This window comes from Alnus glutinosa, chromosome 1 (assembly GCF_958979055.1).
Source record: "Alnus glutinosa chromosome 1, dhAlnGlut1.1, whole genome shotgun sequence".
Classification (NCBI taxonomy): Eukaryota; Viridiplantae; Streptophyta; class Magnoliopsida; order Fagales; family Betulaceae; genus Alnus; species Alnus glutinosa.
The window spans coordinates 30,586,017-30,658,105 of record NC_084886.1 but is presented as its reverse complement, the minus strand read 5'-3'; the positions used below and the strand labels follow the sequence as shown (position 1 = coordinate 30,658,105).

Below are 72,089 nucleotides of genomic sequence, written 5' to 3'. Positions count from 1 at the left end.
TTCTATATCCCTTACAAAATTCGTTATGCCCATATATATACTTGGAACAACCCTCCAAGAATAGGAAAAGTCTTAATTATAGCTTTAAAAGCAACACAAGTGCCAACATAAACAAGTCCCAATATTTTTAGGTCTCTTTGGACTTCTAGAGGCAACCAAAATAACTAAATGACTAAATTCATAACCAGCCAAGACCAAGTTCATTCCCCTATTTAATATCCTTGAAACTCAACGAGTTCACACCCTTTAATGGTCAAACCAAGCTGGTCACGTTTTTGCATGCTAATTATCCTCTTCAACTGCTTTGATGACATGGACTAAGCCTTGATTATTATTTGAGCCCATCTTGGTCTTTTTAGAATCAGCCCAATTCTCTTGGATTAGCCCATTTAGTGCTTCCTTGAAACGTTTGGCTCTAAGTCTTGTAATTGGGCCACTAGGAAGTGACAAAGGGTCTTGCACAACTTCAGCCCCATTCCCATGTGTATGATCAGCATGTCCAGCTCCTTGGTTTCCATCAGACGCTACTCTCTTTCTGTCGGGACGTCGTCCAGACATTAAAGTTGTAGGATTTTTCCTTAGCTTTCCAACGACACCAATTTCGTCTCAATCCGATATTCGAACAGAGAGTTATGATAAAAACACTGAGACGTGCGCATAAATCTTCTTGGAAGCCTGAAGTGCGTCCGGACGGTGTTGCCCTTTCGTCTGGACGGTTTCAGTTTCCCAATCCGTGTCTGAACATGAAATCCAACTACTTGTTGAACACTAAATGGCGACCGGATGGTATTGCCACGTCGTCCGAACATATGCACTTGAACACTGGATTCTTCTCGAACTCTTAATAGTGTCCGGACGATTTGCCATTACATTTGGACGGATGCAATCTTGAACAGTTCAAAGTTTCTAGACACTCATAGGCGTCCGGACGGAAAGTTCTCGTCTTCCGGACGGATGTTGCTAATTGAAGAGCGTTTGGACGGGAACACCACATCGTCCTGATGGTTGCTTGGGATCTACACAAAATCTTCCTTGAACACTGAAATAGCCTTCATGAATCTTGTGACACTTGCAACTTGTCATAATATGACTCTCTCCACATCAGAGAAATAAACTATAAATATCTGAAGACTCTGAAATATACGGCATCCCTGTGAAAGCAGCAACAATACATAATAGTGATTTTTGTCAACAGAATGTTGTCAATCAAAAACTAACAATGCTTACGGCTAGATTGCATATGTTTTAAAGGCATTAAACTACTAGAACTTTTATATATGTTCATACCCACATAGTATGCTTTCAGGGATTTATGAAATCTCGGTGTTTACTTTATCATCTATGTTATGTTTTCAAGGGAAGGATTTTTATGACTAAAAAAATTGATAGCTGTTAGTAATTGAATGATAAAAGGAAAAGTAGGTTCTATACGAAAACTTAGTGAGGTTTATACTATTGAGACCTCAATAATTGATTGCTAAGGTAGTAAACTCATACTTTCACCTGTGCGGATGTGATTAACCCAACAACCATGCAAACATTGATGCTTTGGCTGCAGGTTCAGTGGATGTAGAGGATGACCCATAGCTAACTACTTAGGATATTACGACTGAAGCCCGACGCGACAGTTGTAATGTAATGGACCACGGATTGTCCGTCCTTTTGTATATATTATTTTGTTTATACATGTCGCTTGTGACAGACATGTGTTTGCCATACTTTTGTTAAGTAACTAATATTTTGTTAAGCCTTAAACAGATAGACTTGTGTATGGCTTTTTTTGTTGTAATTAACAATTATATATATAAATGTGTTTCCGCTATGGATATGTAATCCGCTGCATAGATGTAACTCTGAATATCAAGTACATATTATGGATGTATACAATATGTTGACTGAACGACAAATAGTCGTGCCATTGTGATGATCCATTTATGTTTGTATATAAAAAAAAAAAAAAAAAAAAAAAAAAAAAAAAAAAAAAAAATTTGGGTCGTCACATTAGGTCCTAAGACGGGGTGATTGTAATGCTCCACATCACATAGGAATGGGGATGTACTTATATGTATATTTGTATACTTCTTGACACAACACGTTTTAAAGCCATGATGGCTTATATCTATCAACTCCACAGTAAAGTGTGCTTCTGTGAGAGTAGTTCCAGGATGGGTGACCTCCTAGGAAGTCTGGTTCGAGGGAGTACAAAGCAAATAATATTGTGTCTTAGGTGTGGGTCGTTACAAATGGAATCAGAGCCATCGTCCAGCTTGAGATGAAGGGACTGTACACAAACCCATGAGGGTTGCTAGCGAATACTCGCTGGGACGCCAAGAATGGGGTGATCACATGAGGGTCGCCAATGGTTACATTGGGTCCTCAAGGGGGTGATTGTGGCGTTCCACATCGCCTGAGTATGGGAATGCGTATGTGCTTATATGTATATTTACACCATTCTTAACACAACATGATAGCCATGAACCTATCAGATCTCCGCAGTTAAGCGTGCTTCTGTGAGAGTAGTACCAGGATGGGTGACCTCCTGGAAGTTTGGTTTGAGGGTCGTCAAAAGTGGACAATATTGTGTTGTTGTGGGTGAGTCGTTACAAATAAAAGTTTAAAATGTATATCACGTGGAATATTTAATTGAAATTGGAGGGGTAAATGACGGAGTTAAGGTTCCACAATGCCATCCCAAATAGACTTTGATTTGTAGCATGCCTCTCTAGTGGCATACCAAGATATTTTAGAGGCAGATAGGAAGTCTCGTAGCCCAAGATGTCAGCCAACTCAGCCACATTATCCACGTTGCCCACAGGAATTGCCCATAGGAACCAAGACTAATTTGGCCAGGTTAACCTTTAAGCAAGGAACAGCTTCAAAGCATAATAAAAGGACACGCAGATAGCGAAGATGGTCAGGGTTGGCTTCACAAAAAACCAAAGTATCATCTGCGAACAACAAGTGTGAGATATTAACCACGTGGAGCTTAGATCCCATCGAAAAGCCTACAAGACGGTCCTTGTCAATAGTAGCAGAAAACATTTTGAACAAAGCCTCCATGACCACCAGAAACTGAAGGGGAAATAAAGGATCGACTTGTCTCAGCCCACCAAAACTACTGAAGAAATCAAACAGAGATCCATTAACCAAAATGGAGAAGCGCACAGAAGAAATGCAGTGTGCTATACATGAGACCCATTTTCTCCCCAAAACCACACCTTCTCAACATGTACAATAACAACTTCCAGTTGATGTGATCAAAGGCCTTCGTAATATCCAGCCTACAAAGCACTCTAGGAACACAAGACTTGATACCGCTATCCAAACATTCACTGGCAATGAGGACTAAGTCCAGAATTTGTCAACCTTTAACAAAAGGGTTCAGAGGCTTTGAGATGATTTTCTCCATAACACGACTCATTCTATTAGCAAAAACTTTAGCAATGATCTTGTAAACACCACTCATAGGGCTAATAGGCTGGAAGTCCGTGAGTTAAAATGCCTCAAAAGTCTTTGGGATTAGGGCAATGAAATTGAGGCTTTTCACGTTTACTATGAGCATGAAAGTTAGAAAAGACCCTCATGATATCAGTCTTGATCACATCCCATCAATCTTGGAAGAAAGCCATAGGGAAGCCATCAGGGCTTGGAGCCTTATCTCTATTGATACCTTTCACCACCTCTAAGACCTCCCTATCCTAAAAAAGAAGCTCTAACCGAGAGGCCTCCTCCCCAGCAAGGGGATGGCCTTCAAAACGACTAAAAGCAGAGTCTCCTCTGACTCCTCTGATGAAGACTCAGACAATGAAGAAGAAGATAAATTAGCCATGATCGCCAACATGATCAATAAATTAATGAAAACTGATAAATTCATCGAAGGACTGAGGGAAACTCCCAGTGAAGCCGAGCCAGAAGAAGAAGAGAAGGATGATCCTAGAGGTCATAGATGTTGTGAGTGCTCCGGCTTTGGGCACATGAGAATTGAATGTGCAAATCTTAAGCAGGCTAAGGGGAAGAAGGCCTACATTGCAACTCTCAGTGATGAGTTTGAGAAAGAAGAAGAATCTCCTGAGAATTTTCTAGCTTGTGTGGCTCCACATGAAGATTAGGACGATCTTCATTACTCTGAGCACAGTGACAAAAAACTAAAAGAGGAAGATTGTGTCTTGTACATGAAACTCATGAAGATGAGAGAGTCCAATCAGAAGAAGGTGATGAAGATGAACACTATGAAGACAGAAAGAGACACATTACTTCAGAAGATCACAGACTCGGAAGATAAACTGATGGATGCACAGTTACAGTTGGAGAAGTTCTCAGACAACAAGCTAGCTCAGATGCTGACAAGTTAGAAGTGCTCAACTGACAAAACTAGTCTCTGGTATGTAGCTACTGATTCCACCAACATTGCTTCTACTTCCAGAATTGTGTTTGTGAAGCCCTCAAGTTCAGAGCCTCAGAATGACAAAGGTAAGGCTATTATGGTTTCTTGTGAGAATGATAATACTACACCTGTGAAATCTAAGCATTCTACAAAGAGAAGCCTACCTACATGTCATCATTGTGGGATGGTGGGACATATTAGACCAAATTGTGGTCAGTTAAAATTCCCAAGAACTTGGAATAAGAAGAATGCTCCTAAGAAGGAGAAAGATGTTGAAGAACATTCCAAGAAAAAATATGTTTGGAGACTACCCACTCAAAAGTTTGTCCCTATTTGCATCACTGTCGGTTGAACGGGCACATCCGACCCAAGTTCCCAAACATACTTGTTCAAAGGCCTAAAGTGAAGAAGGAGTTGCCAAAGAAAGATTCTGCTAGCACCAACCTCCTAGGAAGCATCAGTCTCAGAGGAAACTATCAAGGTATGATCCACCAGTGCACAAAACTCCTATATGTCATCAATGTGGAGTTAATAGTCATGTCAGGCCTAGGGGTCCTCAGCGTCAGAAGGACCAACCTAGAAAGTCTGGACCTCATGCAAGATTTCTTGCTCCAAGGCATCAGCGACAATAATAGAGGTTTGCTCCTATATGAAAAATGAAATTGACTTCTAAAATAAAAGGCAAGTGTGTGCTTTACGTGTTAACAAAAATAACAATGCGGAAAATAAATAACACGAGAATTTTTGTTAACGAAGTGGAAACTCAAGATGAAAAAAACCACTCTAGAACAGCCAAACCCAGGATATCCACTATTCAGAAGACAAAGCTAGATACAAGATAGTAACACTCACATACACCCGATGCAGTGGTCGTACCTTGCTCTCTAACGTGTAACCCAACACGAACGCTTCCCAACCAGGTCTCCTACCTGAAGGAGTCTTCAATGGAACCCTTTACCTTAGGGCCGTCCCCTAAGATAGGCTTCAGTTGTAGCGCAGCAACAGCACACTTGCAAAGGCTTGAGAGAGTACAAGTCAGCTCCGATAACTTCACAAAATAACTCTCTAAGCTCTGAAGGAATTCAATACCGAATTCTTGCAGTTCTCAATGCCCAGGGCCTCTATTTATAGGCTGAGGTTTCAAATGGGCGACTGCAGTAATATGTACGGACGCCGTCTGGACGGTGAACCTGAGCCGTCCGGACGGACAACTGTGCGACCAGAATTTTTGAGATTTTCGCTGAAAATCTTTCCTGTTTGAGAGCTGCGTCTGGACGGTGAGACACTATCGTCCGGATGGTCGCATGTCTGCTGCAAATAATTTCCATATAAGGCTTTCGCGTGTCCGGACCAAGGGGGATGGACGTCTAGACTGTTGATCTTCAACACGCAATTTCCATATCTGTGGTGCGCGCGTCCGGACCATGATAGGCAGGCGCCCAGACGGTTGAAGTTAAATCCGCAATTTCCATATCAGATGCACATGCGTCCGGACGGGAATCCACGTCGTTCGGACGGTTCCATCAATCTTCCCATAAATGAACTTGGAAAGAATCTGAAGCTTGGTCGAATACTGAAAGGCGTTCGGACGGGCTGCTGAGATGTTTGGATGGATGCAAGCTGGAACAGAAGCTTCTCAATACAGTAGAGGGTCCGGACGGAAATCCACGTCGTCTGGACGAATGATGCTAGGTCTGTCTGGGCATCCGGACGGATGGAACAGTGGACAGATGGGCGTACGGACGGGATGGCACGATCGTCCGGACGGCTGACAGGGAACCAACTTTTCTGACTGCAGAATCTTCTGAAACACTTCTGAATAGTGGAATCCCTTGTAAAACAGCATCTTTACATACAAGTGATTTTGTCCAAACAGAATGAGGCCAATCACAAACTAACACTATAAACTAGGCCTGGTTGCCAAAGAAGAACAAATCTCAGCATCACAAGGAAAAGCCGCAGACACCTAAAATGGATCCATCCTATGAAGAATTGCTCATTGGTGGCAGCTTTATGCGGAACTTGATCAGATATATGGAATTGCAGCCGAAGGATGGAGGACAGGATAGGTACACTCATTTCCCAAGGGGGAGCGGACCCACCTAGTAGGTAAGGGCACACATGCCTAGGATTGTGGTTCCTAAATCCTAGTGCATGTCAGGTACACTTGGATTGCATCTTTTATATTGTCATATCCTGTGCATGCTTTGCATATTTGTTATGGAACCAGTTTGTCTATCCTTATATAATTTCTCTTGTTGTCTTGAGAAATTTCTGCAGGTATTTCATAGGGATGACAGACAAACCACGTCAGGCGACTGCTTTTTCGTCTTGGTATAGGTAAACCTTTCTCCCTGAGGTCAGGTTTGCCCTTACCCTACATGCTTGGACTGATTGTCTTTTCTTTTTATGTATGTTCATGAAAAAGAAAAAAAAGGAAAAAAAAAAAAAAAAAAAAGAAAAAGGAAAAGGGGATTTGATGCAAGGTTTCTTCTAAAGGTTTCAGCTCTCTCATGTATATTTATTTGTTTTAAACAGTTCTTTGTGCTGTGATAGAATATACATTCATATGCTTAAGTTTCTAAGTCGGATATGAGCTGATTTTTTCTGCTGCATCTTTACTAGATAGCTGCTTTCCTGATGCAATGTAAATGTGCACTATCCAAGGCTTCTCTAAGGTACCTAAACTGTAGTTATATATATAGATATATTCCGCATCTAGCCCCAAAAATATATACATACGAATACATGGAAGCCTAGAACATATCTTCTATATCATATAACTCATTTACACACATACATGCATTCCACGATCCATTTAGCGAAACACATACATACAAGCACTTCTAAGGAAGAAAATAGTTCATAAACATCAATACAAATCTCATGCAATGCAATTTTTTTTTTCTTTTTTTTGTATTGATTATCTTTTCCATTCTTTCTCATGTCCCCTATAAGGGCCCGTACTCTCTTCGGCTTACCAGAGGCCCGTACTCCCCATGATAAACATTCTCGCCTTTGTTTCAACATTCGGGTGCATACTCCACCAGTTTAGGTTCCGTAGTCCCGATATTATTAAGTTAACAAAACTATGGCCCGTACTCCGCAAATATTGGGGCTTGTAGCCTCAATATATTAATATCTTATTCGGATTCTTTACATTCTTAATTCATTTTGTTTTGAACTTAGTAGCTTATTCCCATTCGAACATCCATATGCAACATCTTAACATTTTCATAAAAGCAAGAAATCTTTTGTCATTATAATCATTCATTATGCAACATCATTTCTTAATACATGTAAAATCATCAAAAGTACATATAATCATGTTCATTCACAAAATATTCAGCTCATGTGAAACATATAATCATGCTTTAAAGCAATTATATTTTTCCTCAATAAGTACTTACAAATATCCTAGATAGCTGAGAAGGATCCCTAACTCAAGAACACACTGTAATATCACATTGCATTACAAAATTAGACTCAAACCCATATCAACCTTGGTAAAACTCCATAGTGTTCAAACACCTCAAGCAGCACTTTACTTCTTTTAAAACCTAAAGTAACTTAGGGATACTTACCACTACACACCCAATTAACCCAATCTTTAGGAAAATCTAGGGTTTTTAACATCACAACCCCCAATTTGACCCAACTCAAGCAAAACTTTGGTTTCAATTCTTACATTTGACAAACAAAGAAATCGAGGTTCCAACCGAGAATCTCCTATCCGAAGCTCAGGGATTGTGTAAATCCCTACCTCACACTCAAAAACCCTAAGGCAATTCTAGGGTTAAGCATCATTACCTAAATAATTAACTTAGCTTTAAAAAAAATATAGGGTTTATTTCATATCTTGATAAATAGAGAAATTGGAGCTCCAACACCAAGATTCCACTACTTGAAGCTCAAAAATGGTGAAGAACTCCTCCCTTAGCACCCAAACCCTAAAATGGTGGACACCCACCAAGAGAATGAATGAAAATGAGAAATGAGGGGGAGAATTTGGTTTCTACAATCTGAAGCCACGTATTTATATTTTGCGGCAACCCATCTAAATGATTAAGTGGCTCGTCCGAACGAGTAAGTAACTCGCTCAATAACAAGCATTATTCGTAACTTCGGACGAGCAGTTCTTTCAACACTCGTCTTAATGGCTCGTTCAAACCAACTATGGACAAGCAACTATGACCGAACTCATTTGATAGCTCTCACTTGAATGCCACAATGAATGAATCACACTGACTAACCTTGTTCGTAGCTTATCCGAATGCCATAACGAACAAGCACACCGGGAAACCTCGTCTGGTAGCTCATCCAAATGCCTACTGCAGACGAGCACACTAGACAACGTTTTTCAATCTTTTCTCGTCTACCTTCGTTAATGATACACTTCCAAGTACGAAGGCCAAATGAACAACCCTTCAATATATATATATATATAACTACGTAAAAATATGTATATATTTTCAACTGCTCTCTAGTGAGCCTTTTTTATAGCCATGAAAGATAGCTTTGTTCTAAAGAGCTAGAAGCCAAAAACCTTGAAAAGATTAATGACCAAGCTGTCATAACCTTATAAATTCGATGCTAATGACCAAACGATCATAACTGAAAAATAAAGGGACTTCTAATTTATGGTGTGTGTGTGTGTGTGAGCAATGTGTAACAAAATATCATAAGTGCAGAATTTAAATGAGACAGATATTTTGTTAATGAAGTGAAAACTTAATTAAGAGAAAAATCACTCCGGGGTAGCCAAACCCAAGAATTCTACTATTTAGAAGACAAAGCTAGTAACAAGATAGTAACACTCACATACCCTTATGCAGCGATCGTATCTTGCACTCTGATACGTAACCCAACGTGAATGCCTCCCAACTAAGTCTTCTACTTGAAGGAGTGTTCATTGGATTCCTTTAGCCTAAGGCTCTTCCTTAAGGTAGACTTCCCACGAACAAAGTAACCACACACCGGGAATAGCTAGAGAGCTAGCGGATCTTCACAATATCTCCCTAAACACCCTTTCTAAGCTATAGAGAATTCAACACCGAATTCTGTAAATAATACATGCCTAGAGGCCTCTATTTATAGGCTTAGAAAACCTAAATTGCCACTGATTCAAATTTCTCTAGGCGGCGTCCAGACGGAGTCATAGAGTGTTTGGACGGTGAATTGTGCAACCGCCTTTCCATAACGTGCTTCACGCATTTGCATATTAAGGCCATGTCCGGACGGTGTTGCCCTAGTGGCCAGACGATTGCAAGCTGTCTTTCCCGATCCGTGTCTGCAATGAAAAATTGGATCCTTCTCGAACACTAAAGAGTGTCCGGACATGTTGTCCTGACGTCCGGGCGGATGCAACGCTGAGCTTGTCAGAATCTTCTAGACACTAGAGGGCGTCCGGACGCATCACTGGGCCATTCGGATAGAAAAATGGGATCCGACTTTTGCTGAGTTGTCAACTACGCAGAATCTTCCTCGAACTTTTGAAATTGCCTTCTTGATGCTTGTGACACTGAACTTGTCATAATAAGGCTCTTTTCATCTTTTAGAGAAATAAACTCTGATAAACTGAAGATTTTGAATAATACGGTAACCTTGTTTCAGACATCAATATTACATAAAGTGTTTTTGTCAACAGAATGAAGCCAATAAACTAACAAACTCCCCCTTTGGCCATTCTCGAACAAAAAACGCTTGACCGGTTTAAAAATACAAGCCCGGTCCAAAAATAAAAATACTCCCCCTTTTTGTCTCAAAAGGACAAAGGGTAAACAGAGTATTGAAAAAAACAGTAGCAAAATTACCAATATTCAACAAAACAGGAATAAAAGTAAAATATCTCAAAATAAGAGCTAACAAAGCACATAAAAGATGAGTAACAATAACACTCAATCCTCATTCATCACGAGATGGATGATGGTGCTTGAGGCACTCCTGGATGACGATCTGACATTGCTCCATTCTGACACTGGTAGAGCTGACCTCCCACTGAATAGAGCTCAAATATCCATCATCTGAGCAAAACCAACATCATACGATGGAGGAGGAGGAGGAGTAGTGATGTGAACCCCGTCAAGAATAACGAGACCCAACAACGAAAGGGAACCCAAGACCGTTCTAAGGACAGATTCGAATGGAAAAACCTCGACCCGTTGTTTATGACAAACAAGAACCTCGGTATAAGGAAGACGCCACAAACGGTGGTGGAAATTTCGTTTGATAAGTCGAGATGAACACCACGGGAAATCCCAATAAGTTCAAGTAGTTCTTCAAAGAACCAAAGAGAATAAAACCTCACAAGTTTTATGAATCATCAATGTCTCCTCCATTACATGGTAGGTACACCTATTTATACAAGAAAATTACTTGCGGAGAAAGTAGTTCTAATCCTAATAAGTAAACAAATCAATTCCTAGCAAGGAAAGAAAATAAAGTCCAAATCAATTCCTAGCAAGGAAAGAAAATAAATAAAGATCTTAGGTAGGTAAAGAAAATAAGTCTTGTAATCCAATCCTTCTAAATTAACGAACAATCTCAGCAGTTCTTAGCCTTGACCGGATCCTTCTAGAACTTGAATCAAGGTGACAATTCTTTGTTGCCCACGCTCAATGGGCCTCCCCGAATTTGCTTGAGCCCATAACTCTTGGATGAGTCCGTTGAGCACATCCTTGAACTTCTTTGCTCGTGCTCTCGTAACCGGCCCAATTGGTACTTGAACGAGATCCTTCAAAGCGGTGCCTTGATCTCCATCAAGTAGTCTGAGAGGAAAAGGTTGCTGCATGCTGATCATCCTGAGTTGGAGGAGGCTGAGGTACTTCGCCTTGACCCTCAAATCGAAGTTTGAGAGTCTAACTCCCAAAAGGATCCTGAACTCGTATCCTGGGCTTAGTAGAGATGTCTGTCACAGACTGAAGACAGATCTTCATGACCAAGCACGTAAAAGGATGCCCTATAGAATGATCATCTCTCATATCAAGCATAGTGTTGAGGATGTGCTTGCACAAGAAAAAGGGGAATCCTCATAGCCAAAGCATACAGAAAACGAGCCCTTTTTAATACAAGCTGACTCCTACAAGCTGTGGGCCAGAAATTGTGCAAAACAATCTTCGCGAGCAGCCAGTGCTGGGGAGAGAAGGCACTGATCTTGATGTGCTAGTGTGCTCGCTTTTCGCCCTGAGGATGGGCATCAATGTGACTACCCGTCTTTTTTTTTTTTTTTTTTTTTTTTTGTTGAAAACATACAAACGGATCTTCACAGTGTCATGACTACTTGTCGCTCAGCCAACATATGGTATACATCCCATAACATGTACCTAATTATCAAAGTTACATCTAACAGTAGAATATAATAATCAATGTGCAACGGAACACATATCATAAGTAGAAATACATCTAATACATAACAGTTAATTACAACAAGAGCCATTTACATGTCTAACTAGTTAAAGCTTATAAAACATATTACTATAATTACTGTTAGTATTTTGGCCTCATTCTGTGTTTGGACAAAATCACTTAAGTGTAAAGATACTGTAAACAAGGATTCCACTATTCAAAGTCTGCAAGTCAGAAGAATTCAAGTTCCCTGTCAGCCGTCCGGACGATCAAGCCATCCCGTCCGAACGCCCATCTGTCCACTATTCTATCCGTCCGGACGACGTGTCATCCCATTCGGACGCACAGACCAGTATCATCCGTCCGACGAAGTGTTCATTCTGTCTGGACCCCATACTGTATCGAGAAGTTTCTGGGCCAGCTTGCAACCGTCCGGACGTTTCAGCGGCATGTCTGGACGCCTCCCAGTACTCGATCAGTTTATGATTTCTTTCCAAGTTCCAAGAAAGGGAAGATCAATCAACCGTCCGGACGATGTGGTATCCCGTCTGGATGCGCATCTCCGTAAGGCAAGAATCGCAATTCAAATATGACCCTCCGGACGTCTGACAGCTATGGTCCAGACGCGCGTGCATCAAAGAAGGAAATTGCCGATTCGACTTCAACCGTCCAGACGACTGCCTATCTTGGTCCGAACGCAAGCATCACCGATATGGAAATTGGGTGTTGAAGAATAGTCGTCCGAACGCTCATTCCCCATGGTCCGGACGCTCGAGACCCTTATAAGGAAATTACTTGTAGCGGACGTGCGACCGTCTGGACAATGTGCCATCTCGTCCAGACAATGTACTTAAACAGGAAAGATTTCTCATCGAATTTTTCGAAAAATCTTGTTGTACAGTTGTCTGTCCAGACGGCCCATGTCCATCGTCCGGACGGTGCCCAGGTATATTTTGCCTGACGCTCATTTGAGCCCCCATCCTATAAATAGAGGCCCCTGGGCGCTGAGAACTGCAAGAATTCGGTGGTGAATTCTCTACAGCTTAGAGACGTGATATTTCCCCCAAAGCCTTGCCAAGTGTGTGATTTGATCAGCTGTGAAGTCTATCTTAGGGGTTGGCCCTAAGGTAAGGAGTTCCATTAAAGACCCCTTCAGGTAGGAGAACCTGGTTGAGAAGCATTCGTGTTGGGGTACACGTCAGAGATCAAGGTACGTGTTACTGTCTTGTATCTAGCTTTGTCTTCTGAATAGTGGATATCCTGGGTTTGGCTGCTCCGGAGTGGTTTTTCTCTTAATTGAGTTTCCACTTCGTCAACAAAATATTTATCTCCTTTAATTCCGCATTTAATATTTTGTTGCACACTGTTCACAAACACTTGTTAAAATTAGAAGTCCATATTATTTTTTTCAATTGGTATCAGAGCAGGTACACTCTGTTTAGGATTTATTTCTTGAGTGTGATCCTCATCTCTTGTGACTTCTATTTTTTTTTACTCCTTTTATCATGAATTCTTCTCAGTTTTCTAATGAAGATTCTGATATTAAGCTTTTTAAAGTTTTTAATAAATTGAAGAATGCTCAACATTCTAAAGAACTTAAAAAGGTGAAGCAAGAAAAAGAGTCTTTGATTGTTTAGTTATCTGAATCTAATGCTTTGATTGACTCTTTGAGATCTGAGAATACCATGTTGTTTGACATTATTGATACACTTGGAAATAAATTAAAAGAATCTGAAGATCTCCTGAAAAAATTCTCAAGTGATAATTTGAAAAGCATGCTGTGTATTCATTCAGATATTTCGAACAAGCCTGATTTGACTGCTGATTTAAATACTTCTACTTCACATGCTTCTGATTCTGAATTAGACTCTGTTGGTATATTAAGCATGTGATAGTAGATGCAGCTTGTTCTAAAAATTCTTGCTTAATGTGTGATGCCTAACTCCAAGGATTCAGGAACACAAGGTAAGTTTGTTCCTATTTGTCATAATTGTGGGAAAATTGGTCATATTAGACCAAATTGTGTTGTGTTAAAATCTCATAGACCTTGGAAGAAGCAGGAGGACTCCAAAAAGGGCGTTATTGATAAAACCTCTTCAGATAAATATGTCCCGCCCCATAGGAGGCATATATATCAAAGAGGTAAGGATTTTGTTGTTTGTGAAAATGCTAATCTTAAATTTGCAGAGCCATTCAAGAAACATTTCAGCAAACGAAGTCAGCCTACCTGCTATCATTGTGGTGTTCTGGACACATCAGGCCACACTGTCCTCAAATCCGACATTAGCAGCCTCGGATCAGGAAAACAGAGCAAAAGACAGGTAAGTTTAGCTCTAAACCTTCTAAGCCCCATCACGTTTTTTGGCAACAACGGCATTATCCTCAAAGGGATTCTCCCTCATGCTATCACTGTGGTAAGTATGGCCACATCAAAGCCGAATGCTTCAAAGTGAAGCCTCACAAGCCCAAGAAGAATCAGACCAATGAAGGGCTTGTCAACATGATGAAGAATGTCCTAGTCAGACTGATCAATTGGGACATGGCTCACACCCCTGCCTCACAAGTAAAGAAGGTATGGGTAAGGAAGTGTTAGTATTTTGGCCTTATTCTGTGTTTGGAGAAAATCACTTATGTGTAATGATGCGGCAAATAGGGATTCCACTTTTCAGAGTGAAGTAAGAAGAATTACAAAGTTCCCTGTCAGCCGTCCGGACGATGTGTCATCCCGTCTGGATGCCCATCTGTCTACTGTTCCATCCGCCCGGACAACGTGTCACTCCATCCGGACATCAGACAGACAAGCATCACCTGTCCGGACGACGTGCTTCTTCCGTCCGGACACCTACTTCGTATCGAGAAGCTTCTGTGCAAACTTGTTCCGTCCGGACGTTTCAGCAGCACGTCCGGACGCCTATCGGTTCTCAAACGGATCACTGATTCTTTCCAAGTTTCAAGAAAGGGAAGATCAATCAACCGTCCGGACGATGTGGTATACCTTCCGGACGCGTATCTCCGTAAGGCAAGAATCGCAGTTCAGAATGAACCATCCGGATATCTGACAGCTGTGGTCCGGACACTGGTGCATCATATATGGTAACTGCCGATTCGACTTCAACCGTCCGGACGTCTCTCCCTCATGGTCCGGACGCACGCGCATCAGATATGGAAATTGCGTGTTGAAGTTTAGCCGTCCGGACACTCCTGCCCCATGGTCCGGACGCTCGAAGCCTGTTATGGAAATTACTTGCAGTGGACGTGCGTCCGTCCGGACGATTGAGCCATCCCGTTCGGACGATGTTCTTATACAGGAAAGATTTCTCCGCGAAAATCTCAGAAAATCCTGTCGCATAGTTATCCGTCCGGACAGCCATGGTCCACCATCCGGACGGCTCCCAGGCAAAATTTGCATGACGCCCATTCTGACCCCCAGCCTATAAATAGGGGTCCTTGGGCACTTAGAACTGCAAGAATTCGGTGTGAATTCCATTAGAGCTCAGAGACGTGATATCTCCTATGAAGCCGTTTTTTAAGTGTGTTGTGCTGCAAACCGAAGTCTATCTTAGAGGTCGGCTCTAAGGTAAGGAGTTCCATTGAAGACCCCTTCAGGTAGGTGAACCTGGTTGGGAAGTGTTCGTGTTGGGTTACACGTCAGAGATCAAGGTACGACCACTGCATCGGTACATGTGAGTGTTACTGTCTTGTATCTAGCTTTGTCTTCTGAATAGTGGAATTCCTGGGTTTGGCTGCCCCGGAGTGGTTTTTCTCTTAACTGAATTTCCACTTCGTCAACAAAAATATCTGTGTCATTTACTTTCCGTTGTGCTTTAATTTTTGTTGACACTTATGCACACATTACTTTTAGAAGTCATTTCAATTTTTCAATTGGTATCAGAGCTTGGTACACTCTAAGAAGATTAATTTCTTGAGTGTTTTTAATATTTGACTTCTATCTTTATTATGTCTCAAACTCTTGATTCTGTTCCTGCCTTTGATGGCTCGAACTATGGCTATTGGAAGGCACGAATGCGTTTCTTTTTGAAATCTATTGACTGTTGGGGTATTGTTGAGACTGGTTGGACTAAACCAGAGGATACAACACCTGAACTAGTCCCTCAAAAGAACGCTCGTCTTTCAAATGACAAAGCCCTCCATGCTCTATGCCAAGCACTTTCTCCATTTGAATTCGCCAAAATTTCAAATTGCGAATCAGCCAAAGCAGCATGGCAAATTTTGGAAACAACATATGAAGGCACAAAACTTGTAAAATCTGCCAAACTTCAAATGTTGATTTCAAAATTTGAAGAAATTAAGATGTTAGAGGAAGAGACATTTGGAGAGTTTTACTCCAAAATAAGTGACCTAAGGAAACTCCATGGTGAGTCTTGGGAAACCTATCTCGGATGTAAAACTCATCCGAAAAATTCTTAGATCTTTGCCCGAGCGTTTCAGGATTAAGGTAACGACTATTGAGGAAAGCAAGGATCTTGAAGAAATGAAGATTGAAGAGCTGGTTGGATCTCTTCAAACATACGAGCTGTCTCTGCCCCCGGTCAAGAAATTAATGACCATTGCTCTTAAGGATTCCAAGAAGAAGGTAGAAGCCTCCTCTGAAGAAGAATCTGAGGATGAAGAAAAGGCTGTGGAAATGCTTGCCAAAAATTTCAGAAGACTAATGAAAGATGATCGGTTCAAGAAGAAGTTTTCTAAAAAAGCCAAAAAACCTCTTAAAGAAGCTGAACCAGAGGATGAGAAAGATCCCAAAGGACTCCGATGTTTTGAATGCTCAGGCTATGGGCATATCTGGGCCGATTGCGGGAATCTCAAGAAGGGCAAGGGGAAGGCTTAAAATGTGACTCTCAGTGATGAGTCCGAAGACGATGCTCCAGAGTCTGACAAATTTCTGGCTTTTGTGGCCCCTTATATAGAAGAAGACTCTTATTATTCGGAGCATAGTGAGAATGAGGTAGAGCTCAAGGAAGCATACAAAACTCTCTACAAAGAGTTTGAGAAGCTAAGGGAAGGCCAAAAGCAGCAAGTTAATGATCTGAACAGTCTGCATACTGAGAAGAGCTCACTGCTGCTCAAGATACAGGAGCTCGAGGACTTGAGACACAGCTCCAGCTAGAGAGAGTCATTGATGAGAAGTTGACTTGTATGCTGTCCATCCAGAAGAGCCCACATGACAAGACTGGTCTCGGGTATGTAGCTTCCTCTTCTGATATTCCTTCTTCCTCAAAGACTGTGTTTGTGCCTCCTACAGTCCCGGAGCTCCCTCCAGTTATTGAAGATAAACAGAAGGAAAAGGTCAATGATGAAGTTCTAGGCACTCAGTAGCCTCATTCCATCAGAAAACCTCCTGTTTGCCATCACTGCGGTCTTAGTGGACACATACGACCTCAGTGCTCCCTCTTGAAAGCACAAAAGGCCAAAGCCAAGAAAGAAGTGCCTAGACAAGCTCAGTATGGCACTGTACTTGCAGCTCAGCATCAGACTCCTTGGCATCAGGCATCCTATCAAGCACCATGGGGACAAGCACCAAGACATCAGTTCCAAGCCCTTTGGTTTCATGCTCCTCAGCTTCAGCGGCCTCAACAGCGGTTTGTACCAGCCAATCAGAGTGGCACTTACAAGAGCAAACCTAGGCAATTGAGAAGGCCTCAAGAGCAATACTCCGGTGAGCCTCCTATTTGGAAGCAAAATATGATGGAATAGATGATGCAGTCTTGTCAGCAACCACCTACTGGAAGGCAGACTTGGGCTGAGAAGGATAGTTACCCCAGGAGAGGGAACCGACGCACCTAGCAGGTTCGGGTGTTCATGCCTAGGATTCTGTTCCCAATCCTATGGCATCAAGTTTGATTGCTCATTGTATTTGTTATATTTTATGCAATCTAGGAACAAGTTATGTTTGCCCCTTGTGTTTTCTTGAGAAAACTTTGCAGGTATTTTTGGGGAAGACAGAAAAAGCAGGTCGAACGACTGTTTTTCTGTAATGGCATCATTGAGCGTACACAGGTTTGATCGTGCCTTAGCATATGATTTTTTTTTCCATATTGCTTGTTTTTTTTTTTTATTAATAATAATAAAATAAAAAAAAATTGGGGATAATTTGCAGGATTTTTTTTTCTCTCTTGGCTTATTAGATATTGCATGCATTCTTGCTTGACATCTCAATTCGGTTTGCATTGATTAAATATGCTTAGATATAATTGAGAGTTTTGACTATATTGGCCAAGTGTTTTTCCTGTTTATGCAAAAGTAGGATAGCTTATTTCTTCATGCGATGAAAAAGTGCACATCCCAGACTCCCCTAAAAGGTAGATCTTTTCCTTCTCTGACTCTTTGCTTTTGGAAATTTTGGATAAGAGAAGAAGTCCTTGATAAGATGGTCAAATTGACCACAGGCTAGTTGAACCTAACATTTATAAACTCTGGCACTCCCTACAGTTTGCAGTTCTATAAGATTCAAGCAGTATTTCATAAAAAGTTTTATGCTTTAAATCTGTTTAATCACTGCTTATGTGCTTAACTTCACCTTGTTCTCTATGAGCAAGTAAAATTTTATCTTGTCCTATATGGTACATGATGTGAGCCCCGTCAAGAATAACGAGACCTAACAACGAAAGGGAACCCAAGACCGTTCTAAGGACAGATTCGAATGGAAAAACCTCGACCCGTTGTTTATGACAAACAAGAACCTCGGTATAAGGAAGACGCCACAAACGGTGGTGGAAATTCCGTTTGATAAGTCGAGATGAACGCCACGGGAAATCCCGATAAGTTCTAGTAGTTCTTCAAAGAACCAAAGAGAATAAAACCTCACAAGTTTTATGAATCATCAATGTCTCCTCGATTACATGGTAGGTACACCTAGCAAGGAAAGAAAATAAATAAAGATCTTAGGTATGTAAAGAAAATAAGTCTTGCAATCCGATCCTTCTAAATTAACGAACAATCTCAGCAGTTCTTAGCCTTGACCGGATCCTTCTAGAACTTGAATCAAGGTGACAATTCTTTGTTGCCCACGTGGATCATGCTCAATGGGCCTCCCCAAATTTGCTTGAGCCCATAACTCTTGGATGAGTCCGTTGAGCACATCCTTGAACTTCTTTGCTCTTGCTCTCGTAACCGGCCCAATTGGTACTTGAACGAGATCCTTCAAAGCGGTGCCTTGATCTCCATCATTCCCCTCCTCTTGAAACGGATTTGCCCTCAAATCATCACCTACATCAAAAGGACTCAAATCAGTAACATTAAAAGTGGTACTAACATTGTACTCACCAGGTAAATCTAGCTTGTAAGCGTTGTCATTGATACGCTCGAGGACTTGAAAAGGGCCATCTCCTCTTGGGAGCAATTTGGAACGTCTTTTCATCGGGAATCTTTTTTTTTCTCATATGCAGCCAAACCCAATCTCCGGGTTCAAAAACCAGGTTGCGACGTCCCTTGTTGGCTTGTGTGGCATATTGTTCCAATCTTCGCTCAATGTTGAGTCTTGCTTTCTCTTGTTCTTCTCCCCACCGAAATCCAACGTTCTTCTTGATCACTTCGGTAAGCGGTGCGGCTAAGCTACTAAAGTCCTTCACGAACCGCCAGTAGAAACTAGTAAGTCCATGAAAACTACGAACATTACCTACACTTGTGGGGCTCGGCCAATCTTGGATTGCACGTACCTTCTCCTCATCAACCTGTATACCTTGTGCACTAACAACAAATCCCAAAAATACAAGCTTATCGGTGTAAAAAGTGCACTTCTTTAAATTAGCAAACAACTTTTCTTTCCTTAGAACATCTAAAACGGATTTCAAATGTACTATATGATCGTCTATGTTTTTGCTATAAATGAGTATATCATCAAAATAGACAACAACAAATCTGCCTATAAATGCACGCAAAACATGGTTCATAAGTCTCATAAAGGTGCTCGGAGCATTAGTCAAACCAAAAGGCATAACTAACCATTCATACAAACCATATTTTGTTTTAAAGGCAGTTTTCCATTCATCTCCTTCTTTTATCCTAATTTGATGATAACCACTTTTTAAATCAATCTTAGAAAATATGCAAGAACCATGCAGCTCATCTAACATATCATCTAAGCGTGGGATAAGATGATGATACTTTACCGTTATGTTGTTGATGGCTCGGCAATCAACGCACATTCTCCACGTCCCATCCTTCTTAGGTACAAGTAAGACCGGAACCGCACATGGGCTCATGCTCTCCCTCACGTGCCCTTTCTCCAACAATTCACTTACCTGCCTCTTGGAAATCGAGTCAAGCCAAGCCTCGAGCGTATCAATGACAACGCTTACAAGCTAGATTTACCTGGTGAGTACAATGTCAGTACCACTTTTAATGTTACTGATTTGAGTCCTTTTGATGTAGGTGATGATTTGAGGGCAAATCCGTTTCAAGAGGAGGGGAATGATGGAGATCAAGGAACCGCTTTGAAGGATCTCGTTCAAGTACCAATTGGGCCGGTTACGAGAGCAAGAGCAAAGAAGTTCAAGGATGTGCTCAACGGACTCATCCAAGAGTTATGGGCTCAAGCAAATTCGGGGAGGCCCATTGAGCATGATCCACGTGGGCAACAAAGAATTGTCACCTTGATTCAAGTTCTAGAAGGATCCGGTCAAGGCTAAGAACTGCTGAGATTGTTCATTAATTTAGAAGGATCGGATTGCAAGACTTATTTTCTTTACATACCTAAGATCTTTATTTATTTTCTTTCCTTGCTAGGTGTACCTACCATGTAATCGAGAAGACATTGATGATTCATAAAACTTGTGAGGTTTTATTCTCTTTGGTTCTTTGAAGAACTACTAGAACTTATCGGGATTTCCCGTGGCGTTCATCTCGACTTATCAAACGGAATTTCCACCACCGTTTGTGGCGTCTTCCTTATACCGAGGTTCTTGTTTGTCATAAACAACGGGTCGAGGTTTTTCCATTCGAATCTGTCCTTAGAACGGTCTTGGGTTCCCTTTCGTTGTTGGGTCTCGTTATTCTTGACGGGGTTCACATCACCCGGACTCAAGTTGTAGAGCCCCTGGCTCGAGTACTCCCCAAGATTGTGTAACCATGCACCAATGCAATATGCTCCAAACCAATTTGTGATAACACCCCTAAAATTCAAGAACATACCACAACACCAATTTCTAAAACACCAGTTACAATATTCAAAACTCCCAACCACGACACAGTCAAACAATTCATTTCACACTCCACATACAATATTCAATTCTCAAAAATATCATTGATTAGTTCAACATACTCAAAAGTACTCAAATCATTCAAAACATATATATTCAACATACAGTTGGTTCGGATTTATAAAACAACATATACATTTTACAATTCTATAATATATGAAAATAATAGTTTCTCAGTGAGTAGAATACTCACTTTGGCTGCGCGGATTTAAGCACTAGGTTTCCTAGACACCACTAAAAAATAGATGACTTCTAATTAACCGTGTGTGTGTGCACAATGTGTAACAAAATATTGTAAATACAGAATGTAAATAACACAAATATTTTGTGAACGAAGTGGAAACTCAATTAAGAGAAAAACCACTCCGGGGCAGCCAAACACAGGAAATGCACTATCAGAAGACAAAGTTAGTACATAGACAGTAACACTCACATACCTGATGCAACGATCATATCTACTAGCACTCTAACACGTAACCCAACGTGAACGCCTCCCAACCAAGTCTCCTACTTGAAGGGGTCTTCTATATATTCCTTTACCGTAGGGCTCCTCTCTAAGATAGACTTCAATAACGAGCACAACAACAGCACACAATAACAACGGCTTGAGAGCTAGCTGATCTTCACAATTTCTCCCTAAAATATACTCTCTAAGCTAAGAAGAATTCAATACTGAATTCTGTAAAGAATACATGCCGAGAGGCCTCTATTTATCAGGGTCGCTTCCATACACTATTGCCCTAACGTCCGGACGGTTGCAATTCTTCTCCATGTCTTGCCTTACCAAGGATAGCGTCCTGACGGTGTTGCCCTGTCGTCTGGATGAATGCAGTTGTCTTCCCATATATGTGTATCTGAGAAGGAAATCCAATTTCTTGTTGAACACTGATGAGCGTCCGGACGCGTTACCGCGACGTTCGGACGGATGCAACCTTGAACTGCTTGAAACTTGTGGACACTGATGGGTGTCCAGACGCGTGACTAGGCCACCCGGACAGAAGCTTGGGATCCAACTTTTCTGAATTGGAATCTGCACAGAATCTTCTTTGATCATTTTAAAACACTTTTCTGAAATGAAGGCTCTAAAATAAACGGCATCCCCGATAATGTAGCACATTACATAAAAGTGATTTAGTCAAACAGAATGTAGCCAATCACAAACTAACAAACTATCTCTTTGGCCATTCTGGGACAAAAATCACTTGACTGGTTTAAAAAAACATTCCCGGTCCAAAAAAAAATTTCTCCCCCTTTTTGTCTCAAAAGGACAAAGGTTAAACAGAGTAGAAAAACCACAGCCAAATACAGTTCCAAAGTCCAAAGGAAAAAGAAAACTGTAAAAAGCCATAGAAAACATCTTGCTGAAAAGGGAGAGGAAGACAACAAGGTTAGTCCTTTCACAAGAAAAATAGCACACAGGTATCTAAACTTGAGAAAACAGTCAGATAGCAAGTCAGATTTATGCAAACATAGAGTTGAGAGATAAGTATAGAATATACATAATCTCCCTGCATACACAAAATTGTTAAAATAGCTGGCTCAACTCATGCAATGCGTATGTGCGTGAAGGCTTTCTCAATAAGGTATGAAGTTCACTAATATGACTTAAAGCAACTGAATTTTCTACAAGAGAGAAAATCAATGATAAATCAGTTAAAAGTCAAACCTTATCTTATTAGGTGTAACACTCAGTAATTTCAAGCTCTTAAGAAATCGTTGATATTGTTGAGGAGACAATATCTATAGGTTTTTGTAAGCAAACGTAAATTTGTTTTGAAAACTTAAAAGATCAAGTTCTAAAACCCTTAAAACATAAAAGGGCTTTAAACTTTGATTGCACTGAAAACAGGTCAAACAGACTCAGATTTAGTTGATTCAAAAACCATTGTGCTCACAATAGAAATATCTATCATATGGTAAAATTTGGTGAAAAGTCCACCGTTGACGTTTTGGTTTTATAGTTGACTATTTAGGTGCCAAGTGGCACTTTTGGTTGAACTTTGACCTCTAAATTTAGGATTGATAAATATGTTTTTATGGCTTATAAATTACTCAATATAACATATATAAAGTTTATATTTCAATTCTGTGAAGCCCGAATTCAATTTGGCGACAGTTGACTTTTTGGCTAAAACCGGTGCCTAATTAATCCAACTATCAAATTTTTAGCAGAAATTAATTAAAATCTCCAGACCAGCCGGCCCTAACTGCTTCCAGAACTGAGACAAGCTAATATTTAATTAGTTTAGGCAATCTAATTGAAAGCTAAGTCTAGTTAGACAAAAAGTTTGACTTGTGAGTGTGAAAGAGACTTTTTTGTCAACATTGGAGGCTATCCTTTCTCTTTTTTTTTTCTTTTTTTTTTTTTTTTTTCCAGTTGAAAGCTAAGCTGGCCTTTACTTTATTTCAGAAAATCCATGCAAAAGAGAGAGATGTTTCCTAGGAGAGTTACACGGCCAACTTGAGAAAAAAGTGAAAACTTTTCTGTTTTGCCTTGGTTCAAGCTACTGTCCATCTCCTTTAGAAGGCCTAAGATCATCCCTTTAGCTCCTCTTTCACGGCCTAAGGTATAAAGATAAATCAGAAACTCAATCAGCCCTAAAACTCCACTACTTGGCCAAGGTGAAGATTGAGTGAAACTTTTCTGTTTCTCTCTTTTAGGTCCTTTCTATTTCATGGCCTAGATTTATAGAACCAAGATCAGAAACCAAAACAGTACTAGCAACTCCAAAACCGGCCACTTTGGGCTTAAAAGAGGACTTTTGCTTTAAAGAATTATTTGGTAAGTTTTCTATGTGTTCAAGTGTTCCATAATTGATTTCTAAGATATATTTGATGTTAATATGATGTCTAAAATATAGAACACAAAAGAAATAAGGTTGAAAAGAAAGGAATTCAAGAAAAGGACCTAAAAGAACACATATACCTCTCTTTGATCTTATTTGATGTTATTGTGAATTTTATGAAATTGTGGGTATATATGTATATTTTCTTGTTATATTTTAGCCTTGTGATGGTCTTGGATCATCATAGGTAATTATTATTATTTGTGTATTTATTACATAGCACTCCATATTAATTGTTAAGATTCATGTTTGAGCATTATGTCACCACGTTTCAGTGCTCAACCATGAATCAAAGAAATGATTTTAATTGATTTAATAACTTTTTTAAAATAGTTAATATATTCTTTGTTAGTATTTTGGCCTCATTCTGTGTTTGGACAAAATCACTTATGTGTAAAGATGCTGTAAACAAGGATTCCACTTGTCAGAGCATTTTCAGAAGACTCTGCACTGTGAAAAAGATAGAAGATTTCAGTTTCCCTGTCAGCCATCCGGACGGGATGACACGTCGTCCACTGTTCCATCCATCCGGACGACGTGTTCATCCCGACCGAACGCCAGACAGACCAGCATCATCCGTCCGGACGATGTATCTTTTCCGTCCGGACCTTACACTTTATCGAAAAGCTTATGTTCCAGCTTGCATCCGTCCGAACATCTCAGCAGCCCGTCCGGACGCATATCAATACTCGAACAGTCTCAGATTCTTTCCAAGCTCCAATAGAGGGAAGATCGATCAACCGTCCGGACGATGTGGTATCCCGTCCGGACGCACGTCTCCTTAAGGCAAGAATCGCAATTCAAATATCACCGTTAGGACGTCAGTCAGCCTTGGTCCGGACACGCGCTCATCAATTAAGGAAATTGTCGATTCAACTTCAACCGTCCAGACGTCTGCCTCTCTTGGTCCGTACTCAAGCATAACAGATATGGAAATTGCGTGTTGAAGATTTGCCGTCCGGACGTTTATCCCCCTTGGTCCGGATGCGCTAAGCCTTATATGGAAATTACTTGCAGCGGACGTGCAACCGTCCGGACGTCAGTGTCTCACCGTCCGGACGTAGGTCTTAAAGAGGAAAGATTTTCAGCGAAATTTTCAAAAATTCCTGTCGCACAGTTGTCCGTCCGGACGGCCCAAGTTCACCGTCCGGACGGCGTCCGTACATATTACAGCAGTCGCCCATTCTGCACATTCTGCACCTCAGCCTATAAATAGAGGCCCTTGGGCATTGAGAACTGCAAGAATTCGGTATTGAATTCCACAAGAGCTCAGAGAAGTTCAAGATCCCTCTGAAGCCTTTTCAAGTGTGTTGCGCTACAACTGAAGTCTATCTTAAAGGTCGGCTCTAAGGTAAGGAATTCCATTGAAGACCCCTTCAGGTAGGAGACCTGGTTGGGAAGCTTTCGTGTTGAGTTACACGTCAGAGAGCAAGGTACGACCACTGCATCGGTACATGTGAGTGTTACTATCTTGTATCTAGCTTCGTCTTCTGAATAGTGGAATTCCTGGGTTTGGCTGCCCCGGAGTGGTTTTTCTCTTGATTGAGTTTCCACTTCGTCAACAAAAATCTGTCTTTTACTTTCTGCTGTGCTTAATTTTTGTTGACACTTGTTGCACACACTTTATTTTTAGAAGTCAATTTCGATTTTCATTCTTGTTAATCTATTTTATCATTCATTTGCAAACACAGCAAAGTGGCTCTGCCACTGATTTCCCTATCCCTTTGCATATTTATCTTAGCATTTGCATTCCTGCGAGGCTCAGCCACCTGATTACCCTACCCCTTGCATCATAATATATATATTTGCATACATATATCTTGTTCGGATTTATATTTAAGTGTTATGTCACCAAGAGCATTATGTTGTGTTTCGGTGCTTAAACATGAATCGTTGTAGTATTTATATTCTCATATTATTTTCTTGTTTTGGTACATACAATTCTTGTAGATAATCATAATTGCTCTAAAAATATACACATTTAATACTGGAAAAAGGACTGATGTATATATTATCGTCTTTGAATATATTTGTTACAGAAAAGGAGCTAAGAATCTACCCTAAGGAGAGTAAGCATGGATGTACTGACTGAGGAATGATTCTATGTTTCATTAGGATTGTGTGGTGTGTGTTCATTGCATGTGGTTGTTCATGCATTGCATGTGCTGTCCAATTGATATAACGGCTGATGAGATAGCCATCAACAAGCTGATGTAGTAGCAAGTAGAAGGAAGGCTAGTTAGTGGGCCTAGGGGGTTCATAGTGACCCAAGGGAGTGTCCAAAGTTCTAATATATAACTAATGCTGGGGACCGGTAGGATTCCAGTAAAAACAGGTAAGACTTTAAGTGTGAGGAAAAGGACATGAACGGGTTCAGATAACCTAAGAACGAGAGGTCTGAAGAAAGATGATCATAAAACACCCAATTAAATGGTTACTACGATGCATATTCATACAACCCTTGTATTTGCATTCTTTACGAACTGTTATTAGTTTGATGGTAACTTAGATATGAAAATGGATGACTCACTTGTTTGTCTATGTAAATATGATGACGTCATATTTGCATAGTTACTGATGCAAATCTGGAGAATGAAGGCATGGACCCATATGCCAGTTTTGATGGTTTTTGAAACCATTATCAAACCATTATGTGCTAGCTTAGAAATTACTAGTTGTGCTTATGTGTGTTTTGTTTTATGGCATGTAAATATTTATAATGATGTCATGTTTGGCATGTTTTATGTTATATGCTTATGTGCTGTTTATGGCACTAATTTTGATGCACCTAGTGTGCATATAGCATGTAAAGATAAATCTAAGTAACTTTTAATAAATGTATCGAGGTATTTCAGTCAACTCTAATGTGTTATGCTATCAATTCCTAAGACTTTAGAAAAAAAAGTATTCCACTGCGAGAGTTTATCTCTGATGTAGTAATGTCACGTGGAAACCGGAGGTTTCTGCTTACGAATTTGCAGGCTCAAATTTGGGGCGTTACACTAAGGCCTAGCCACCCTCATCTGATACACTCCCCCTAAGGTACAACACTTTTCTTTTACTTAATCCTTTAGTGACAGTCTATTTCCGCAATGATTTGGTCACTGACTGTTTCTTTAGGGACAAGTTTAAGAACAGATTTACAGCACAATACGCAGTGGATCTTTTTATTTATCCATATTTATTGATTTTTGAATGCTTTTTATCACTTGGTGCTGCAACCTAGAAAGAATGCTATAATTTAGAGGTTCTAGGTTCAACTAGCGAGTTGGTCAATTTGACCATTTTAGCAAAAAAAAATCTCTCTCATAAGAATCTTCAAAAGCAAAAAGGTAGAGAGAAAAAAAATGTACCTTAGGAGAGCTTTGAATAATGCAAAAAGCATAGCATGAGAAAGGCAACTATCTAGCATAAAGAAGCAGCAGGAAAACTTAGCCAATCTCAGACTTATGATCTCAAACATATATATAAGCATAAACCATCAAAGCACAATGAACTGAGGTATCCGATTAACAAACATGAGATAGCCGAAAAACTTTTTAAAAGAGCAACCTGCAATCAGAGGAAAAGACTAAGGAACACACAAAAGTCTAATCCTAGCATGAAGATACGTGCCTAGGACATGTCACAAACACCAATGGCTTTCAAAGAGACTTAAACCTGCTTCCATTGAGAGGTTTGGTAAGAATTTCAGCCAATTGGTTGTCAGTGGGTGTGAAAGAAAGAGATACTACCTGGGATTCCACAAGATCACGAATGAAGTGATGTCTGATGTTAATGTGCTTGGTACGAGAGTGTTGGACTGGATTCTTGGAAATATTGATGGCACTTGTATTGTCATAGTTGATAATCATGGGTATCATGAGTGAATCCATAATCGCACAACAGTTTCTTCATCTGTAGCAATTGAGTGCAACAGCTTCCAGCAGCAATGTATTCAGCCTCAGAAGTGGAGAGGGAAATAGAAGATTGTTTCCTACTCATTCAAGCCACAAGATTACTCCCCACATAAAAGCATCCTCCTGAGGTACTTTTTCTGTCATCCACATTGCCAGCCCAATTTGCATCAGAGTAACCTGCAACCACAAGATTTGTTCTCTAGAATACCAAATGCCATGAAGAGTGTTATTTGCATAACTGATGATACGCTTGACCGCAGTGAGGCGAGATTCTTTAGGATTTGCCTGAAATCGAGCACAAACTCCAACACTGAAGGCAATATCTGGTCGACTAGCTGTGAGGCAGATTTGTTGTTGTCTATTTTGATGATATACTCATTTATAGCAAAAACATAGACGATCATGTAGTACATTTGAAATCCGTTTTAGATGTGCTAAGGAAAGAAAAGTTGATTGCTAATTTAAAGAAGTGCACTTTTTACACCGATAAGCTTGTATTTTTGGGATTTGTTGTTAGTGCACAAGGTATACAGGTTGATGAAGAGAAGGTACGTGCAATCCAAGATTGGCGGAGCCCCACAAGTGTTGGTAATGTTCGTAGTTTTCATGGACTTGCTAGTTTCTACTGGCGATTCGTGAGAGACTTCAGTAGCTTAGCCGCACCGCTTACCGAAGTGATCAAGAAGAACGTTGGATTTCGGTGGGGAGAAGAACAAGAGAAAGCATTTCAATTAATCAAAGAGAAGCTGACTAACGCACCTTTGTTGTCTTTACCTAACTTTTGGAAAACGTTTGAAATTGGATGTGATGCTTCAGGTATTGGTATAGGTGCCGTTCTTATGCAAGAAGGACGACCAATTGCTTACTTCAGCGAGAAACTCAGCGGGGCAGCCTTAAACTACCCAACTTATGATAAGGAGTTGTATGCATTGGTTCGGGCTTTAGAGACGTGGCAACACTATCTATGGCCTAAGGAGTTCGTGATTCACACCGATCATGAGTCCTTGAAACACTTGAAGGGCCAACACAAGCTAAACAAAAGACATGCGCGATGGGTGGAGTTCATAGAGACGTTTCCATACGTCATTCGGTACAAGCAAGGTAAGGAGAATGTAGTCGCCGATGCACTTTCTCGCAGGTATGCCTTACTCTCCACACTTGATGCAAAATTGCTTGGTTTTGAACACATTAAAGAATTATATGCTGAAGACCACGAATTTTGTGAGGAATATTGAGCTTGTGAGAAAATCGCCTCTGGTAAGTTCTTTAGACTTGATGGATTCCTATTTCGAGAAAATAAGCTATGCGTGCCTAATTGTTCTATGAGGGAGTTATTAGTGCAGGAATCACATGGTGGGGGATTAATGAGACATTGATTATTCATAAAACTTGTGAGGTTTATTCTCTTTGGTTCTTTGAAGAACTACTCGAACTTATCGGGATTTCCCGTGGCTTTCATCTCGACTTATCAAACGGAGTTTCCACCACCGTTTGTGGCGTCTTCCTTATACCGAGGTTCTTGTTTGTCATAAACAACGGGTCGAGGTCTTCCATTCGAATCTGTTCATAGAAAGATCTTGGGTTCCCTTTCGTTGTTGGGTCTCGTTATTCTTGACGGGGTTCACATCATTTGGTATCAGAGCCAGGTTTCTAGTTCAGGTTTGCATATCCCTTCACATCACTATTTCAAAATTTTATTTCATTATTCTTAAAAGCTAGTTGCTGATCATCAAAAAAAAAAAAAAAAAAAAAAAAAAAAAAAAAAAAAAATTGTTTGTCAAAATTCAGATTTGTGATTATTCAGATTTGAATTCCATTCTTAATTGATTACGCGAATCTTTGCTTTAATTTTTCAGATTTCAAATTTTCAGATTTGAATTCCATTCTTAATTGATTACGCGAATCTTTGCTTTAATTTTTAGATCAATAATTTCAAGATTTGGATTTTCTTTCCATATCTGCAACTTCCATCTTTGAATTACATGTCGTTATCAATTGTCCTTTTGTCTATTTACATGTCCTTGTTGAAATCTGATCAATAATTTCAAGATTTGGATTTTTCTTTCCATATCTATAAAGTTCCGGAAAAAAAAAAAAAAAAATCCGGATAAAGAAAAAAAAAATTCACTATTCTGTGGTTCCAAAATTCCAAACTGTCATATTCCTTCTATTTCTAATCTAAAAATTTCCATATTCCTTGTGTTCAAATCTGAAATTCTTTGAGTAGTTCTGGGTGAATTGTTGCTAGAAATTTTGAGTTGTTTGTTTAGTTTCAAAAGAACTAAGAGAGAATTATCGAGTGGAAAAAGGCAAGAGTGGTGAGAACATCAGAGGGTAATAGCCATATTATTTTGAGTGAAACACGAGTGGAGAGTGATCCACCTTCTTGAGTGTAAACACGTAAGGGAGTGATTCGTGAGGATCTTTTTTTTCTTTCTAACCTTTGTTTTGCAGCAATCATGTCTCACGATAGTGTTACGAGCATTGTCGAAGGTGATACAAAATTGGCCGATCCGAAAATGTTTATGGAGGCCATGATGAGTGAGATGAGGCGAGTGATGAAGATGGAGATGGAGCAGGTTCACGAACGGATAGATCAGATGGAGAATAGACGTGAGGAGCAACCACAAAACGGTCGTAATTTTCGTAGAAGGGAAAGAGTTCCACCGAGGGAGGAGGATGAAGAGCGTTATGGGCGATGGTGCGGCTAACAGATGTGGTTGGGGACTGTCTTGAGGTTTTGCGATGGTGGGTACGGTTAATGGGGTTGTCTTTTGTGTGGGGTTGGGTTTTGGGTCCTTGCAGGATGGTTCTGCTGGGTTGATTTGTGGTGGGGTTGTGGGTTTTGGCAGTTGTTCGGGTGGGTTTTCTAATGAAACAGATGAGAATCGTACCTGACGTGCCGCAATTTCATCTCTCCATTGCTGGAAAAATTGATCTTTCCACCGGTTAAGTTCTGCCCATGATTCTTTGGAGAGTGTTATAGACATAGTTGGCTCTGAACTAGAAACTGTGCTCTGATACCAAATGATGTGAACCCCGTCAAGAATAACGAGACCCAACAACGAAAGGGAACCCAAGACCGTTCTAAGGACAAATTCGAATGGAAAAACCTTGACCCGTTGTTTATGACAAACAAGAACCTCGGTATAAGGAAGACGCCACAAACGGTGGTGGAAATTCCGTTTGATTAGTCGAGATGAACGCCACGGGAAATCCCGATAAGTTCGAGTAGTTCTTCAAAGAACCAAAGAGAATAAAACCTCACAAGTTTTATGAATCATCAATGTCTTGTCGCCGGCTAGGGAACAGGGCTATGGGCCACGGCCCAGTTTGGGTCGGCTTCCCGAGCCTCCTCCTTGCTAAACGCAAAATCGTCCGAATTGTGAACCCCTGGATGTTGGCCCTCAACACCTGCCTCTTCTTCTTCGGTCCTCTGTTGCTCATTTTGTATCTGGCCCGTTTCTTCCTTTTGACCCAATCTATGTGGAAAAAATTAGGTTTCCATGGTGGGGATTTTTTTTTTGGTTTGATCCTTTTGGTTTGTGGCTGACCATGGGTGATCTTGAGGTATTGGAAACGTTGGGTTGAGGGAATCGTGAAGAGGGTGGCTGGGTTTTGAGGTTTCGGGAGTGGGTACCGTGGGTGATGGAGTGGCTGGGTGATTGATGAACATGGTGGGAATTTCGAAGGTGTTGCTACGACTGTGGGTATAGGCAGTGGTTGTTTTTCTGGAAAATTTTCAAGGGGTGATGGTGGTGGTAGGGTTGCTTTTGTGGGTTGTTGTTTGAGATTTCGGGGAGGGGTGGTGATGAGATTTTATGTGGGTTGATGGTGTTGTGTGTTATGGGCGATGGTGCGGCTAACAGACGTGGTTGGGGACTGTCTTGAGGTTCTACGACAATGGGTACGGTTAGTGGGGTTGTCTTTTTGTGTGGGGTTGGGTTTTGGGTCCTTGCAAGATGGTTCTGCCGGGTTGATTTGTGGTGGGGTTGTGGGTTTTGGCAGTTGTTCGGGTGGGTTTTCTAATGAAACAGATGAGAATCGTACCTGACGTGCCGCAATTTCATCTCTCCATTGCTGGAAAAATTGATATTTCCACCGGTTAAGTTCTGCCCATGATTCTTTGGAGAGTGTTATAGACATAGTTGGCTCTGAACTAGAAACTGTGCTCTGATACCAAATGATGTGAACCCCGTCAAGAATAACGAGACCCAACAACGAAAGGGAACCCAAGATCGTTCTATGAACAGATTCGAATGGAAGACCTCGACCCGTTGTTTTTGACAAACAAGAACCTCGGTATAAGGAAGACGCCACAAACAGTGGTGGAAACTCCGTTTGATAAGTCGAGATGAATGCCACGAGAAATCCCGATAAGTTCGAGTAGTTCTTCAAAGAACCAAAGAGAATAAACCTCACAAGTTTTATGAATAATCAATGTCTTGTAGTCGTGCAGTGATGGGTTCGGGGTCTTTGCATGGTGGTGGGGCTGTGGTTTTGGGCAGTGATGGTTCTGCCGGGTTGATTTGTGGTGGGGTTGTGGATTTTGGCAGTTGTTCGGGTGGGTTTTCTAATGAAACAGAAGAGAATCGTACCTAACGTGCCGCAATTTCATCTCTCCATTGCTGGAAAAATTGATCTTTCCACCGGTTAAGTTCTGCCCATGATTCTTTGGAGAGTGTTATAGACATAGTGGGACATTTTGGAGTTGCAAAGACCTTGGCTATTTTGCAGGAACACTTCTATTGGCCTCACATGAAACGAGATGTCAAACGGATTTATGGTAGATGTGTCACATGTAGGCAAGCTAAATCCAAAGTGCAGCCCAACGGTGATGATTTGAGGGCAAATCCTTTTCAAGAGGAGGGGAATGATGGAGATCAAGGCACCGCTTCGAAGGATCTCGTTCAAGTACCAATTGGGCCGGTTACGAGAGCACGAGCAGAGAAGTTCAAGGATGTGCTCAACGGACTCATCCAAGAGTTATGGGCTCAAGCAAATTCGGGGAGGCCCATTGAGCATGATCCACGTGGGCAACAAAGAATTGTCACCTTGATTCAAGTTCTAGAAGGATCCGGTCAAGGCTAAGAATTGCTGAGATTGTTCGTTAATTTAGAAGGATCGGATTGCATGACTTATTTTCTTTACCTACCTAAGATCTTTATTTATTTTCTTTCCATAGGATAGAACTACTTTCTCCGCAAGTAATTTTCTTGTATAAATAGGTGTACCTACCATGTAATCGAAGAGACATTGATGATTCATAAAACTTGTGAGGTTTTATTCTCTTTGGTTCTTTGAAGAACTACTCGAACTTATCGGGATTTCCTGTGGCGTTCATCTCGACTTATCAAACGGAATTTCCACCACCGTTTGTGGCATCTTCCTTATACCGAGGTTCTTGTTTGTCATAAACAACGGGTCGAGGTTTTTCCATTCGAATCTGTCCTTAGAACGGTCTTGGGTTCCCTTTCGTTGTTGGGTCTCGTTATTCTTGACGGGGTTCACATCAGGTAGTAATTCCTTCTTCTGTCCTCTGTTTTACCCTGAGCTGAGAGTTGCCTGAAGACATATTTCTAAAACAAATGCAAAGAAATATATGCCCAAAAATGCCACAAACAGTTAAAACTTGTTAGAACAAAAAAAATTGGCATTCTAGCGACAGTAAAATGGACTTCCCAAAATTACATACAATTCAAGAAACAGCCCAAACATAGTTTAAACAGATCAATAAACATAGTTTAAACAGATCAAACATAGTTTAGGGGATCTTTGGATAGTGCATAATTTTTCATCACATAAAAAAAACAACTATCTAGCATTAAGATGCAACAGGAAAGCTTAGAAGATATCAGACATAAACTCTAAATCATATATAAGCATATTCAATCAATGCACAATGAATTGAGATATCAGGCAAAAATACATGCAATATCTGAAAAGCTATCAAAAGAGAAAATAAAAATTCTACATCTTCTCCCCCAAATTTTTTTATAGACAGAAAAACAACAAAGACATGCTATGAGGAAAAGAAACAATATCTAGTCCTAGCATGTGAGGTAAAATCAAACTTGTCCTCAAGGAGAGAGGTTTAGAAATACCAAGACAGAAAAACAACTACCAGACATGCTTTATCGTCATCCCAAAAAAAATATTTGCAGAAGTTTCTCAAGACAACAAGAGAAAATATAAAGATTGAATAAATGGGGAATCAAACAGATTGCAATGCATGAATAAGATATGACATGATAAATAATGCAATGCTAACGTACTTGACATACACAAGGATTTAAGAACCAAAATCCTAAGCATGGTGAGACTGCACCTCTACTAGGTGAGTCCACTCCCCCTCAAGGGGTGAATGGTTTGATCCTTCCTTACCTATACCTTTTTTACCTGAGAGGTAGGGTTGTAAGCCATGTCCAATTTGTCCAAACTGACTAGGACATTCTTCATCATGTAGACAAGCCCTTCATAGTTATGAATTTCCTTGGGCTTGTGAGGCTTCTTTCTGAAGTATTTGGCCTTGGTGTGGCCATTCTTGCCACTGTGACAACATGAGGGAGAACCCCTTTAAGGCTATTGCCACTTTTGCCGTGAAGCATGATAAGGCTTGGAAGGTTTAGAGCTAGACTTACCTGTCTTTGACTCTTGCTTCTTGATCCGAGGCTTTTGATGCCGGATCTGATGACAGTGTGACCTGATGTGTCCTGTGACACCATAGTGATGGCAGGTAGCTATCTTTGTTTGCTAAAATGCTTCTTGAGAGGCTTTGCAATTTTAAGGTTAGCATTCTTACACAAAACAAAGTTCTTACCTTTTTGAGATAAATGTCTCCTATGGGGCGGGACATATTTATCAGAAGAAGGTTTCGCAATATTTTCCTTTTTAGGAGCAACCTGTTTATTCCAAGGCTTGAGATTTCAACAAATAACAATTTGGTCTAATATGACCTATCTTTCCCACAATTATGACAAGTAGGAACAAACTTATCTTGTGTTCCTGATTCCTTGGACTTAGGCTTCTCACCATCAATTAAGCAAGAATTTTCAGAATTATCTAAACAAGTTGTATCTACTATTATAAGCTTAATAACAATAGAATCTAATTCAGAATCAGAAGCATGTGAAGTAGAAGCACTCAAATCATCAATAATCAAGTCAGGCTTGTTAGAAATATCTGTATGAATACTAAGCATGCTTTTTAAATTATCACCAGAGAATTTTTCCAAGAGATCTTCAGATTCTTTGAATTTATTCTCAAGTGTATCAATAGTGTTAAATAGCAATGTATTCTCAGATTTCAAAGAGTCAATCAAAGCACGTGACTCACATAGTTTAATATTTCTAGCTTAACCTTTTTGAGCTATTTATTCGAATTTTTAGAAATTTTACTCAATTTAAGAAAATCCTCAAGTAGCTCATTATCAGAATTCTCTTCAGATAACATAGAAGAATTTATGATAAAAGAAGTCAACAAAAATATGGATCACACTCAGGAAATTAATCTAAACACGAGTTTACCCGCTTTGAAACTAATTGAAAAATAAAGAGACTTCTAATTTATAGTGTGTGTGTGTGTGAACAATGTGTAACAAAATATCAAAGTGCGGAATTTAAATGAGACAGATATTTTGTTAACGAGTGGAAACTCAATTAAGAGAAAACCACTCCGGGGTAGCAAAACCTAGGACTATTTAGAAGACAAAGTTAGTAACAAGACAGTAACACTCACATACCCTTATGCAGCGATCGTATCTTGCACTCTGACACATAACCCAACGTCAACGCCTCCCAACCAAGTCTCCCACTTGAAGGATTCTTCAATGGAATCCTTTAGCTTAGGGCTCCTCCCTAAGCTAGACTTTGCAGGAACAAAGTAACCACACACCGACAACAGCTAGAGAGCTAGCGGATCTTCACAATATATCCTTAAACACCCTCTCTAAGCTATAAAGAATTCAATACTGAATTCTCTAAATAATACATGCCCAGAGACCTCTATTTGTAGGCTTAGAAAATCTAAATTGCCATTAATTCGGATTTCTCTAGGCGGTGTCTAGACGGTAAATTGTGCAACCGCCTTTCCATATCGTGCTTCACGCGTTGCAAGCTATTAAGGCTCTGTGTCCGGACGATGTTGTCCTAGCATCCAGAAGGTTGCAAGCTGTCTTTACCGATCCGTGTAATGACCCATATTTTAAATTAAGTTTTAAGAATATAATCTAATCGATAAATGACTAAGATTAATTTGACGACTAAAAAAGACAGTAGGACGCACAAAGAATGTTTTATAGTCCAATGAAATAAGTTATTTAAAACGAAAATATGAGAAAAGGAATTGGAAATGAAATAAATGAGAAAATAATGCAAAGATATATAAATATACATGGCGTGTCCGGACATTATATTGTGGGCGTCCGGACGGCCCTTCATGGGTGCACGTCTGCAAGTGGACGTGCGTCCGGAAGGGAGACAATGCCCGTTCGGACAGTGCCTGTCATGCGTGAGGCCGACGCCTCATTTCACGTGCGTCCAGACGGCTTGTGATGCCCGTTTGGACGGGGTCTGTTTTAAAGAGGGCAGAACGTCCATTTCTCTCTCTGCAGATCCGTTTTTCTTCTTATTTCTATATGATTTTTCACCTAAAAACTGTGATATCTTGTAATCTAGTCCTTCAATCTTAGATCCGACTTTAGTAACGTAATCCTCGAAGCCCGATCTACATTATGACCGAACGTTTTGAGGTATTTTCGTTAAACGCATGTTTTGGAGGTTTTGGTTAAATCTTATTAATGTGAGTTTAATCTAGTGCTTTCTTTAGGTAGTGGGTTATTTGGAACTTGCTTGAGGCTACCCAAACCATGGGTTTTGGTTTGACGAATTTTTCGTGAGTTTCCTTAAACCCTAATTTTTGGGTATTTAATTTTAGTTGTATTTTATTGCGATTAACCTTGAGAAAATGTTATTGGGTTAATAATATTGGGATTGGGGTATTGTTTTGTAATTATGGGTTTAAGTTTGGAAACCCTAATTTGATGGGTTAAATTAATTTGGGGATTTTAAGTGATTAAAATTTAGATTGCTAAATTATGCTAATAAGTTAGTAAATTATTGTAAAAAGATTAGTAAATACAATTTTAGGGTCAATGATATTGAGAAACTAGGGTATGTGTCTTCTAGCACTTGTGTGTTGTTTGCCCTGCGGGTATATAACTTCACGGGCAGTGTATCATGCAAGGTAAGCCTAGAGTATGTGGCTTCTAGCACTTGTGTGTTGTTTGCCCTGCGGGTATATTGCTTCACGAGCGGTGTATTATGCAAGGCAAGTCTAGGGTATGGGGCTTCTAGCACTTGTGTGTTGTTTGCCCTGCGGGTATGTAGCTTCACGGGCGGTGTATTTTGCAAGGCAAGTCTATGGTATGTGTCTTCTAGCACTAGTGTGTTGTTTGCCCTGCGGGAATACGGCTTCACAGGTGGTGTATGTTGTCATTTTGATATTCTATACGGGAGTCTAGAGTAGTTGCTTCTAGCTGCAGTGTTGGTAATTTCAGAGTTGGAATTAAAGACAATTTACAGTAGTGACTAGTATTCAATGATATGTTGGCTTGTGGACATAATTATTTGAGAGTGATGTTGTTGAACCTTGTATATGTGTACGTACGTCTGAGTGCTTTGTTTACTCCAGTGCATACTATACTGCTGAGACCTTAGTAATTTATTACTGAGGTGGTGAACTCATACTTTCACCTGTATGTTTGTGGTTAACCCCACTATCATACAAATACTGATGCTTTGGCTGCAGGTTTAGTGGATGTAGAGGATGACCCCGTAGCTCTGGATTTGGGGTACTGTGACTGTGGCACATCGCTGGAGTCGTAGCTTTGTGGACTTGGACATCCAACTTTTAGTAGTTTTCTTTATGGCTCGTGTCGCTTGTGACAATTGGATATATGAGCCAGTCTTTTGATATGTATTTAATAACTAAGTAAAAGCCTTAAACAGATAGACATATTAATGGCTCTTTTGTTGTGATTAAGTGTTGTTTATAGATGTACCTTCCTCTATGTTGATAATGTTATTATGTGTAATATGTTGTGTAGATGTAACTCTGATTATCAGGTACATGTTATGGAATGTGTACAGTATGTTGGCTGAGTGACATGTAGCCGTGCCACTGTAATGACTCATTTTATGTTTTCAAAAAAAAAAAAAATTGGGTCATCACAATTTGTGTCTGCAATGGAAAACTGGATCCTTCTCGAACACTGAAGAGCGTCCGGACGTGTTGTCCTGACATCAGGACAGATGCAACACTGAGTTAGTCAGAATCTTCTAGACACTGGAGGGTGTCCGGATGCATCACTAGGCCGTCTGGACGGAAACAAGGGATCCGACTTTTGCTGAGTTGTCAATTGCACAGAATCTTCCTGGAACTTCTGAAATTGCCTTCCATCTTTTAGAACTTGACATAATAAGGCTCTTTCCATCTTTTAGAGAAATAAACTCTGATAAACTGAAGATTCTAAATAATACGGTAACCCTATTTCAGACAGCAACATTACATAAAGTGTTTTTGTCAATAGAATGAAGCCAATAAACTAACAATAACCATTAAAATTTTCATTGGTCATGAGCACTCTTAATGAATAAAACAATGATAAGCCAAAAACTTGATAACATTTAGATTACGCTTGGTATGCAAACTGACTATTCTATTAGAAAACAAGAATAACTTATATTAGGAAAAGAAGAAGGTGGAAATAGAATAACCTTATTGTTAGAATATATGATAAGGATCTAACACTTCGAATAACAACCATTGCCAAATTGAAAGGAATAGCTATTCCTCAATTTCAGGAATATGCATTCCCTCATGGGCCATGAGAATAGATATTCCAATGGTATTTCATTTCACATTATTTTATTTTCAATAAAAAAAATTATTCATTTTCTTAATGAAATAGTCATTTCACATACCAAACATAACCTTAATGACCAAATTGATTGAAAAAAAGACTTTTGTAACACACACTAGGATTCAAACCCTGGCCATTGGTTTTAGAACCATGTGCCCAATCTATTGGGCTGCCGCTTTATTGTGTTAATTCTAGGACATTTATTTTTGGGTAAATGTATCATAAATCCCTAAGTAAAGATGCAATTTGAATTTGAAAAATTGAAATTGACTTCAAAGATAAAGTGTGTGCATAAGTGTCAACAAAAATTAAAGCACAGCGGAAAGTAAATAACACACAGATTTTTGTTGACGAAGTGAAAACTCAGTTAAGAGAAAAACCACTTCGGGGCAGCCAAACCCATGAATTCGACTATTCAGAAGACATAGCTAGATACAAGACAGTAACACTCACATGTACCGATGCAGTGGTCGTACCTTAATCTTTAACGTGTAACCCAACACGAATGCTTCCCAACTAGGTTCACCTACCTGAAGGGGTCTTCAATGGAACTCCTTACCTTAGAGTCGACCTCTAAGATAGACTTCGGTTTACAGCACAGCACACTTGTAAAACGGTTTCAGAGGGATTAATAACTTCTCTGAACTCTAATGGAATTCACACCGAATTCTTGCAGTTCTCAGTGCCCAGGGGGCCTTTATTTATAGGCTGGGGGCTCAAATGAGCGTCAGGCAAAATATACCTAGGCACCGTCCGGACGGTGGACATGGGCCGTCCGGACAGACAACTGTGCGAACAGATTTTCTGAAATTTCCGCGGAGAAATCTTTCCTGTTTAAGGACATCGTCCGGACGGTCGCACGTCCGCTGCAAGTAATTTCCTTATAAGGCTCTCGAGCGTCCGGACCATGGGGGATTGGCGTCCGGACGGCTATTCTTCAACACGCAATTTCCATATCGGTAATGCGCGCGTCTGGACCATGATAAGCAGTCGTCCGGACGGTTGAAGTCCAATCGGCAATTTCCTTCTTTGATGCAAGTGCGTCCAAACCACAGTTGTCAGATGTCCGGACGGTCATTTTTGAATTGCGATTCTTGCCTTACGGAGCCCCGTGTCCGGACGGGATACCACATCGCCCAGATGGTTGATTGATCTTCCCTTTCTTGGAACTTGGAAAGAAATCAAAAACTGATCGAGTACTGGGAGGCGTCCAGATATGCTGCTGAACAGTCCGAACGGATGCAAGCTGGCACAGAAACTTCTCGATACAGTATGGGGTCCGGACGGATGCAAGTTGGCACAGAAACTTCTCGGTACAGTATGGGGTCCGGACGGAATGAACATTTCGTCTGGACGGATGATGCTGGTCTGTCTAGCGTCCGGACGAGATGACACGTCGTCCGAACGGATGGAGCAGTGGACAGATGGGCGTCCGGACGGGATGGCTCGATCGTCCGAACGGCTGACAGGGAACTTGAATTTCTTCTGACTTGCAGACTCTTAATAGTGGAATCCCTGTTTACAGCATCTTTACATTTAAGTGGTTTTGTCCAAACACAGAATGAGGCCAAAATACTAACAGAATTCACTCCCTGTAACACTCAAGGAATTTAATTTCTCTTAAATTCATCTATAAAAATCAATGATAATATTGAGAAGATATTATCATTTGGATTCTATAGTTGTTTTAGAAATTACAAGAACTTTCAAAATCAAGTGATAATAAATAATGACTTCTAATTTAACCAAGTGTGTGTGCAACAAAATATCTTAAATGCGGAATTTAAATAAGACAAGATATTTGTTACGAAGTGGACTCTATGAAGAGAAAAACAACTCGAGGGCAGCTAAACCCATAAACTCTCAACTATCCAAAAACAAAGCTAGTTACAAGATACTTGTACTCACATACCCTTATGCAGTAGTCATACCTTTAACTCTGACACGAAGCCTATCGTGAACGCTTCCCAACCAGATCTCCTACCTTAAGGGGTTTTTGATGGATTCCTTTACCTTATGGCCGACCCCTAAGATAGACTTCACACGAACTGTTGAGCACACACTGGCAACGGCTTGAGAGCTAGCGGATATTCGATTCTCCCTAAACACCCTCTCAAAGCTAAGAGAATTCAATACCGAATTCTGTACAATTGACAAGCCTAGGGCCCTCTATTTATAGGCTTTATAGAAAACCTAAAACTACTGAGATTCAGACTCTGGCTGTTGAGCATCCAGACAAAAGTTAGCCACGTCCGGATGGTCTTCTGCGATATATCCTTTCAGAAACAACGTAATTCTATCTTTATTAGGTCCACGTCCGGACGGCTTGGCCGAGCGTCTGGACGGTCTTCGCTATAACTCCTTCCTGCGTTCGAACGGAACACTGGAATATTCTAAAATGCTGGACAGCGTCCAGACGTGTTGCCACGTCATCCGAACGACTTGCAGAGACTTCCCTAACAGTGTCGACTTCTGAAATCCAACTCCATGTTGAATACTGATTGACCTAGCTGTCCGGGCGGTGTTGCTATGTCGTCCGGACGTCTTCAAAGCAAACTGCTGGACACTGCAGGGCGTCCAGATGCCTTCAAAGGCTCGTCCGGACAGTTGCACAGGAACCGATTGATTTGGCTTGGAATTTGTAAGAACTCTTCATGGACATCTTCTAGAAGCTTGTGATCAGTCACATGCTTTGATTTGAACACTGTCTGAATACATGAAGATTCTGAATTGAGAACCGACCATCCTGTTAATTCGTAACCATTACATAAAGTGTTTTTTGTTATCCAGAATGTAGCCAATATAAAATACTAACAAACTCCCCCTTTGGCCATTTTGGGACAAAAACACTTGACCGGTTTGGGAATACATTCTCGGTCTAAATACCAAAACATAATCTAAAAAATACTCCCCCTTTTTGTCACACAATGACAAAGGGTAAACAGAGTATTAATAAAAACATAAGTGTTTAATGAAATACAAAATGTCATCACCAATTTAAAATTGTTTTAAAACAAAACGATAATAAGTAAAAAAAAAAATCAGTCCTCATCATTGGGCTAGGGGTGATGATATTGCAAGCACTCCCTGATGTCAATCTGACACTGTTCAACACGCTCTCCAATAAGGTTAACTTCAAGCCGCAAAGCTCCAATGGATGACATAAGCTGAGTAAATGTAGCTTCTAAATCAAATGAATGGGGCACAGCTTGTGATGATGATGATGCAGCTGCTAGTGGGGGAACTGGTGGAGGCTGAGGAACACCACCTTGAGCCTCATGCTGCAATTGCGCATTTGACTTCATGAGGGTCTAAATGCCAAGAGGATCTAGAATTCGTGATCTGGGCTCAGAGTTTGAAATATTTGTCATGACCTGAAGACAGATTTGAGTGATTAAACACCCAAAAGACAGACTCGTGTTATTCTCGTCTCGAACCTCGAGCATAGTGTGCAAGATGTGCTTGCACAAGCAAAAAGGAGTCCGCATCACTATGGAATAGAGAAGGAGGCCTTCTTGAGAGTAAGCTTACTCCAACGAGCTTGAGGCCAAAGGTTTGTCACAACAACCTTTGCTAAAAATTGGTGCATAGGGGCAAAAGCACCGATGTTGATATGGGAGTGGGACTTGTCTTCTCTCTGTGGTCTCGTCCCAAAGAAATCATGGAAAAAGTCAATGCTGGGTGCCTCATCACCAGCAGGGAAAGGAACGCCTGAGAATGGTAAAACAGAAACTCCAATCACAACATTAATAAGCTGTGGATCAATCTGAATCGACTGTCCTCTGACCATGGTCTGCATAATCAGTCCTGTGTCATATGATGATCATGTTGCCATAAAATTCCCGTACCAGTCTAGGAAAGGCCGAGCAGGCACAATTGTACAGGTACTCCCATTGGTTCTCCAAAAGTATCTGAGCAATAGGGAGTAGAAAGGGATCCCTCAGATCTGTGCAGAGAAGATTCTGCTTTGATAGGACCTGCCACAATTGCATGCGGTACAGCCTGTCAGCAACTGACTCTTCAGTTCTTTGCCTGACTCGGGGAGGAGAGTCATCTGAAGACATATTTCCTGGGCTAAAAAAAAAATCATAGAAACAAATCCATGAAAGCATTAATTCCTATTAGTCCAAAAAAAAATTGGGCATTATAACGGCTGTAAAATGGACTATCCCAAAGATTACAACTACATAAAACTCAACCCAAACAATAACAAGACACCAAATTTGCAAAATCTCATCCCAATCAATAAAGAATTTTGAGCAATAATGCATATTAAACTCAAAATAAGAGAAACCCAAAAACAAACTATTTTAAGCATAAAAACTTAAAATGAATTAGTAAAAGAGTATAAATTGGGGTGGAGATAAATGGCAAAGATGACACGTGCACGTGAGAAATATGCATAAAAAGCACAGAAAAAATGTACAAAACGACAAAAGAAGCCAAAAAAAAAATGATATGAGGCGGTTGCAGAGGGGTGGGGGGGGGGGGGGGAATGCGATATAACTCTACAGGGTTAACCGTCCAGACAGAACTTAAGTGACGTCCGGATGTAGTGCCACATTAGAGATCGCAAAAACATGCCCGTCTAGACAAGGAGAAGGGACGTCCGGACGAATAAACCTTACAGTCCGGACAGCCAGAACCACTGTCCGGATGCTTCACTAAAAAATCTGTAAAAGAGAGGAAAAATAGCATAAAATTATTTCCCAAATAATTTCCAGAACACGCATGTATATAAAACTGATATCCCAGTTCAATTAGCATTTCAAAAATATACCAAGATATAATTGAGAGTTAAGGATGAATAAGCACAAAAATTTCCCTGCAGAAAGACATTTTTCAATAGTAAACTTAACTCAAACAATGCGTGTGTATGTGTGTGTGAAGGCTTTCTCAACAAAGTATGAATTTCACTGATATGACTTAAATCACCTGGATTTTCTAGAGAAGAGAGAAAATCAATGTTAGATTAGTCAAAAGTAAAACCTCATTTTACTAGGGCCTAGCCACCCTCATCTGATACACTCCCCCTAAGCTGCAGCACATTTTCTTTTACATCATCCTTTAGTGACCGTCTATTTCTTGAATGATTTGGTCACTGATTGTTTCTATAAAGACAATTTCAAGAACAAATTTTATAGCATATAAGCAATGGATCTTTTTATTTATCCATATTTATTCAGTTTTGAATGCTTTTTATCACTTGGTGCTGCATTTAGAATTTATGGGTTCTAGGTTCAACTAACGAGTTGGTCAATTTGACCATCTTAGAAAAAAAAAATCTCTCTCATTTAGAATTTCCAGAAGCTAAAAGTAAGAGGAGAGAAAAAAAAAATACCTTAGGGGAGCCTTGGAAAATGCACAAATTTCATCACATGAGAAAAGCAATTATCTAGTATGGATGCAACTGGGAAACTTTGCAGATATCAAGAAAAACTCTTAGTTATATAAAGGCAAAAGAATAAATGCATAAAAAACTGAGGCATCAGTTAAACATTCATAAGATATCTGGAAGCTATAAAATGGAACAACAAAAACTCTGCATCCTTTTTCCCTTTTTTATTTTTTTTTATTAAAAAGAAAACAAAAGCATGCTTCATATTAAAGAGAATAGTATAGTACAAGCATGTGAGATAACAACAAACTTGATCTCAGGGAGAGAGGTTTGACAGAATCATGATAGAAGAGCAGCCGCTCGACGTGCTTTTTCTATCATCCTTATTTAATACCTGCAAAATTTCCTCAAGACAAACAAGAGGGAATATAGGGATATAAAAGATGGTTCCATAACAGCATGGAAATATTTCATATGATGCTATAAAAATGCTATGCAAGAATACCTGTCATGCTCTAGGATTTACGTTCCTAGGCATGTGTGACCTCAGCTACTGGGTAGGTCCGCTCCCCTTTGAGGGTTGGATGTCCTCTTTCTTGTCCTGACCTTCCTTCTTTAGTTGTAGTGCCAGAAATTTGATCAGATCTTGCATTAAGGAACTGACGAAAGATGTTCCTTCATAGGAGATTTTCCTTCCTCCAGTCTTCTGTTCCTCCATATACAGCTTCTTGGGGACCCAAGTCTTTCTTGCTTGAGTAGGCTTCTGTAGCTGCTGATGCCTTGGAACATGATTTATGGTCGGAGATCCATGATGCCTGGGTGGCTTAGGGGGAGGACACCTAGGTCTGATATGACTGCTAATTCCAGATTGGTGACACATGGGAGTTTTAGGAGCCTGCCACTTTTTCTTCCTCTGAACTTGCTGATGTGGGCATTTAGGTCTAATGTGCCCTGGCTCGCCATAGTGATGGCATCTAGGAGGCTTTCTTCTAATAGGAAGCTTGGCCGGAGGCTGAGGGATGACTAGTACTTCCCCATCCATAATAGTTCTTCCCTTATCCATGATTGAAGGTGGAGACTCGGGAATAGCCGGCTTCACAAAAATAGTCTGGGAGGTAGAAGGAGTATCAGAAGTAGAAAGAGGGAACATACCCGAGTCCGATCTAGTCGGTTGAGCACTTTTGAATAGAGAGCATGTGAATTAGCTTCTCGTCTGAGACTCTCTCTAGCTGTAACTGTGTCTCCGGAAGCCTCTCTTCTAGATTGTTGATCTTTATGAGCAATCTTGAGGCTGTTAAGCTCTAGTACCTGCTGCTTGTATTTCTCCCTCAGTTTCAAGAACTCTACATATTGAAGTTGATAGGCTGACTGCATATCTTCTTCTTCACTATTCTCTGAGTAGTAAGATTGAGAATCCTCATTTTCTTCATGTGGGGCCACGAAGGCCAGGAATTTTTCTTCCTCAGGAGTTTCTTGTTCCTTCTCAGACTCATCTCACAGAGTTGCATTAAAGGCTTTCCCATTTAATTTCTTCAGATTTGCACATTCAGTCCTGATGTGCCAGAAACCTGAACATTCGAAGCATTGGGGACCCCTCGGATCTTTCTTCTCTGCTTCTTCTGATTCAGCTGTGTGGGGAGCCTTTCTTAGTCTGTTAGAGAACTTCTTGAATTTATTATTTTTCATGAACCGCTCAAAGTTCTTGGCTAACATTGCCACTGCGTCTTCATCAACATCAGAGTCTTCGTCAGATGAGACTCTGGATTTCTTCTTAGGTGCCTTAGATGCTTTGAGGGCAATTGTCTTTCCCTTTCTGACTGGAGGTAAGGAGTATTCATATGTCTGAAGAGATCCTACCAGCTCTCCAATCTTCATCTCCTCTAGATCTTTGCTTTCTTTGATAGTTGTCACCTTAATCCTGAAATGTTCAGGCAACGATCTTAGTATTTTTCGGAAGAGTTTTACATCCGAAATTTGTTTCCCATGACTCACCATCGAGTTTCTTAGGCCGCTAATCTTGGTGTAGAACTCTCAGAAGGTCTCTTCTTCTAGCATCTTAATTTCTTCAAATTTAGAAATCAACATTTGAAGCGTGGCAAATTTTACCAGTTTTGTGCCTTCATATGTTGTTTCTAGAATTTGACATGCATCTTTAGCAACTTCACAATTTGAAATTCTTGTGAATTCAGATGGTGAAAGTGCTTGACATAGTGCATGGAGGGCTTTATTATTGGAGAGTTGTGCACTTGTTTGAGTAACAGTAATTTCTTCTGTTTCTTCTGGTTTATTCCAACCAGTTTCAATAATTTTCCAAACGTCAATAGATTTTAAAAAAAAGCGTATGCGGGCTTTCCAATAGCCAAAGTTCGTCCCATCAAAGGGCGAAACTGAATTAAGATTTTGAGACATTTATAAAAATAAACAAAATAGAAGTCAAGAGATTACAATCAAGTAATAAATCTAAAACAGACAGTACCAAGCTCTGATACCAAATGATAATAAATAATGACTTCTAATTTAACCAAGTGTGTGTGTTTGTGTGCAACAAAATATCTTAAATGCGAAATTTAAATAAGATAAGATATTTGTTACGAAGCGGAAACTCTGTGAAGAGAAAAACCACTCGGGGGCAACCAAACCCAAGAACTCCACTATCTAAAAAACAAAGCTAGTTACAAGACACTCGTACTGACATACCCTTATGCAGTAGTCATACCTTTAACTCTGACACGACGCCTATCGTGAACGCTTACCAACCAGATCTCCTACCTGAAGAGGTTTTTGATGGATTCCTTTACCTTAGGGCCGACCCCTAAGATGATAACAAGTGTGTGCTATAGTGTGCAACAAAATATCACAATGCAGAATTAAAAAAGACAGATATTTTGTTGACGAAATGGAAACTCAATTAAAAGAAAAACCACTCTGGGGCAGCCAAACCCAGGATATCCACTATTCAAAAGACAAAGCTATATATAAAGTAGTAACACTCACATACCCCTAATACAGTGGTCGTACCTTGCTCTCTAATGTGTAACCCAACACGAATGCTTCCCAACCAGGTCTCTTACCTGAAGGGGTCTTCAATTGAATCCTTTACCTTAAGGCCAACCCCCTAAGATAGACTTTAGTTGTAGCGCAGCAACAGCACACTTACAATGGTTTGAGAGAGAACAAATTAGCTCCAATAACTTCACAAATAACTCTCTAAGCTCTAGTGGAATTCAATACCGAATTCTTGTAGTTCTCAATGCCTAGGAGCCTCTATTTATAGGCTGAAGATTCAAATGGGCGACTGCAGTGATATGTACGGACGCCGTCCGAACGGTAAACCTGGGCGGTCCGGACGGACAACTGTGCGACAGAATTTCTGAGATTTTCGCTGAAAATCTTTCCTGTTTGAGAGCCGCGTCCGGACGGTGAGGCACTGTCATCCAAACTGTCTCACGTTCGCTGCAAGTAATTTCGATATAAGGCTTTCACATGTCCGGACCAAGGGGGATTGTCGTCCGAACGGTTAATCTTCAACACGCAATTTCCATATCAGATGAGCGAGCGTGCGGACCATGATAGGCAGGCGTCCGGACGGTTGAAGTTGAATACGCAATTTCCATATCTGTTGAACGCGCGTCCAGACCAAGTTGACTGACGTCCGAAAGGTTGTATTTGAATTGCGATTCTTGCCTATGTATGAGCGCATCTGGACGGGGAATCCACGTCGTCCGGACGGTTGCATCAATCTTCCCTTATTCGAACTTTGGAAAGAAAATTTGAAGCTGATCAATCACTGGTCATCGTCCGCACGGGCTGCTTAGACGTTCGGACGGATGCAAGCTAGAACAGAAGCTTCTCGATGCTGTGAAGGGTCCGGATGAAAATCTAAGTCGTCCGAACGAATGATGCTAGGTCTGTCTGGGCGTCCGGACGGTATGGCACGTCATCCGGATGGATGGAATAGTGGATAGATGAGCGTCCAGACGGGAAGTCACGGTCTTCCGAACGGCTGACAGGGAACCGGAAATCTTCTGACTTGCAAGCAGAATCTTCTGAAATACTTCTAAATAGCGGAATCCATGTTAGAACACCATCTTTACAAACAAGTGATTTTGTCCAAACAGAATGAGGCCAATCACAAACTAACAAACTCCTCCTTTGGCCATTCTGGGACAAAAATCACTTGACCGTTTTGGAAACATTCCCGGTCCAAAAATAAAAATTACTCTCCCTTTTTGTCACAAAGGAACAAAGGGTAAAATAGAGTAATAAAAGAAACCAACTGTAATAAAAATTACTCCCCCTAACGGTCTCAGAAGGACCAGGGTAAACAGAGTAATATAAGTCAAAGAGTTTTAACATAGCAAATTATAAAACAAATGTCTCAAACAAAAGGAGAACAAAACAAAATAAAACAAAAACTCAATCATCCTCTGCCATAGGTGCAGTGCTAGGCGCATCATCCTCATCATCACTACTACCAGGATGATGATACTTGAGGCACTCCCTGAGTTCCAGTTGGTTCTGCTCCACCCGCTTGTTGATGGAGTGCACCTCCTTCTGCATAGAGGCGATGGACAGCATGGTGCTCATGCCTCCCTGAATGGCAGCTAAGGCCTCCATTATCTGTGAAAAGTTGATCTCCAGCTCGGAAGGCGGGACAGTCTGAGAGGATGAAGCCATGTCTGGAAAGCTGACTATCATGACAACAGGGATGGGCACCTCATCATTGGAGTCATCTCTCTGCAGCTGCGCATTAGACTTCATCAAAGTCTGCTTGTTGATGGGCTACTGAATCTTCATCTTAGGTTATCCAGTAATGTTGATGCCTGACTGAAGAATGATCTGAGTGAGCAGGCAGCCAAAGGGGAGACCGGTATTACCCTCATCACGGGCCTCCAACATAACGCTCATAATATGCTTGCACAGGTAGAAAGGCAAGAGGAGGTGGATGGCATAAACGAACTGGGTCTTCTTCAGAATCAGGTCACTGCGTCTAACAACTGGCCATAGGTTGTGCTGCACTATCTTGGCTAGCAAGCGATGAGAGGGAGACAAGGCACCGATCCAGATGGTGGTAGCATGCTCTTCTCCCTGTGGAACTGTATGAAAGAACCACCTCATTATAAGGACTACCGGGCAGCTCAAGGACTGATACGCTGATGAAGTGACTGATGGATCTGGGGATCAACAGTGATGATATGCCCGTCAACAGTGGACTGCAGTACCAACCCACAATCATCGTCCTGCGCCACCTTTAGGCTGGCATAGAAGAGTCTGACAAGCCTGGTGAGGACAATGAACGCACAGGTGTAGAGGTATCCCCAATGGTAAGTCTGGATAATGTCGTGGATGCTATCCAGAGGTGGCACCATGATGTCAGAGCGAACCACATTCCGCTTGGCTATGACTGTGCGGTCCATAGTTTTGGCTTGAAGTGTAGCCCGATCTTCCACAGTCCTCTGGCGAACCCTGCGCTATGGACTGCCTACAGACATAATTCTGTAAAAAGAAACCAACAAGATTTTGCCAAAAATAATCCAAAAATATTCTTGTTAGGTCACAACAAAAATTGGGCATAATAACAGTAGTAAACATGACTATTTCAAAAATATAGACAAAAATTATCACATTGTAGACCCAAAAAGTATCACCACAAATAATCCCAATATGGCAAATATATGTATCTCATAATCTCAAAAACATTCCTAAATAATCAACATTCTAACAGTTAAAAATAAACTGAAGAGAAAAAGACTAGAAGAATACCTGGAATGTGAGATTAATGCACAAAAAGACAAGGAGGATGATATACAACCAAAAAGAGAGATTTTGGTGGGGTAGGGAGGATAGGCGACGACGAGGAGTGTATATATAGCCTCTGTGGGGTCCCCATCCGGACGGTGTATTAATGCCGTCCGGACGCGCGTTGCCTCGAAAATGAGCGGAAAAATCGCGCGCGTCCGGACGTTTATCCTGATCGTCCGACCGTTTGGTGCCGCGCGCGTTCGGACGTAAACAGATACTGTCCGGACGCCAAGAGAGACCGTCCAGACGCTTCACATTGAAAAACAGAAAACTGAGGAAAATTTACAAAAATCAATTTTTCTCAAGTCAGTTTCAGAACACGCATGTATAATCCACTAATAACCCAATCAAAGAGCATCTTAAAACTAGACAGAGATATAAAAGAGAGTTGAGAGTACAATCAGTACAATTATTTTCCTGGACATAGAAAATTTAAATAGACAACTCAATTCACGCAATGCGTATGTGTGTGAAGACTTAACCCACAAGGTATGACTATCACAGATATGACAAAGAGCAACTAGATTTTCTAGACAAGAGAGAAAATCAATGCAAGATTAATCAAAAGTCAAACCTTATAACTTACTAGGGCCTAGTTACCCCTCATCTAATACACTCCCCCTGAGATGCAGCACCTAATTGTTTTACTTGTACCATGAAGGACAAAGTAAATGTTTTACTTGTACGTAGAGGGCAAGGCATAAAGCAAATACAACACATAAGCAGTGAATAATTAAAGCACAGAATTCATATGATTTACTACTTGATTCTTATGATGTTGCAATATAGAGGGAATGCCAGAGTTTTTAGGTTCTAGGTTCGACTAGCATGTGATCAATTTGGCCATCTTATCTGATGTGAACCCCATCAAGAATAATGAGACCCAACAACGAAAGGGAACCCAAGAACATTCTATGAACAGATTCGAATGGAAGACCTCGACCCGTTGTTTATGACAAACAAGAACCTCGGTATAAGGAAGACGCCACAAACGGTGGTGGAAACTCCGTTTGATAAGTCGAGATGAACGCCACGGGAAATCCCGATAAGTTCGAGTAGTTCTTCAAAGAACCAAAGAGAATAAACCTCACAAGTTTTATGAATAATCAATGTCTGTCTTTTTCTTTACAACCACATGCTTAAATAGGCTTTACAAAAGACTAGCAAGCTCTTTATCCCTACGCAATCTCTTGTGGTCCAAGCAATTATTTGGGCAACAAACCCATTATGGAAAGCTTAGAAATATCAAATCAAAATATACTTAAACATCTAACTTGAATAAGGCATGAAATCGTTCTAAATATGGTACTCTTCATATTTCCATGCCGGTTCACCATCAATTATCTTTGTGGTCCAACATATTTCCATGTCAGTCCACCATCAATTTATTCCGCATCAATTTGGTTTAGATTTCCTGCGATTGTTTTCTTGCCAATTCTTAGCCTTGACCGGATCCTTCTAGAACTTGAATCAAGGTGACAATTCTTTGTTGCCCACGTGGATCATGCTCAATGGGCCTCCACGAATTTGCTTGAGCCTATAACTCTTGGATGAGTCCGTTGAGCACATCCTTGAACTTCTTTGCTCGTGCTCTCGTAACCGGCCCAATTGGTACTTGAACGAGATCCTTCGAAGCGGTGCCTTGATCTCCATCATTATTAAAGACCTCTTCTCTTAACCAAAAATTCTAGAAACACAAAGTCAAGAAAGGAAAGATGTACTTTTAGGGGAGTTGTGGATAGTGCACATTTTTCATCGCATGAGAAAAGAAGCTTTCCTACTTTGGTATATACAGGAAAACACTTGGCAAATTATAGTCAGAAACTCTCAATTATATCTAAGCAATGAATTGAGATATCAGGAGAAAATACATGCAATTATCTGATATGCCAAGAGAAAAGAAAAATCCCGCAAATTCTCCCCAATTTTTTTTTAATTATTATTATTAAAAAAAATGCAATATGGAAAAACATCATATGCAAGGCAAGATCAAACCTGATGATTCCAATATAGAAAAACAGTCGCTCGACCTGCTTTTTCTGTCTTCCCCAAAAGTACCTGCAAAATTCTCTCAAGAGAAATAAGGGGCAAAACACAACTAGTTCCTAGATTGCATACAAAATATAATATGCAAGATAAGCAATCAAACCTGATGCCGTAGGATTAGGAACCAAATCCCAGGCATGAACACCCGAACCTGCTAGGTGTGTCTGTTCCCCCTTATGGGGTGACTGTCCTTATTAACCCAAGCCTGCCTTCCTGAGGGTGGTTGCTGGCAGAACATCATCCACTCCATCATGCTCTGCATCCAGATAGGTGGCTCATTGAGGTATTGCTCTTTTTCCACCTTCTAAGGCCTTCTAAACTGCTTAGATTTGTTCTTGGAGTTGCCATTGTGATTGGCTTGTACAAATCGCTGCTGAGGCCGCTGATGCTGAGATGCCTGGTATCGTGGTGCATGAGACCAAGGAGCTTGATATCTTGGTGCTTGATAGTAGGGAGCTTGATACCATGGACTCTGGAATTGGGCCGGAGGTCTAGTGCCATGATTAGCCTGTCGGGGCACCTCTTTCTTGGCCTTGGCTTTCTGAGCCTTCAGGAGGGAGCACTGAGGACGAACATGCCCACTTAGACTGTAGTGATGGCGTATGGGAGGTCTTCTGATGGAATGAGGCTTCTGAGTGCCTGGAACATCATCGCTGACCTTGTCCTTCCCTTTATCTTCAATAGTGGGAGGAGGCTCTGGGACTGTAGGTTTGACAAATACAGTCTTTGAAGTAGAAGGAGCATCAGAAGAGGGAGTTACATACCCGAGACCAGTCTTGTTAGTTGGATTCTTCTAGATAGACAGCATACGAGTCAGCTTCTCATCAGTGACTCTTTCTAGCTGGAACTGTGTCTCTAGTAGCTTTTCCTCGAGCTCTTGTATTCTGAGCAGCAATGAACTCTTCTCAGTCTGCAAACTGTTTAGATCATAGAGGTGCTGCTTTCGACCTTCCCTCAGCTTGTCATACTCTATGTAGAGTGTCTTGTAAGCCTCCTTGAGCTCTTCCCCATTATCACTATGCTCCGAATAATAAGAGTCTTCTTCTTTAACATGTGGGGCTACAAAGGCTAGAAATTTCTCAGATTCTGGAGCTACTTCTTCTGACTCATCACTGAAAGTTACATTGTATTCCTTCCCTTTGCCCTTCTTAAGGTTCCCACAATCGGCTCGGATATGCCAAAAACCTGAGCATTCAAAACATCTGGGCCCCCTGGGATCCTTCTTTTCTTCTTCCTTAGGTTCAGCTTCTCTGGGAGCTTTCTTCACTTTTTCAGAAAACTTCTTTTTGATCGATCATCTCTCATCAGTCTTCTGAAGTTCTTGGCTAACATAGCCACAGCTTTTTCTTCCTCCTTAGAGCCATCTTCAGAAGATGCTTCTACCTTCTTCTTGGAAGCTTTTACGACAATGGTCTTCAATTTCTTGACCGTGGGGAGAGACAGCTCATATGTTTGAAGAGATCCCACCAAAACTCTTCAATCTTCATCTCTTCTAGATCTTTGCTTTCTTCAATGGTGGTTACCTTAATCCTGAAACGCTCAGGCAAAGATCTTAGAATCTTTTGGATGAGTTTTACATCCGAGATAGGCTTCCCGAGACTCACCATGGAGTTTCTCAGGTCACTCATCTTGGAGTAAAACTCTCCAAACGTCTCATCCTCCAACATCTTAATTTCTTCAAATTTTGAAATCAACATTTGAAGTTTGGCAGATTTTACAAGTTTCGTGCCTTCATATGTTGTTTCCAAAATTTGCCATGCTTCTTTGGCTGATTCAATTTGAAATTTGAATCAACATCTTAATTTCTAAACCATAGAGCATGGTTTGAAAGATGTGTGTTTTTCTGAGGGACTAGTTCGAGTGTTGCATCCTCTGGTTTGGTCCAACCAGTTTCAACAATACTCCAACAGTCAATAGATTTCAGAAAAAAAAAAAAAAAAAAAAATGCATACGTGCCTTCCAATAGCCATAGTTCGTACCATCAAAGGCAGGAACAAAATTAAGAGTTTGAGATATTATAATAAATAGAAGTCAAAAAATAAATAACACTCAAGAAATTAATCTTCTCAGAGTGTACCTGATACCAATTGAAAAATGGAATTAACTTCTAAAATAATAAAAAGTATGTGTTATAGTGTGCAACAAAATATCACAATGCGGAATTAAAAGAGACAGATATTTTGTTGACGAAGTGGAAACTCAATTAAGAGAAAAACCACTCCGGGGCAGCCAAACCAAGGATATCCACTATTAGATACAAAGCAGTAATACTCACATACCCCTGATGTAGTGGTCGTACCTTGCTCTCTAATGTGTAACCCAACACAAATGCAACCCAACACGAATGCTTCCCAACCAGGTCTCCTACTTGAAGGGGTCTTCAATTGAATCCTTTACCTTAAGGCCAGCCCCTAAGATAGACTTCAGTTGTAGCGCAGCAACAGCACACTTGCAATGGCTTGAGAGAGAACAAATTAGCTCCAATAACTTCACAAATAACTCTATGCTCTAGTGGAATTCGAGTTCGTCTATACGGCCGTCAAGCGTCCGGCTAGAGACCGGCTCCTTAACCCACGTGGCATCGTTTTTTTTCCTTTTTTATTAAAAAAAAGAAAACAAAAACCAAACGTTCAAAACGCATGAAGAGAGACATTTTTCAGCAGCAAATTTTTCTTCCATACTGGTTTCCCCCCATTTTTTCACCAAACCTCCCCTCTCAACCATACCCTCCCCCACCGGCGCCACTCCAACCAACCGCCGCCCCTCTGCTAGCTCTCTCTCTTTCTCTCACTCGGACCCAGCAGCTAAAGGATTCGCCGCCCACGAGCATCGTACCACGGATCTCCGACGAGGGAGCGCCCACCACCCATCGAAGCACTGCCCAACGCCGATCAAAAACGAAGCCGACCACCGTATTCTCGCTGTACGGTATCTCTCTCTCTCTCTCTCTCTCTCTCTCTCTGTCGTCTGCCACTGTCAATTTTTTATGTGCTTTTTTTTTTTTCTTTTTCAACGGCCATTCACAGATTCTTGTTGTTGTGATAATTTTTGGTTGTTTTTTTTTGTTTTCATTTTTTGGTTCTTGAAGATGCTCGTCGGGTGTTCGACAAAATGTTTAAACCGAATATACATGCTGATTCTTGTTGTTGTGATAATTTTTGGGTTTTTTTTTTTGTTTTCAATTTTTGGTTCTTGAAGATGCTCGTCGGGTGTTCGACAAAATGTTTAAACCGAATATACATGCTGATCTTGTTGTTGTGATAATTTTGGGTTTTTTTTTTTGTTTTCAATTTTTGGTTCTTGAAGATGCTCGTCGGGTGTTCGACAAAATGTTTAAACCGAATATACATGCTGATTCTTGTTGTTGTGATAATTTTTGGTTGTTTTTTTTTGTTTTCAATTTTTGGTTCTTGAAGATGCTCGTCGGGTGTTCGACAAAATGTTTAAACCGAATATATGTGCTAAGGAGATTTAATATACTTGTCGTAAGTATTTGGGGTTTTGCAGAAAAGGTAAACTATCATATGAGATTTTTTTCCCTTTTGTAGTCCCTTATAATTTCAACTTGGTCAACTTGGTCATGGTCTAAGATTTTCTGTGAAAAATGCAGATGAGTTACCAAGCCAATGAAAACCAAATGCATTTGGATTTGTACACCGGCGCGCAACATCAACTCTGGATTCTATACTTGGAACATTTCTCTATTAGGATTGTTGTAGGTGATGCTAAATTTTGTAAGCAGCAAAGTATTGTGAAATTATTGTAGTTTAAACACTGTTTGGTTTAAACTACAATAATAGATGTAGCTTTTAATCTACAACCAAAAAACAAGCATGTACTGCTTTTAATCAATATATTACATTAAGGATAGATGTAGCCTGAAGATTTACATCAAATCATACTCAGTTCCGTGCCTTACAGTGAGTCAAGACCAACATATCATAAACGTTTTCCTTTTCCTTTTCTTTTTCTTTTTATGAGGTTTCAAAAGATGTGCCTATTTTCAGCCTTCCGAAGAGCGGACCCCATGAATCATAACCGTTATTGATGGCGTCTGAGACCCCGATTATAACTCCAATTATGTTTATGATCAGCAAGGACAAGGGGGGATCAACAAAGATGTCCATTTAAAGAGGTAAGAGCTCAGAAAAACCCCCGTCATCAGCAGCTTTGGATGTAACAGTGAAGTTTGTATCAACCCCTGCCAAAACCTTAAGCAGACCCTGGAAGAGAGCAAACAGGTGTGATGAGACGCCGCCAATTACCCAGAATTGTTCATTCCTCCACCAGTCTGAGGTTTATAGGAGCTGAACCCTTAAATGCCGGCATTTTCGGTATGCAATACACTGATCGCCAGCCATGACAGTGCATTTTGAATCCTATTAGTATATCCTCCGTAACTGAGCCATATATCCACCCAACCTGAAACATAAATGTAATTTAGCCACATGACACATTGACAATATACATTGTCATACCTCGCTAAAGAAAGAAATTGCAGAAAACTTTGTTAACTATGAAACAGTTGCACCATACCTCTTTCCCCCATTCTGTTTTATCTTCATAACCATAGCTAATGACATGGATTGCTTCCTTCAAGAGTGATGCAGAACTTGCTCCTTTTGGAACTCCACCATCTTCCATAAGTGTTGAAGCCATGAAAACTGGTGACTGTCCAAATTTTTTCTCAAATTTTATTTGGGGCAATAGGGAAGATTTTTCATTATCTATTCCTGCAATGGAAGTTCCAGGAGAAACATAAATGATCTAAGTTTAATCCAATCTATGACAAGAGACAAATCCTGAAACATTTCAGACTTGGGGCAAACCAGGTCAAGTTATAAGTTTTCAGTATAAATTTTCAGGATAAAAAAAGTAAGTTCTTTTTTGGGGTTATAAAGTGAAATAAAAATTTTGCACCTCATTCAGGAATTTTTTATGTCTATTTTTTTTTTTAAAAAAAAAACAGAATGTTAAAAAAATAACTGCAAATGCATGCACACTAATTGAAGCCACTCCATACCTTCGATTCCCTCCTCAATATTTTCTAGCGCATGTATCGGACTTGAAGCCTCCTTGTTTTTAATCTTTTTTTCATTTGACTTCTTTTTCTTGTTCTTCTTTCTAGATCCAAAACAGCAGCAGCACCATTTTGGCCAACAATTACATGTTTTCCCAGGGGGTTTCTTCTTGATGGGGGCATCATATCCATAGAGTGCCAAATAAACAAAGCATGTATATTCGGTTTAAACATTTTGTCGAACACCCAACGAGCATCTTCAAGAACCAAAAAATGAAAACAAAAAAAAACAACCAAAAATTATCACAACAACAAGAATCAGCATGTATATTCGGTTTAAACATTTTGTCGAACACCCGATGAGCATCTTCAAGAACCAAAAATTGAAAACAAAAAAAAAACAACCAAAAATTATCACAACAACAAGAATCAGCATGTATATTCGGTTTAAATATTTTGTCGAACACCCGACGAGCATCTTCAAGAACCAAAAAATGAAAACAAAAAAAAACAACCAAAAATTATCACAACAAGAAGAATCTGTGAATGGCCGTTGAAAAAAAAAAAAAAAAAAGGCACATAAAAAATCGACAGTGGCAGACCATGGAGAGAGAGAGAGAGAGAGAGAGAGAGAGAGAGAGAGAGAGAGAGAGAGAGAGAGAGAGAGATACCGTACAGCGAGAATACGGTGGTCGGATTCGTTTTTGATCGGCGTTGGGCAATGCTCCGATGGGTGGTGGGCGCTCCCTCGTCGGAGATCCGTGGTACAGTGCTCGTGGGTGGCGAATCCTTTAGCTGCTGGGTCCGAGTGAGAGAAAGAGAGAGAGCTAGCATAGGGGCGGCGGTTGGTTGGAGTGGCGCCGGTGGTTTGGTCGGTGGGGGAGGGTATGGTTGAGAGGGGAGGTTTGGAGAAAAAATGGGGGGAAACCAGTATGGAAGAAAAATTTGCCGCTGAAAAATGTCTCTCTTCATGCGTTTTGAACGTTTGGTTTTTGTTTATTTTTTTTAAATAAAAAAGGAAAAAAAAACGATGCCACGTGGGTTAAGGAGCCGGTCTCTAGCCGGACGCTTGACGTCCGTATAGACGAACTCGTGGAATTCAATACCGAATTCTTGCAGTTCTCAATGCCCAGAGGACTCTATTTATAGGCTGAATATTCAAATGGGCAACTGTAGTGATATGTACGGACGTCGTCCGGACGGCCAAGGTTTACTGTCCGGACAGACAACTGTGCGACATAATTTCTGAGATTTCCCCTGAAAATCTTTCCTGTTTGAGAGCCGCATCCGGACAGTGAGGCACTGTCGTCCGGTTGGTCGCACGTCCGTTGCAAGTAATTTCGATATAAGGCTTTCACGCCTCCGGACCAAGGGGGATGGCCGTACAGACGGTTATTCTTCAACACGAAATTTCCATATCAGATGAGTGCGCGTCCGGACCATGATAGGCAGGCGTCCGGACGATTGAAGTTGAATACGCAATTTCCATATCTGTTGAACGCGCATTCGGACCAAGCTGACTGACGTCCGGACGGTTGTATTTGAATTGCGATTCTTGCCTTATGTATGAGCGCGTCCGGACGGGAATCCACGTCGTCTAGACGGTTGTATCAATCTTCCCTTATTTGAACTTTGGAAAGAAAATTTGAAGGTGATGATCGATCACTGGTCGTCGTTCGGATGGGCTGCTAAGATGTCCGGACAGATGCAAGCTGGAACAGATGCTTCTCGATGCAGTGAAGGGTCCGGACAGAAATCCACATCGTCCGGATGAATGATGCTAGGTCTGTCTGGGCGTCTGAACGGATGGAATTGTGGACAGATGAGCATCCAGACGGGATGTCACGTTCTTCCGGACGGCTGACAGGGAACCGAAAATCTTATGACTTGCAAGCAGAATCTTCTGAAACACTTCTGAATAGCGGAATCCCTGTTAGAACACCATTTTTACAAACAAGTGATTTTGTCCAAACAGAATGAGGCCAATTACAAACTAACAGAACTGTTGAGCACACACTAGCAACGGTTTGAGAGCTAGTGGATCTTCGATTCTCCCTAAACACCCTCTCAAAGCTAAGAGAATTCAATACCAAATTATGTACAATTGACAAGCCTAGGGCCCTCTATTTATAGACTTATAGCAAACCTAAAACTACTGAGATTCGAACTCTGGCTGTCGAGGGTCCGGACGGAAGTTAGCCACGTCTGGATGGTCTTCTGCGATATCCTTTCAAAAACAGCGCAATTCTATCTTTATCAGGTCCACGTCCGGACGGCTTGGCCGAGTGTCTGGACGGTCTTCGCTATAACTCCCTGCGTTCGAATGGAACACTGGAATATTCTGAAATGCTGGACAATGTCCGGATGTGTTGCCACGTTGTCCGGACGACTTGCAAAGACTTCCCTAACAATGTCGACTTCTGAAATCCAACTCCGTGTTGAATACAGATTGACCTAACCGTCTGGACGGTGTTGCTCTGTCGTCCAGACGTCTTCAAAGCAAACTTTTGGACACTGCTAGGCGTCCGGACTCCTTCAAAGGCTTGTCCAGACGGTTGCACAGGAATCGGTTGATTTGGCTTGGAATTTGCAAGAACTCTTCATGAACATCTTCTAGAAGCTTGTGACCAGTCACATACTTTGATTTGAACACTGTTTGAATACATGAAGATTTTGAATTTAGAACCAACCATCTTGTTAATTCGCAATTATTACATAAAGTGTTTTTTGTAATCCAGAATGTAGCCAATATAAAATGAGTAATGATTGAATACCACCCAAAGATACAACTTTTCACCACCTTGCCTATGTGGCAAGGTGGTGAAAAGTTGTATCTTTGGATGGTATTCAATCATTACTCATATAAAATACTAACATCAAGTTATACGATAAAAACCAATTTTTAACTTAGAACTTAGAATGAGCATAACTTGGTCATACAAACTCGAAATGAGTCCATTCAAAGCTCATTATGCTAGTATTTAAGCCCTCTATTTACTGGTATAATTTTATAAAATTATGTGAAAGTCGGAATTTCAGACTTAGTGGGGGTCGCTAATCATTCGCTAAAACGGCGTTTTCACTAATCACTATGTTATTTCTATAATTGAGGCTGATCTATTACGTTTCTTGACATATTATTGCTCATTTTAGTAAATAAATTACTTAAGGATACTTTGGTGAATCAAAACTTAATTTGGACAAAATCTTAGTTTTAGCCAAAAAAGCGGTGTACTTGAGTTTCCAACTGTCATAAGAAAGGCAGAAACGGTCTTTAATTCACTTAGTAGGACCAACTGAATAAATTCCCTACCATTTTTGTGTCATGAACACATATGCCCTCCTAAAGAAAGATAGTGAAGACTTTTTTTGGTTTATTTTCTTTGTCAAGTAAGCTGAAACTTTGTGAGGGTAAACACTAGGTGAAAACAAACTTCAAATGAGTTCAATAAAAAAGAAAAAGTGTTCATCTAGAAGTCCTCTATCTACCCTCAAAAATTCATGTCAATCGGAGTATGTTTGAGTATCTAAAAGTGGGTTGAAGTATATTGACCTCTATCTAGACAGAAATACTAATTCAAATAAATTATAAGGACTACTTTGCAAAAACTTATCAAACAAGTTAATAATTTTATTTCATTTTGCACCCAATAGCCCTTGGATGTCTTCCTATAGATAGAATGCCTTGCTTTGTCTTTTGTTCATTCCTCCAAAAGGTAGAACACTTTGTCTTAGTTTCATTGTCTTTTTCTCTTGTCCTTTGCATGCATATACACATGGCCACTTCACTTTCTCTTGGTTGTTTTGCGTGCTTTCATGCCCCACTTTCAGCTACTACTTTAGGAGAAAAGAAAGGAGTTGTTTCTTTCACCAAAAATAGCCTAGAATACCAAAAAGTAAGCAAAGTTAATAAACTAATCCTCCAAGAATAAACTCATCCATTCTGCCACCTAGAGGGATTTTGTGGGTTTTCTTCCAATTTCCTTCTAGGTATAAACTTTGACACTTTATGATGTTTCTTTTATGTTAACAAAGATGAAAATAATTTATTGACTTCTAATTAAAATCAAGTGTGTTTGTGTGCAAACAAATATCTTAAATGCGGAATTTAAATAAGACAAGATATTTGTTACAAAGTGGAAACTCTATGAAGAGAAAAAACCACTCCGGGGCAGCCAAACCCAGGAAATCCAATATCCAAAAACAAAGCTAGTTACAAGACACTCATACTCACATAACCTTATGCAGTAGTCATACCTTTAACTTTGACGTGTAACCCAACACGAACGCTTCCCAACCAGATCTTCCACCTGAAGGGGTTTTTGATGGATTCCTTTACCTTAGGGCCGAACCCCAAGATAGACTTCACCCGAACACTTGAGCACACACTGGAACCGGCTTGAGAGCTAACGGATCTTTGATTCTCCCTAAACACCCTCTCAAAGCACTATGGAATTCACCAACGAATTCTGTACAAAACACTAGCCTAGAGCCCCCTACTTATTGGCTTCAAGAGACCTCAAAAACTGTTGAGATTTGGACTCTGGCTGGCGAGCGTCCGGACGAAAGTTAGCCCCGTCCGGACAGTTTTCTGCGATATCCTTTCAAAAACAACGTAATTTTATCTTTCTTATGGGTAAGCTCACTCCGCCGAGCTTGAGGCCAAAGGTTTGTGACAACAACATTTGCTAAGAATCGGTGCATAGGAGCAAAGGCACCGATGTTGATCTGGGAGTGGGACTTGTCCTCGTGCTTTGGTCTTGTCCCAAAGAAATCATGTAAGAACTCAATGCTGGGAGCCTCCTCAGGAAAAGGAACTCCAAAGACTAGTATAACAGGGACCCCGATCACAGAACTGATAAGTTGGGGTTCTATCAAAAATGTCTGGCCTCTAACCATAGTCTGCATGATCAGTCCTCTGTCATCATCCTGAATGATGATCATGTGGCCATAAATGTAACGACCCACCCCCAATGACACAGTATTGTCCGCTTTTGGCTCCCCATACCAGACTTCCCAAGAGGTCACCCATCCTAGGATTGTTCTCGCAGAAGCATGCTTAACTGCGGAGTTCTGATAGGTTCATGACCATCACGGCTTTAAAACGCGTTGTGTCATAAAGGATGCATTTATACATATAAACACATCTCCATTCCCAGGCGATGTGGGACGTCACAATCACCCCCTCTTTGGACCCAGCGTCCCCGCTGGCGTCCCTCATTGGGCTTGTGCACGCTCCCACCATCTCAGGCCGGGCAATGGCTCTGATACCATTTGTAACGACCCACCCCCAATGACACAGTATTGTCCGCTTTTGGCTCCCCATACCAAACTTCCCAGGAGGTCACCCATCCTAGGATTGCTCTCGCAGAAGCACACTTAACTGCAGAGTTCTAATAGGTTCATGACCATCACGGCTTTAAAACGCGTTGTGTCATAAAGGATGCATTTATACATATAAACACATCTCCATTCCCAGGCGATGTGGGACGTCACAATCACCCCCTCTTTGGACCCAGCGTCCCCGCTGGCGTCCCTCATTGGGCTTGTGCACGCTCCCACCATCTCAGGCTGGGCAATGGCTCTGATACCATTTGTAACGACTCACCCCCAATGACACAGTATTGTCCGCTTTTGGCTCCCCATACCAGACTTCCCAGGAAGTCACCCATCTTGGGATTGCTCTCGCAGAAGCACGCTTAACTGCGGAGTTCTGATAGGTTCATGACCATCACGGCTTTAAAATGCGTTGTGTCATAAATGATGCATTTATACATATAAACACATCTACATTCCCAGGCGATGTGGGATAAAGTTCCCGAACCAGTCTGGGAAATGCCTGGCAGGCACAATTGTGCAGATACTCCCAATTCTTTTCTAATAACATCTGAGGGATGGAAAGCAGAATTGGGTCTCTCAGATCTGTACGAAGAAAATTTTGCTCAGATAGGACCTGTCGGGATTGCATTCGGTGCAACCGGTCAGCACCTGATTCCTCAATTGTTTGCCTGACTTGGGGAGGAGAGTCGTCTGAAGAAATAATTTCTGAACTAAAAACAAAAACACAGACACAAATCCCTGAAAGCATTAATTCATGTTAGTCCAAAAAAAAAAATTGGAAGACCTCGACCCGTTGTTTATGACAAACAAGAACCTCGGTATAAGGAAGACGCCACAAACGGTGGTGGAAACTCCGTTTGATAAGTCGAGATGAACGCCACGGGAAATCCCGATAAGTTCGAGTAGTTCTTCAAAGAACTAAAGAGAATAAACCTCACAAGTTTTATGAATAATCAATGTCTCCTTTTTCTTTACAACCACATGCTTAAATAGGCTTTACAAAAGACTAGCAAACCCTTTATCCCTACGCAATCTCTTGCGGTCCAAGCAATTATTTGGGCAACAAACCCATTATGAAAAACTTAGAAATATCAAATCAAAATATACTTAAATATCTAACTTAAATAGGGCATGAAATCGTTCTAAATATGGTACTCTTCATATTTCCATGTCAGTCCACCATCAATTTATTCCGCATCAATTTGGTTTAGATTTCCTGCAATTGTTTTCTTGCCAATTCTTAGCCTTGACCGGATCCTTCTAGAACTTGAATCAAGGTGACGATTCTTTGTTGCCCACGTGGATCATGCTCAATGGGCCTCCACGAATTTGCTTGAGCCCATAACTCTTGGATGAGTCCGTTGAGCACATCCTTGAACTTCTTTGCTCGTGCTCTCGTAACCGGCCCAATTGGTACTTGAACGAGATCCTTCGAAGCGGTGCCTTGATCTCCATCATTCCCTTCCTCTTGAAAAGGATTTGCCCTCAAATCATCACCTACATCAAAAGGACTCAAATCAGTAACATTAAAAGTGGTACTTACATTGTACTCACTAGGAAAATCTAGCTTGTAAGCGTTGTCATTGATACGCTCGAGGAATTGGAAAGGGCCATCTCCTCTTGGGAGCAATTTGGAACGTCTTTTCGCCGGGAATCTTTCTTTTCTAATATGCAGCCAAACCCAATCTCCGGGTTCAAAAACCAGGTTCCGACGTCCCTTGTTGGCTTGTGTGGCATATTGTTCCGTTCTTCGCTCAATGTTGAGTCTTGCTTTCTCATGAATCTGCTTCACAAAGTCAGCTTTATTTTTGCCATCTAAATTAACGTGCTCCGTCAAAGAAGGTAAAGGAGATAAATCCAATGGAGTTAAAGGATTAAACCCATACACAATTTCAAATGGCGAAAATTTGGTAGCAGAATGAACAGCTCTATTATATGCAAACTCAACATGTGGTAAACATTCTTCCCACATTTTGATGTTCTTTCTAATGATTGCCCTCAATAGAGTAGACAAAGTCCTATTTACTACTTCAGTTTGACCATCAGTTTGTGGATGACAAGTAGTGGAAAACAATAGCTTGGTGCCTAGCTTACACCACAAAGTCTTCCAAAAATAGCTCAAGAACTTAGCATCTCTATCCGAAACAATTGTCCTAGGCATGCCATGTAATCTCACGATCTCTCTAAAGAGCAAATCAGCAACATGCGAAGCGTCATCCGTTTTGTGACATGGAATAAAATGTGCCATTTTAGAAAATCTATCCACGACCACAAAAATTGAATCTCTTCCACGTTTAGTCCTAGGCAATCCTAACACAAAATCCATTGAAATATCAATCCAAGGCTCACTAGGAATTGGTAAAGGAGTATACAAACCGTTGGGCTGCACTTTGGATTTAGCTTGCCTACATGTGACACATCTACCACAAATCCGTTCGACATCTCGTTTCATGTGAGGCCAATAGAAGTGTTCCTGCAAAATAGCTAATGTCTTTGCAACTCCAAAATGTCCCATTAATCCCCCACCATGTGATTCCTGCACTAATAACTCCCTCATTGAACAATTAGGCACGCATAGCTTATTTTCTCGAAATAGGAATCCATCAAGCCTAAAGAACTTACTAGAGGCGATTTTCTCACATGCTCTATATTCCTCACAAAATTCGTGGTCTTCAGCATATAATTCTTTAATGTGTTCAAAACCAAGCAATTTTGCATCAAGTGTGGAGAGTAAGGCATACCTGCGAGAAAGTGCATCGGCGACTACATTCTCCTTACCTTGCTTGTATCGAACGACGTATGGAAACGTCTCTATGAACTCCACCCACCGCGCATGCCTTTTGTTTAGCTTGTGTTGGCCCTTCAAGTGTTTCAAGGACTCATGATTGGTGTGAATCACGAACTCCTTAGGCCATAGATAGTGCTGCCACGTCTCTAAAGCCCGGACCAATGCATACAACTCCTTGTCATAAGTTGGGTAAGGCTGCCCCGCTGAGTTTCTCGCTGAAGTAAGCGATTGGTCGTCCTTCTTGCATAAGAACGGCGCCTATACCAATACCTGAAGCATCACATTCAATTTCAAACGTTTTAGAAAAGTTAGGTAAAGACAACAAAGGTGTGTTAGTCAGCTTCTCTTTGATTAATTGAAATGCTTTCTCTTGTTCTTCTCCCCACCGAAATCCAACGTTTTTCTTGATCACTTCGGTAAGCGGTGCGGCTAAGCTACTGAAGTCCTTCACGAACCGCCGGTAGAAACTAGCAAGTCCATGAAAACGACGAACATTACCTACACTTGTGGGGCTCGGCCAATCTTGGATTGCTTGTACCTTCTCCTCATCAACCTGTATACCTTGTGCACTAACAACAAATCCCAAAAATACAAGCTTCTCGGTGTAAAAAGTGCACTTCTTTAAATTAGCAAACAACTTTTCTTTCCTTAGCACATCTAAAACGGATTTCAAATATACTACATGATCGTGTATGTTCTTGCTATATATGAGTATATCATCAAAATAGACAACAACAAATCTGCCTATAAATGCACGCAAAACATGGTTCATAAGTCTCATAAAGGTGCTCGGAGCATTAGTCAAACCAAAAGGCATAACTAACCATTCATACAAACCATATTTTGTTTTAAAGGTGGTTTTCCATTCATCTCCTTCTTTCATCCTAATTTGATGATAACCACTTTTTAAATCAATCTTAGAAAATATGCAAGAACCATGCAGCTCATTTAACATATCATCTAAGCGTGGGATAGGATGACGATACTTTACCATTATGTTGTTGATGGCTCGGCAATCAACGCACATTCTCTACGTCCCATCCTTCTTAGGTACAAGTAAGACCAGAACCGCACATGGGCTCATGCTCTCTCCCTCACGTGCCCTATAAGCTAGTCGGTTTGGGATGGTTGCACCGGGAACAAAATCAATTTGATGTTCAATCCCTCGGATTGGAGGTAACCCATGTGGTATTTCCTCGGGGAAGACATCCTCGTATTCCTGCAAAAGAGAAACAATAGAACTAGGCAAAGCAAGGTCAAGTTCGTTAGTGTTTAAAAGTGCCTCTTTGTACAAAAGTACAGTCATCGACTGTTTTGAAAGCATTGCCCGCTTGATCTCACTCACTTTTGCATAGAAATTCTTTTGTTTTCTCTCAAGGGCCGAACTTTGATTTTCTTTTTCTCTCTCATTTTTCTCGAACTCTCTCTGTTTTTCACTCCTTTTCCTTTGCTCATTCTCTTTCTTTTGTTCACTCTCCTTTTGTAATCTCACTTGATCCTCGTATACTTGCTGCGGTGTCAATGGTACAAGAGTGATTGATCGTTGATTAAGTACAAAAGAGTACTTGTTCATAAGGCCATCATGCTTCACTTGCCTATCGAACTGCCATGGACGCCCTAGCAATAAGTGTCCCGCCTGCATCGGTACTACATCACACAACACTTCATCTTCATATTTACCGATTCGAAATGCAACTAACACTTGTTTGTTCACCCTTATCTCACCACTATCATTTAGCCATTGCAACTTGTACGGTCTAGGATGCTTTATCATGGGCAATCCCAATTTCTCCACCATAATTGTGCTTGCAACATTAGTACAACTACCACCATCAATAATCACACTACATACCTTGTCTTTAACGTAGCACCTAGTGTGAAAGATGTTCTCCCGCTATACTTCATCAACTCCTTTTGCTTGCAAGCTCAATGCTCTCCTCGCCACCAATGTCATTGCGTCAGGGGCTAAATACTCCTCATCAGAAACATCCTCCAATGGTGGCATGTTGTCGGTGTCGGAATCTTCATTATCGGTCACAATTTCTCCATTGGCTTGCAACACCATGGCTTGCTTGTTTGGACATTGACTTGCTATGTGGCCCTTGCCTTGACATCTAAAACATTTAATATCACGATTCCTAGAGGTTGAGGCTTCGGTTTTACCTTGAGGAACGTGGCTGGTGGTCACGGACTTGGGCTCGGGTTTGGGCGTTTGTGACTTGTCCAGCGGCTTGGCATGACTCGATTTCCAAGAGGTAGAACTAGAGTTATGGCCTGCACGTGTCACACTCCCTCTCTTGAGTTGTTGTTCCACTTTGATAGCCATATGCACCATATCTTCCAATTCCACATAATGCTGCATCTCTACCTATCATGGATCTCCCGGTTTAAGCCAAGTAAAAATCTAGCCATTGTAGCCTCCCGATCCTCCTCTACATTAGCACGGATCATAGCAATCTCCATCTCCTTGTAGTAGTCCTCTACGCTTCGACTCCCTTGTCTAAGACCTTGTAGCCTTTTGTACAACTCTCGGTAGTAGTAACTTGGAACGAACCGCTTTCTCATCACTACTTTCATCTCCTCCCATGTGTCTATTGGGCGTTCTCTATTCCGCCTCCTGTTTATCACAAGTTGATCCCACCAAGTAATAGCATATTCAGAAAATTCAATCATGGCTAATTTTACCTTCTTTGTCTCGGAGTAGTTGTGGCAATCAAACACAAAATCCATCTTCTTCTCCCACTCAAGATATGCCTCAAGATCAGATCTACCTTGAAAGGACGGAATCTTCATCTTAATACCACCCAAGTTGTTATCTTCACGATTCCTAGCTTCTCTAAATCTTCCTCCAGGTCTCCTATTATTAACAATGGAACCCCGATCTTCTTCTTCATCAAAACAAGACCCATAACGCTCTTCATCCTCCTCCCTCGGTGGAACTCTTTCCCTTCTACGAAAATTACGGCCGTTTGATCTATCCGTTCGTGAACCTGCTCCATCTCCATCTTCATCACATGCCTCATCTCACTCATCATGGCCTCCATAAACATTTTTGGATCAGCCAATTTTGCATCATCTTCGGCAATACTCTTACCACTATCGTGAGACATGATTGCAGCAAAACAGAGGCTAGAAAGAAAAAAAGAACCTCTGAAAATTTCAAATCTGAAAAATTAAAGCAAAGATTCGCATAATCAATTAAGAATGGAATTCAAATCTGAAAATTTCAGATCTGAAAAATTAAAGCAAAGATTTGCGAAAATCACAAATCTGAAACACACGATTTTTTTTTTTTTTTTTTTTGATGATCTGCAACTAGCTTTTAAGAATAATGAAATAAAATTTCGAAATAGTGATGTGAAGGGATATGCAAACCTGAACTAGAAACTGTGCTCTGATACCAAATGATGTGAACCCCGTCAAGAATAACGAGACCCAACAACGAAATGGAACCCAAAATCGTTCTATGAACAGATTCGAATGGAAGACCTCGACCCGTTGTTTATGACAAACAAGAATCTCGGTATAAGGAAGACCTCGACTCCGTTTGATAAGTCGAGATGAACGCCACAGGAAATCCCGATAAGTTCGAGTAGTTCTTCAAAGAACCAAAGAGAATAAACCTCACAAGTTTTATGAATAATCAATGTCTCATTTTTCTTTACAACCACATGCTTAAATAGGCTTTACAAAAGACTAGCAAACTCTTTATCCCTACGCAATCTCTTGCGGTCCAAGCAATTATTTGGGCAACAAACCCATTATGGAAAACTTAGAAATATCAAATTAAAATATACTTAAATAGGGCATGAAATCGTTCTAAATACGGTACTCTTCATATTTCCATGTCAGTCCACCATCAATTTATTCCACATCAATTTGGTTTAGATTTCCTGTGATTCTTTTCTTGCCAATTCTTAGCCTTGACCGGATCCTTCTAGAACTTGAATCAAGGTGAAGATTCTTTGTTGCCCACGTGGATCAGGCTCAATGGGCCTCCACGAATTTGCTTGAGCCCATAACTCTTGGATGAGTCCGTTGAGCACATCCTTGAACTTCTTTGCTCGTGCTCTCGTAACCGGCCCAATTGGTACTTGAACGAGATCCTTCGTATCAAATATAATAAGGAATTTTTTAGCAATAATATATATTAAACTCAAAAAAAATGAAAAGTCAAAAACAAACTATTTTAAGCATGAAAACTTAAAAAAAATTAGTAAAAGAGTATAAATACATACATGGGGAGGAGATAAAATCCAAAGACGACACGTGCACGAGAGAAATAGGCATAAAAAGCCCAAGGAAAATGCACAAGACGATAAAAAAAACACAAAAGGAGAGGAGAATGCGATTTAACCCTACAGGGTTCACCGTCCGGACGGAACTTAAGTGACGTCCAGACGTAGTGCGACGTAAAGGTCGCAAAAAAACACTCGTCCGGACAAGAAGAATGAACGTCCGGACAAATCAACCTTATCGTCCGGACAACCAGAAATATCGTCCGGACATACAGGATCACCGTCCAGACGTCCCAAAAACACCGTCCAGATGCTTCACACACAAGAATCTGAAAAAGAGAAGAAAAATAGTAGAAAAATATTTCCCAAATAATTTCCAAAGCACGCATGTATAAAACACTGATATCTTAGTTCAATTAGCATTTTTTTTAAAAAAATAAAGATTTAATTGAGAGTTATGTTTTTAATCACCACAAGAATTTCCCTGCAGACAGACATTTTTCAATAGAAAACTTAACTCATGCAAAGCGGGTGTGTGTGAAGGCTTTCACAATAAGGTATGAAGTATACTAATATGACTTAACACATCCGGATTTTTCAAAGAAGAGAGAAAATCAATGTTAGATCAATCAAAAGTCAAACCTTATTATGCTACGGCCTAGTTACCTTCATCTGATACACTCCCCCTAAGCTGCAGTACTTTTCTTTTACTATGTCCTTTAGTGAAGTCTATTTCCGCAATAATGTGGTCACTGACTGTTTCTTTAGGGACAAGATCAAGAACAGATTTAGCATAAGCAGTGGATCTTTTTATTTATCCATGTTTATTCAGTTTTGAATGCCTTTTATCACTTAGTGCTGCAACCTGACAGAATGCCAGAATTTATGAGTTCTAGGTTCAACTAGCGAGTTGGTCAATTTGACCATCTTAGCAAAAAAAATCTCATTAAAAAAAAATCCACAAGCTAAAAGTTAGTGCACAATTTTCATCGCATGAGAAAAGCAACTATCAAGAATGGATGCCACTGGAAAACTTCGCAGATATAACAAAACTCTCAGTTATATAAAGGCAATTGAATAAATGCATCAGAAATTGAGACATCAGTTAAACATACATAAGATATCTGGAAGTTATAAAACAATAAACCTCTGAATCCTTTTAACCCCCATTTTTTTTATTAAAAAAAAAATGCTTTCAAAATAAAGAGAGTAGGGTTGACCAAGCATGTATGGTAAAAACAAACCTGACCTCAGGGAGAGAGGTTTGAGAGTAACAAGATGTAAAAAACAGCCGCTCGACGTGCTTTTACTATCATTCCTATTTAATACCTACAGAATTTCCTCAAGACAACCCAAGAAGGAATATAGGGATAGAAAATATGGTTCCATAACAACATGCAAAGTATTTATAAGATGACAAAACAAATTAAACTATGCAAGTGTACCTATCAGCTCTAGGATTTTGGTTCCAGGTTTGTTCCCTCTCAGAGAGTGAGTGTTCTCATCCTTGTCCTGTCCTTCCTTCTGAAGCTGTAGAGTCAAAAATCTGACTAGATCTTGCATGAAAGTACTGGCGGAAGATGTTCCTTCACTGGAGATTTCTCTTGCTGTAGTTTTCTTGGGGGCCCAAGTTTTTTTTTCGCCTAAGTAGGTTTCTGTAGCTGCTGATGCCTTGGAGTATGATTTTTGGGCAGAGATCTAGCTGCCTGGGTGACTTAGGTGGAGAACACTTCGGTCTAACATGACTGCTAACTCCACATTGGTGACACATGGGAGTTTTAGGAGCCTGCCACTTTTTCTTCCTTTGAAATTGCCGATGTGGGCAGTTAGGTCTGATGTACCCTGACTCGCTGCAGTGATGGCATATGAGATGCTTTCTTCTTATAGGAAGCTTGACCAGAGGCTGAGGGTTGAAAGGAACTTCTCCTTCCATAACTGCTTTTCCCTTATCCATTCTTGGAGGTGGAGATTCAGGAATAACTGGCCTCACGAAAATGGTCTTGGAGGTAAAAGGAGTATCAGTAGTAGGAACATACCCGAGTCTGGTCTTGTCAGTTGGGAACTTCTGAATGGAGAGCATGTGAGTGAGCTTCTCGTCTGAGACTCTTTCTAGTTGTAACTGTGTCTCCAGTAGCCTCTCTTCTAAATCATTAATCTTTATGAGCATGGAGGTCTTTTCAGTTTTGAGGCTGTTCAGTTCTAGAACCTGCTGCTTGTACTTTTCCCTCAACTTTAGAAATTCTACGTATTGAAGTTTATAGGCTGACTGCATATCTTCTTCTTCACTATTCTCAGAGTAGTAGGACTCAGAATCCTCCTGATCTTCGTGTGGGGCTACAAATGCCAGGAATTTTGTTTCCTCAGGAGTTTCTTCTTCTTTCTCAGACTCATCATTGAGAATTGTATTAAAGGCTTTCCCTCTTTGTTTCTTCAGATTTGGACATTTAGTCCTGATGTGCCCAAAGCCTGAACATTCGAAGCCCTGAGGAACCCTCTGTTCTTTCTTTTCTATTTCTTCTGTATCAGCTGTGTGAGGAACCTTTCTTAGTTTGTCAGAGAACTTCTTCTTGAATTTATTATTCTTCATAAAATGCTCGAAGTTCTTGGCTAACATAGCCACTGCATCTTCATCAACATCGAAGTTTTCGTCAGATGAGACTACGGATTTTTTCTTGGATGCCTTAGATGCTTTGAGGGCAATTGTCTTTGCCTTTCTGACCGGAGGTAAGGAATATTCGTATGTCTGAAGAGATCCTACCAGTTCTTCAATCTTCATCTCCTCCAGATCTTTGCTTTCTTCTATAGTTGTCACCTTAATTCTGAAACGCTCCGGCAAAGATCTTAGTATCTTTCGGATGAGTTTTACATCCAAGATTTGCTCCCCAAGACTCACCATAGAGCTTCTTAG

The 72,089-nt window shown here is 40.6% G+C and overlaps 1 protein-coding gene across 1 annotated transcript; it reads right to left on the bottom strand.

Annotated features, from left to right (window-relative positions):
- Window positions 1-55,922: 55,922 nt before the first annotated feature.
- Window positions 55,923-57,038, bottom strand: LOC133858795 (cellulose synthase A catalytic subunit 2 [UDP-forming]-like; the record flags this gene model as incomplete). Its single annotated transcript, XM_062294256.1, has 4 exons — window positions 55,923-56,018; window positions 56,083-56,217; window positions 56,332-56,528; window positions 56,819-57,038. Coding segments are annotated over 4 exons (648 nt in total), but the record flags the coding sequence as incomplete, so codon positions are not given.
- Between the last annotated feature and the right edge of the window lie 15,051 nt (window positions 57,039-72,089).